The sequence below is a fragment of the Urocitellus parryii genome, chromosome 6 (genome assembly GCF_045843805.1).
Source record: "Urocitellus parryii isolate mUroPar1 chromosome 6, mUroPar1.hap1, whole genome shotgun sequence".
Classification (NCBI taxonomy): domain Eukaryota; kingdom Metazoa; phylum Chordata; class Mammalia; order Rodentia; family Sciuridae; genus Urocitellus; species Urocitellus parryii.
In genome coordinates this window covers 50,774,938-50,847,026 of record NC_135536.1, presented here as the reverse complement: position 1 = coordinate 50,847,026, position 72,089 = coordinate 50,774,938, and the positions used below count along the sequence as shown (strand labels likewise).

The window sequence follows — 72,089 nt, the reverse complement described above, 5'->3', positions numbered from 1 at the left end:
CAGAAAATATACAGAGCCTAGTATTGATCACCAGACAAAAATGATAACAGAAAGAGAAATTTCCTTTGTGGAAAAGATGGTCACCCATCAATCAAAACTCTGACACCCTCTTCCATAGTTTAGAGTAATGCTGGGGCCAACAGACAGATCACTTGCTCTCTGGCAATCTACATTTCATTCAAGTTGGTGTCCAGTTTAAAAAATTACGTGTGGTGATGCACAATTGTAATCCCAGTGACCCAGGAGGCTGAGGCAGGAGAATTGCAAGTTCAAGGCCAGCCTCAGCAACTTAGTGAGGCCCTAAGCAACTTAGCAAGAACCTGTCTCTAAATAAAATATTTTTAAAAAGGGCTGGGGATGTTGCCCAGTGATTGAATGCCCCTGGGTTCAATCCATGGTAACAAAAAAAAAATTTATTTTAAAAAGTTACTTTAATAATAAACAAAATCCAAGAACTGACTTTGTATTTTTTCAATGACTAGAGATAATATAAAGATGTGAAACTATAAAAGCAGCCACTTCTTCAGATGACACAGAGGCAGAACCATGAAGTTTCTATGAGTTTAAAAAATAATATCGTAATCAACAAAAAAGGGTATATACATGATATATGTAAATTCATTATATTAAGTATATAACAAATAACCCCTGAAACTAATATAATTAATATAATATTGTATATATTTTATATGTATAAAATATGCATTAATTTCCTCCCAAAAAATGTTTTATTACAAACATGAGACAAATAAAAGAAAAACTGGCCAGGAAAAAGCTAAGCAGTTAAAAATATTAGTTGAAAACATTAAAGAAAACTATTGTAAATGGATGTTAACAGTGATAAACTTTTTAATATAGCCTACATATTAATAGGAAAAATATTGTCGGGTCCTTATAAAGTCATCTCAATACAAAGGAACATTATGACATTCTGCTGCATGAACTTTGAACAGTTATTGTTCAAAAAGATACTATTAAAAACTAAACTGTTCAATCTGATTATAAACTATTACATGGTACCCAATTAATATGTACTTTTTTAAAGTTTCTGTTTAGTTAAAAACTTTGTTCTTTTTTTTTCCACCCAAGTACTAGAGACTGAACACAAGGACACTCTACCAATGAGCAATATTCACAGTCCTTCTTTTTTTTTTTTTTCCTTTCTTTTTGAGACAGGGTCTCACTAGTTTATTTAGGATCTCACAAATAAAAACTTCATTTCTTAAAACTTTTTGCATCTAGACAGAACAACATGTCTCCTTTTAACCAACGGAATGTAAGCAGAAGTAATATGTCATTTCCTGGACAATGCAGTTAAGTGCCTTTCTCCATTCTCTTCCCCTTCCCCTGTCTTGAGACAGAGAACCACAAAGCAGTTTTCCTTAAGAACAACAGAACAATAAGACGAAGGAATTCAGGGCATTAAATCACTATGTGGTGAAAAGATGCCTGCTGAGAACAATCTTATTGAACTGTCGGAATGAGTAAAAATAAATAAATAAATAAATTGCTATTTTGTTAAGTCATTGAAATTTTCAGGCTTACTTGTTACAGCAATTAGCATTTTTATTAGAGTATTTCTCTTGAAAGGAAGAGAGGGAAGGAAAACCACCATAAGTGAGCCTTATACTATGATTTTAGTGACCCAAAGATAAGACTTCTTTTGTGCCATTTGGGAGACCGACAACGTGTAAGTCAGCTCCCTCTCCCTCACATCTGGCATGTTCTACCATATATACTCATATTAATATGAAGAATTAAGGCAGGAGGATCACATGTTCAAATCCAGCCTTAGTAACTTAGCACGGCCCTAAGAAACTTACTGAGACCTGTCTCAAAATAAAAAAGGGCTGGGAATGTTGCTCAGTTATTAAGCACTACTGGATTCAATCCCCATACCAAAAAAAAAAAAAAAAAGGAAAAGGAAGAATAGGGAAAGGGAGAAGAAGGAGAAGTCTCCTTCTTAGAAGAACATAATTAGGTAGAATGAAAGGGATGCACATAAATTATGATCAAGAGGTCAGATGTGCTAGACTGAACTACTCTTGTAGTATCTTATCATGAGCAGCTAGTAGTACTGTTAATGCTTTCAACATTCTGCCTGGAAATTATTTCCTTGCCCAATAACAGTTTCATTACTTATGCTTTCTTTCATTTTACTTCAGACAATGGTCTTATAAAATGATTGGTTATGAAACAACAGAGTTCACAATTTTTTTCAGCCTCCAGGAAGTTTTCTTGGTGACTATCACCTAGTACTGAATCCAATACCATGTTTTAGGTTTTCCTTTTATCAGCACCCTGCTTGTAGGTACCCACTTATATATTAGTCAGCATTCTCCACATAACAACCAACCACAAAATCTCAGTAGTACACAAAAAATAAACATGGATTTCTCCCTTAGAAATAAGTTCTGGAGGTCAACTGGGGCAGCTCTGATTTAGGCCATACAGATCATGTTGACATCTATTCCATATTTCTCCTTCTGGGGCTCAAATGCTGGGCAGCAGATACTTGGACATGTTGTGTTCATGCAATGATCAAAATCTCCCAAAGGAACATATGGAAACATTGGAGACTTCTTAAGGCCCAAGCTAAAAACTGGTGTACTATGACTTCTGTCTGTATTCTTTTGGTCAAAGCAACTCAGAAGAGCAAGCCCAACATAAGTTATCAAGGAGGAAACATACCCTTTCAGAGAGGTGGAAAAGAAGAAAGAAATGGATATTCACTGAACAATTATCTTTCTTATTCTAATTCACTTTATTGTAGACAAAAGATTATGATTACTACTTGGCACAAGCTGGTTAGTATCAGAACCAAATAAAAATTAAAATTAACTATCAAATATTGATAAAATATGGGAAAGGGAAGGGGAGTAATGTCATTGAAATAAATTTTTATCTCTTCTCAAAAGGAGTAAACAGATGATGTCTAAAGTTATTTAATCAAAGAGCATGGGTAAAATCATATAATTTAAAGTTACCCAAGAACCAAATACTCACATGATTCAAAATGTTTCTGGGGTAGGACTGAAAATAGAAGTAAGGGAAGAGAAAGAGGTGTTTTTCATCAGAAGTACTTTTGTACTATATCTTTTGGTTATCATGTTCTTGTATTACTCTGATTAAGAAAATGAAGTAGTACATGAATAAAATGTTCAACATTACTAATCATCAAAGAAATGCAAATCAAAACCACAAGGAGATATCACCTCACCCCAGTAAGAATAGTTGTTATCAAAAAGACTTAAAATAACAAGTGCTACTTCAATAAAGAAATAGAGATTCTGAAACAAAATCAAGCAAAAATCCTCAAAATGAAGGAATCAATAAACCAAGTAAAAAAAATTCAATGGAAAGCATTGCCAATAGAGTAGACCACATTCAAGCAATAAAGGCAAAATATGTAATCTTGAAAATAAAGTTGACCATGGAAAAAAGATGTTAAGAGACTATGAACAGAACTTCCCATAACCTGAAAAGACCAAATTTAAGATTTATCAGGATAGATGAAGGCTCAGAAAAACAAATCAAAGGAATGCACAATTTTTCAATAAAATAATATCAGAAAATTTCTCAAACCTAAAGAATGAAATGGAAAATCAGATATTGTAGGCTTATAGGACCTCAAATATATAAAATTTCAACAGACCCACACCAAGGCATATTATTATGAAAATGACTAAACACTGAATAAGGATAGAATTTTAAAGGCTTCCAGAGAAAAATGTCAGGTTACATTTAGAGGGAAACCAAATTGGATTTCAGCTGATTTATCAACTCAGACCCTCAAAGCTAGGAGGTCCTGGAACAACATATACCAAGCTCTGAAAGAAAATGGATATCAGTCAAGAATACTAAACCTGACAAAATTAAATTTCAGAATTGATGATGAAATAAAATCCTTCCATGATAAATAAAAGTTAAAATAATTCACAATTAGAAAGCCTGTACAACAAAACATTCTCAATAAAATATTTCATGAAGAAGAAATGAGAAACAAAAGTGAAAGTTTTTTGGTTAATGCTCTCTCTGTGGTACTTGTGGTAAAGATTTTCTCCCATTATGTAGGCTCTCTCTTCATGTTATTTAATAATTAAAATCAGAGCTGAAGTCAATGAAATTGAAACAATTCAAAAATTGACAATACAAAAAGTTGGTTCTTTGAAAAAATAAATAAAATTGATAAACCTCCTGGGCATGCTAATGAAAAGAAAGAAAGAGAAAAATCAAATTACTAAAATGTGTGATGAAAAAGGAAATATCACAATGGATACAACTGAAATAAGAAGATAATTAAAAACTATTTTGAAAATATACTCTAATTAAATAGAAAATCTTAAAGACATTGACAAATTTCTAGAGACATATGAACAGCCCAAACTGAATCAAGAGGATATACATGATTTAAACAGATCAATTTCAAGTAATGAAATAGAAGATGGCACCAAAAGCCTATCAATCAAGAAACACCCAGGACCAGAAAGATCTTCAGCTGAGCTCCACAAGACCTTCAAAGAAGAATTAACAACAATACTCATCAAAGTAGTCCATGAAATGGAAAAGGATAGAACCCTTCCAAGCTCATTCTATGAAGCTAGTATCACCCTGATAACAAAACCAGACTAAGACACATCAAAGAAAGAAAACTTCAGACCAATATCCCTGATGCAAAAATTCTCAATAAAATTTGGGCAAATTGCATACAAAACATAGTAAAATGATAGTGCACCACAAGCAAGTGGGGTTCAACCCAGGGATACAAGGTTGGTTCAACATGGAAATCAACAAGTGTAATTCATCACATCAATAGACTTAAAAACAAGAATCATGATCCCATCATTAAATGCAGGAAAAACATTTGACAAAATTCAGCACCCTTCATGTTTAAAACATTAGAAAAACTAGGAATAGAAGGAACATATCCCAATACTGTAAAAGCTATCTATGCTAAACCCAAGGCCAACATCATTCTAAATGGAGAAAATTGGAAAGCATTCCCTCTAAAAACTGGAACAAGAAAAGGATGCCCTCTTTTCACTTCTATTCAACATCACTCTTGAAACTCTAGCTAGAGCAATTAGACGGGAAAAAGAAATTAAAGGGATACAAATAGGAAAAGAAGAACTCAAATTATCACTATCCTACATTTAGAAGATCCAAATCATTCCACTAGAAAACTTCTAGAACTAATAAATGAATTCATCAAAGTAGTAGGACATAAAATGAAACATGTTCCTATACATCAGTGATTAATCTACTGAAAGAGAATTAGGAAAACTACCCCATTCACAATAGTCTCAAAAAAAAAAATACTTGGGAATCAATTCAACAAAAGAGATAAAAGATCTCTACAATGAAAACTACAGAATACTACAGGAAGAAACTGAAGAAGACCTTAGAAACTGAAAAGATCTCCCATGTTCCTGAATAGGCAGAATGAATATTGTCAAAATGGCCATACTACCAAAAGATTTAATACAGATTTAATACAATTCCTATTTAAATTCCAATGACATCCTTCATAAAACTAGAAAAAAATTATGAAATTCATTTGGAAAAATAAGAGACCCAAAATAGCTAGCAACACCAGGCCTTAAACTATACTCCAGAGCTATGGTTACAAAAATAGCATGGTATTGACACCAAAACAGACATGAAGACCAATGGTAGTGAATAGAAGACACAGAGACAAACCCACACATAAGGGGTCTGTGTTTGGGATTGAGGTCTCTGATAAACTTCATGATTGTGGCATGCTTGGTGGCTAGGAAGTTTCTGTGCAAAGGCACAGAATGCCTGGCTGTTAGGAAGTTTCTGTGCAAAGGCACAGAATACCTGGCTGCTGGGAAACTTCCACGTAAAAGACATGGGATGCCTGGCTGCTGTAGCAATGTTCTTCAGGAGAGTTTCAACCTTGATCTCAGTCACATAACTGGGAATAAAGGAACTTGCTTGCTTGATAACTACAATGTTTCACCAAGCTCCAGAGCTCCTGGATCTGCCTGCCTAACAGTAACTTCAGACAATGGACTTTTTGAGAGCTGCACAAAGCTCTTAACATTACATATTGTAATATAAAATGTAACTGCAGAATAAGCAACCTTACTGATATTCTACACAATAATGTAGTTATGGTACTAATAACCTAATGTAACCTATTGGTATAAATATACATGGCTGCTTGGACAAGGAGCCACTCTGCCACTTTCCTGCCTCTGCACCTTGTTTCTGTGTCTCCCTTTATTATTAATCTTAACACCCACATAAATACAGTTATTGCATACTAGACAAAGACATCAAAAAACATTCATTGGAGAAAAAAATAGGTTCTTCAACAAATGATACTGGGAAAACTGGAAATCCACATGTAACAAAATTAAATTAAGTCCCTATCTCTCACCCTGTGCAAAACTCAACTCAAAGTGGATCAAAGACTTAGACACTAGAGCAGAGACCCTGCACTCAACAGAAGAGAAAAGTAGGCCCAAATCTTCACTATGTTGGCCTAGGATCTAACTTCCTTGAAAAGACTCCTAAAGTGCAAAAAGTAAAATTAAGAATAAATAAATGGGATGGATTCAAACTAAAAAGCTTCTTCTACCACCTAATTTGAAAATAATTTGATTGTTAATCTAGCTTCTTTCTGATACAATTACTCATCTGAGTACTGTTTCATCCTAGAGATTCTGATCTTTTAAGCTTTTATTATCTCCTAGTTCAAAACACTTTTTATTTACTTTTCTTGTACTTTCTTCTTTGACCTGTGAGATATTTATAAGTGTGCCATTTAATTTTGAAGTAGTTGAGATGTGGGGGTGGTGTTCTGTGTCTTAAAGTGATTGATTTCTAATGTAATAAATCATGTAGGAAATACAGTCTGCATGATTTCAAATTTTTTTTTAAAGTAATGGAATGGTTTTTATATTGATTGTATTGGGTACATATATGTCAAAACTGACCAAACTGCATACTTCAAAATAAATAATAACAAGTGCTAGAGGAGATGTGGAGAGAAGAGAACCCATGAACACCATTGTTAGAAATGTAAATCAGTACAGACATGATGAAAAACAGTATGGAAGTTCCTCAAAACATTAAAAATAGAACTACCAAATGATCCATCTATCCTACTCCTAGGCATATATCCAAAGGAAATTGAAATCAGTATTCCAAAGAGACATCTGTACTCTGATATCAACTACAGCACTGTTCACAATAGCCAAAAGGTGGAAATAACCCAAACATCCATCAACTGATGAACAGATAAAGAAACTGTAGTATACATGCACAATGGAATACTATTCCACCATTAAAAAAGAATTAAATTCTATTATTTGTGGAAACATGGATGGAACTGGAGATAATCATGTAGAACAAAATAAGTCAGGAATGGAAAGACAAGTACCACATGATCCTGCTCACATGTGAAATCTAAAAAAGTGGATCTCATAAAAGTTAAGAGCTACCAGAAACTGGAATAGCAGGAGGTGATGGGGAGCTGATCAATAGATACTAAGTATCAATACTAATACTAAGTATCAATAGATACTAAGGAGCAAGAATTTCTGGTTGCTATTGCACAGCATGGTGATTACAGTTAGCAATAATGTACTGTAGATTTCAAAAACTAAAAGCAATGGTTTGAAATGTTTTCACCATACATAAATAATAAATATTTGATGGCATAAGAGGGTTGAACCTGATTTAAACATGATTCCATGTACACATGTACAGAATATTACATGGTATCTCATTAATAAGTACAACTTTTATGTTTCATGTATCTTTAAATGTAAAAAATAAAACAAAATAATGAATTTCTACTAGAAACTTCTTGCTGGATTTCAGAAGTGTAAGAATCTTCCTCTACAAACTGAACACTTAGGGATAAACTCTATAACCTTCAAGTATATTTAAACTTGTTATATTTTGTGCCATGAAAGTATGGTTTCCCCCTTAATAGTCAATTTAAATGAAAAAGTAGTTTTAGGCAACTCTGGATAAAGAGTCACTAAGCCATGGTGTCTATGTACCAGATAGATTTCTGAATGGTTGCTGGACTACATTATATTCCAAAGAAATTTCCTTTCTCTGTGTTAGTCAGTTTTTCATCACTACGACCACAATGTCCAACAAGAATAACTTAGAGGAATAAAAGTACAATTTTGACTCATAGTTTCAAAAGTTCAGTCCATGATGAGCCAACTCAATTGCTCTGGACTCAAAGTGAAGCAGAACATCATGGTAGAAACACACAGCAGAGGAGTACTGCTCCATTCACGGCAATCAGGAAGCAGAGAGAGCCAGGGAAGGGATCACAAGAAAAATGAACACTTCCAGGACATGCCCCCAGTGATTCACCCCTTCCAGCCACATCCCACCTGCTATAATTACTACCCACTTACTCCATCCAAATTAGAGTGGACTGATTAGGTTACAACTCTCATGATCTAATCATTTTACCTCTGACCATCCCTGCATTAACACAGAGCTTTTGAGGAGTACCTCATATCCAAACCCTAACATTCTGCCCCCTTCAAAGGTCATGTTCATCTCACAATAAAAAATGGGTTTAGTTCATCTCCAGGAATTGCCATAATCTTACAAGTTCCAGCATTTCCCCAAAGTACAACTCCAAAGTCTCAACTGAGACTCAAGGCAAACTCTTAGCTGTGAGCCCTACAAAGATCAAAATCAAACTGGGCGTGGTAGTGCATGCTGTAATCTCAGCAGCTTGGGATGCTGAGGCAGGAGGATCTCAAGTTAAAGCCAGCCTCAGCAAAAGTGAAGTGCTAAGCAACTCAGTGAGACTCTGTCTCTAAATAGAGGTGGGTATGTGGCTCAGTGGTTGAGTGCGCTGAGTTCAATCCCCAGTACTAAAAAAAAAAAATTAAAATCAAGTTACATATAGCCATAAACAGAGGTACAGAGTAAACATTCCCATTCCAAAAGGGAGGAATAGTAGAATATAAAGAAGAGATGAAACTAAAATATATCCTAAACCCAGATGGGCAAATATTTTCTATTATTCCACATCCAGTGCATGGGCAGATGTTGATGAAATGCTTTCTCCAAAGGGCTTGGAAAATCCAATTCCTTTGGACTTGCCAGTTTCAGTGATTGCACCCTCTCTCTTAACCTTGGTCTCTCTGAAGCTAGCATACAGTCCATATTATTGGAATCTCTTCATTCAGGGGGGTCTCCATAGCAGTTTCATCTTCCTTCTTATAGCATATGCATCATCCTTTCAGGGACTTACCACAGGGATTGCTACTTTGCCACATTTTGCTTGGCCACCCAGGCTTTCCTTTGAAATCTTAGTGGAAGCCTCCATAACCCCCTAACACTAGCACTTGCATTCATGCACAACCAGAGAGAGCCAAGGTCTGCCACCAGCATGAGCAGTAATCATGCTTCCTACAACCAAGGCTGCAAAAGCTTCTAACTGCTTAGTTTGCTGAGAATACTAAAACAAATCTTTGGAAAAAAACTTCCTAGACACTCCTATGCAAGCAGGATACTCCTATGTTCTATTAAAGTAATTTACACTTCTACACCCTAGAGACTCTAATGGGTATGGTCTTACAAATTCCTGAGATGCTCTCAGGTCATCTTTCCTAGCGCCTCTGTGCAAAGTACTTAGCATCTCTTTAGTGGCTATAATCTCCTTAACTACCACATCATTCTTGACCCCAATTTTACATGGACTTTTCTAGCCAAACTATATGTCTTTTTAATCCTTCAGCTTTGCTTTCTGCTCCAAATTTTCATAGCAAATAGCTAAAAACTGCTAAAAAAAATCCACACTATTGATTAAACACTGATCAGTGCCTCGAAAAGCTTACAGTAAAATAAAAAGGACTCTACAAAAAGTGATAATAAAGGAAATTGAGCAGGAAAGCTGGTCACTTTCCTTATCTCCATTCTTTAGGTGAGATTCAAAACAGAGGATTGTGGTTGTAAAGTAAAAGAATATACTCATAAAACACCTGAAGAACTCCATCTTGAGTTGGCACACAGTCTATCCCACATATTCCCCTTCCTTATACAGTGGTACTCTCCTCTCTTATATACCAGCCTGCCACCACCAAGGAGTGCATGAGTAATAAAATGTCCAAAATCTCCCAATTGTGACCTCCATGTTCTTTCTTTAGGACTGGTAAACAGTATGCTAGGGCATTTGCTGCCCTGGGGCTGAACATACATCACTGCCTGAATGTTGCATTGCCTTGATATTTCCTCCACCAGATTTATTAGGTCCTAGCCTTCAAATTCAGCCCCACACAAAGTCTCAAACATTGGGAAAAGTACACAAGTTCTTTGCCAGAATATAACACAAATAGTCTCTAGGCCAATTCCCAGAAGAATCTTTATTCCCCTCTGAAACCTTATGAGCAGAGTCTTTACTGTCTGCATTCTGGTCTTCTGAGCTCTAACCAGAATCACCCATTAAGCTCTGTCTATAACATTCTATGATTTCTTCAACCTATATGCCCAAATTTTTCCAAACCCCTCCCGCAAACCATTTCCAAAGGCTTCTGAACCACATGGGCAGATTGTCACACCAATAACTCCACTTTGGCTACCAATTTATGTGATGGTCAACTTTTTGTTGCTGTGACCAAAATTACCCTCCTCTTCCAAATAATTTAGAGGAGGAAACGTTTATTTATTTATTTATTTATTTATTTATTTTGTTCACAGTTCAGAGGTTTACTCCATGGTGGGCCAAATCCATTGCTCTGGACCCAAAGAGAGACATAATGGAAGCATGTGGTGGAGGAGTGCTGCTCCATTCATGGAAATCAAGAAGTAGAGAGAATGAGGGGAAGAGGTTGCATAGACGATGAACTCTTCCAGGGCATGAACCCCGTGATCCACCTCCTTCAACCAGGCCCCAACTACCTAAAGTTACCACATAGTTAGTCCATTTGAACTAGGATGAACTAATTAGGTTATAGTTCTCATAATCTAATCATTGTACCTAAGAATATTCCTTCATTAATATAGGAGTTGGGGGAGCACCTCATATCTAAAGCATCTCTCTCTCTCTCTCTCTCTCTTTCTCTCTCTCTCTCTCTCTCTCTCTCTCCCTACCTTCATCCCTCCCTCCCTCCCTCTCTTTTGTTTTTTAGTTGTAGATAGGCACAATATTTCTATTTTATTTATTTATCTTTATGTGGTGCTGAGGATCTAACCCAGGGCCTCACACATGCTAGGTAAGTGCTCTACCACTGAGCTACAACACCCTAATCCATATATCCATCTGTCCAAAGCATTGAACACATTATTCCATCCAACTAAATCTGGTTCTGTTATGCTCATAATAAAGTAAAAGTATAAAGTGGTAATATAGGGATTTTACCTTTTCCCTTAAAGAACTAGGAAATGTAAAAACAGAGTTCACCTTCCCACTGCTGGGGAAGCATCCTCTGGTAAGTCACAATCTTCCACACTCCCTATCATATTACAAACTTGCACAACCAACTGGAGTGTTGGTTTTAGCAAGCTCTGATAACATATAAGCAACCTGTTACATCTAGGCCAAGACAGCCAATGAATGACATGGCCTTTATCTTGCATTCAGCTCACCAATGTAGACCCAGCTTCCCCTGTAAGATGAGCTGCCCAAAATACCTTATTTCTTTCTTTCTGTTTTGTTTAGCTGTCTTTTATTGTCACTACTAGGAACTGAACCCAGAGACTATTTACCACTGTGCTATAACCCCAGCCATATGTGTGTATATATGTGTGTGTGTGTGTGTGTGTATATATATATATATATATATATATATATATATATATATATATATAATTTTAGTTGTAGATGGACACAATGCCTTTATTTTATTTATTTAGTTGGTTTTATGTGGTGCTGAGGATCAAACCCAGTATCTCACATATGCTAGGCAAGCACTCTACCACCGAGCTACAGCCCCAGTCCACCCCAGCCCCTTTTTATTTTGAGATAGGGTCTCACTAAGTTGCCCAGGTTGACCTCGAACTTGCAATCTTCCTCCTCAGCATCCTGAGTTTCTGAGATAATTCCTCATTTATTTTTCCTATAATATGATCCTACAAGGAACCACTCCATTAGATAACAGTGGAGAGAAAAAAAATCAGGTTTCCAAATCTATTCTCCCCTAGGCAAATTTATTGGATACATATTAACAGACAATTGGAAGGGATTCACACCTGCCAACTGCATTCAAAACCTAGGACTTCCTTCAGGAAAAAAAAAAAAAAGAAAGAAACAAACCAAAAAAAAAAAAAACACTTTTTCCAGAAATATTTAAATTTGGGAAATTTTCACATTTACTAGTATCCCTAAGCCCTGGCTAAAATAAAACCTATCACTGGTTATTTTTTCTCTTATAAAATGACAAGTGATTCAGTATAATAAAAGTTATATTTAGCACACAACTAGTTGCCACATTTAAGCAATAACAGGGAGACAGCTATCTATGTAGGATATATTAAATATCCTAATCATCTCATTGGAAAAGCACTAAACTTAGCATGTTTTAAAAGGAGGAATATGATAATATTGAATACTTAATTTGTTTACCAGAAAAAATACATTTAGAAGAGTATGTCTCTATAAAATAATTAATCACATATGTAAAGAAAAAAACAGAACCATTGACTATGAACAGGCAGGCATATCAATTCAGGAGAACAAATATCTACCTTGATGTTTTAGTCATATCCACCATTGGTTGCCTGGGTTTCAAGTCCAAATATGCATGATTGTTGCTATAGTGACAATATGCCACTTTTGGAATCTGGAACTTAGTAGTACTAGGTACTTATGAGCTTCATAAAACCACCAGTACTTCCTCCCACACTCTGAATCATAGCTCAGACTTTAGAACTTCATAAAATGTGTTTTTATGCTGTCCTTTGAATTCAGTTTTGTTACTTTATCAGCATAGAGTATGTATGTGTGTGTATGCATATATGTAGAGAGAGAGTCAAAAGAAATAATCTAACTAGCATGTTAAATATACATACTCACAAAACATTTAATTAGTATTAAAGATGAGTTGATAAGACAAATTTTGTTCATCATTTAGAGTTTTATTACTATAACTGGGCAAGGCCATATCTTAAAAATCCATGTCTTAGTTAATGGTTATTAATAATAATATTCCTATCATTCATCATGTAATAGGAAAACATAAAATTCAAATATACACTAAGAAGCAGAATCTTATTTTAAGGAAGGTTGATATATTTTTGTTTCCTTTATGAATAATTCCTCATAATTAAAGGCTAATTATTAATGATGCCCCAGAAAAAGGCAGCTCATTGCTAGCAAAATGCTAAGGAAAGAAATATCAATCTCAAATCAGAGTACATTTCCAGATGGTCAAAAAGCCAGGAAACCAGAACCCTCATGCATTGTTAGTGGGAATGGAAAATGGTGTAGCCACCTTTGAACAGTTTGGCAATTTCTCATAAAGTTACACATACAACCCCTTTCACTCCTAGTTATCTCAAGAGAAATTAAAATGTATATCCAGGGGCTGGAGACGTGGCTCAGTGTTAGAGCACTTGCCTAGCATTCATGAAGTCTTCAATACCTAGTCTGAAAATAAATAAATAGATAAATAGACAGACAGAAAAATAAATAAAAACTTCAAAGACTTGCACATGAATGTTTCATAGCAACATTACTCTTTAGTGCCTCAAACTAGAAATAATTAAAATAGTCATTAACAAATGAATGAGTAGACCACACACACACACAAAAAAATTCCATGCCATGGAATGCTATTCAGCAACATAAAGGGATGAATTACTGACATATGCTGGTCATGTATGAAACTCAGAAACATTATGCTAAGTGTAAGAAGATGGAAGTGGACACTCTGTGGTGGCCTCTCATAGACCAGACTCTGCTTGCTCACTCACCTTGCTCCGCTTGCTCAGCAAGCATGTCTGACAAATCCCATATGGCTAAAAAGGAGCAATTCAGTAACTCAAAATGGAAAAGATAAATATGAGAAAAATCCTCCACCTTTCAAAGAAATGATTGAACAGGAGAAGCAAGCAGACAAATCATAAAGAGGTATACATGGCCAATATGCACTGTACATTCCAAGCAGTAACTTCTTATTTTACTTTCTTTAGCTGTTTACCTTTGTAAGATGCAAACAGGTTGAATCCAGTTTAAATGACTATGCTACCCCTTTTATGTCAAGAACTATTGGCAACTAATCCTAGCTCTTGCCTCTTCCATCTGCAGGTCCAGCTAGCAGGGAAGAAAAGAACTTGCTAGGTGGGAGGTCGGTGAAATCTAGAGTAGAATCTATGCTAACCCAAGGTGTTCTGCAGACTATAAATGCAGTTTAACAGGACCCATTTTCCTGTCATAACCCACGATTTTACTAAAAATAATAGACAATTGTTTTTTAAAAAAGAAGAAAAAAGAGACCATATATCACATGATTTCATTTATTTTAAATGTCTGAAAAAAGCAAATTTACAGAGACAGAATGTATATTGGTAGTTGCTCGGAGACAGAACAGATTAGCTGCAGATGGCCAAGAGGAATCCTGAGGGATGAAAATGTTCTAAAACTGATTTATGGTGATGATTGCACCACTTGGTAAAATTACTAAAAATCGTCATCAACTTGGATGAATTTCAAATGTAAAATTTATCTCAATTTAATAGTGGGTTTTTGTTAAGAGTCAGAAAACAATAGAGTTGCAAGGATTCACACGCTTGTATAGATGAAGAAAGCAAAGACCAAAGAGGTTATGAACAATTTGTTTTAAGATCTCCTACTTAGATCACAGCAAAACCAAAACAGGAAAAAAAAAAATCAAAATCTAGCCTCACTCTCCTACCCATTGTGTTATATCTACTGAAACCACTCAAGGAATTTTTTAAGACTATAATAATTACACAGAATTGATAGGTGTTATAGAAGCATCAAGATTTGAGAGTCAACAACTATAACTGCTTAAAATCTATAAACCATTAATAAATACATAATATATATATATATATAATATTTTTCAGAAAGAGCTAAGAAAATTCACTTATCATCCTCCAAAGCCATAAAAACTTGCTTTCAAAATGGCTGACAAAAAAAAAGAGACAATTACGCATTTTTTTTTCCGCTTTTCCAAAAGGAGCTAATATTTCAGGGCAAATAAATGATCCTAGTGTATGAAAGAAAGCATCTGCAGAACAAAAATTAATAAATGTAGATGGAATGAAAGAATGCAAAATTATCATTTTATAACCCTTAATAAAAATTATTCAGGCAAGAATTATGAATTGCTATCAAACCCATTCAGTGAATGGTTGATGAGAGAATTGGACATTTGTAGGAAACAAAAATCACACTGCACAGGTTAGTCTTTTTGAAGATGGAAAAAATACCACAGAACTTTACATGGAAGATCAAGCCTAATCCACAAATAGTCATTGTAAAACTATTTGTGATTGTTCAAATAAATGTGATTTCATGTAAAGTACTCAACATCATATAAAGGCTAAAGTCTTTATTAATTTGCCTATTTATAAGAAATACAGGAAATAGAGGTGAAATATGAACACCAAAAGAAAGTAGTCAAGTACAGAAGGTAAGATATTCCATCTCAGGCAATTAGCCTGGTCTTTTTAAAAAATCAGTTTAAAAATAAGTGTGTGTGTGTGGGGGGGCCGCCTGGGGTTGTGGCTCAGTGGCAGAGTGCTTGCCTCAAAGATAAATAAACTTAAAGAAAAAAGATCTCCCAAGAATAAAACAATTTTAAAAAATTGTGGGAATTGTGAACACTAACAATCAAAAGACTAAACCAGCGCATGCATGTAATTCCAGCCAGTCGGGAAGCTGAAGCAGGAAGATCAGGAGGATCGCAAATTCAACACCAGCCTAAGCAATTTAGTGAGTATGCTAAGCAACTCAGTGAGACCCTGTCTCTAAAGAAAATACAAAAATGAGCTGGGAATGTGGTTCAGTGGTTAACTGCTCCTGAGTTCTGAGTTCAATCCCAGGTACCCGCCTCCCCCCAAAAAAACTTTTAATTTTTAGATTAAAAGAGACGATATAGACAACCAAATATAAAGGTGGTCTTTAATTGGATCCTGGTTGGGAGAAAGCAGCTTCAACAGACAATCCGAAAATAACTCCAAATTTGTATAAGGAATATTAGACAATACTGAAATTTTGCCGAGTGTGAGGTTATTTTTTATTATTTTTGAGAGAGAATTTTAATATTTATTCTTTATTTTTCGGCGGACACAACATCTTTGTGTGTATGTGGTGCTGAGGATAGAACCTGGGCCGCTTGAGCCACATCCCCAGCCCACGAGTTTATTCTTTTTATACAGGAATATGTTTCATAGACATACAATGAACTAACTAAAAGATCTAGATGTCTAAAGGTCACTTCAAAATACTTCAAAGAATTAAATTTAAAATCCAAGCCTTAACTTCCTAATTCACTGCTGTTACCACTAAATGCTTGTTAAATATTCATAAAATATAACTACACAGAACTCTTGCACGCAAGAGTTGAGAAGTGACCTACAGGATTCCTTTAAAAAAAGAAAAATAGGCACTGTAAAGAAAACTCTGAGGTAACAACATAATACTGTTGACAACCCAATGAGTCATGAACAGAGAGCTTTGCCCAAAAAGGGCTAAAAACATCTAGCTTTCTTAAGGTACAGAGCAGGAAAATGTAGCTGTTTCAAATCACAGGTAACGCTTGGAGGCGGATGTGGCTCTTCTAATTGAAGAGGCAGCCCCCACCCAGAGCAAACCTCAATTATTACACAAAATCACTTAATCCTTTCTGATTTCACTGCTCCTTTTCAACCAGTCATGTAACTCTCAAATTGTGGTGCGGTTAGGGGACAGTATTTCAAAAACTCTTCTCCTTTGACTGGAGATGTGGTTCAGTTGGTAGAGTGCTTGCCTTCCATGCACAAGGTCCTGGGTTCAATCCCCAGCACCACCAAAGGAAAAAAAAAAGCTCCTCCCCTTAAGGGCTATCATCCCAAATTTTTCAAGGGGGGGGGGGGCGGGCCTTCAAATCTCAGTAGCAGGAACTGGGGCCCTTCCTCAGGCCCTGGAGAACGAACTGGCAATCAGCAGATCCCAGATTCATTTGCCACTTTTTTCTCCCCCTTTAAAACCATAGGGTGGCGCTATCCTCGCTCCTTCCCTACACTGGGGGCGTGGGGAAATCCACCAGTGCAGTCCGAGTGAAGGAGGTCCGCCTGGGGCCTCCTATAGGCTTCGTGGCCGCCGGGCCCCCCAAGGCCCTGCCCCGCCCCCCGCCTCTCCTCTTCGGGCACCTCCTGTGCAGGTTAGCCTGCAAGTCCCCCTGCTTCTCTTCAGCAATGCAATCTCAGAAATTCTTAATATTCTGGCAAGTGGGACCACTGAAAGAGACCCTGAAAGTGGGCACTTTGGCTCAAAAGTCCGCAACGCAGCAAGTAAGAAACGTGCAAAAAGAAGTCTCAAGATCTCTAGCACTCCGCCCAAGTTCTACCGCCTCGGACCAAGAATCTAGTGTCCCGATTTCCAGCGCCCCGCCCCCTCAATGCCCCTGGCTTCCGTGCGTCAGGAGTCACGTGCCGCGTCTCCCTTTCCCTACCGGCAACCCGGCGCATCCTCATTCCGGAAGTCGCGCTCATTCGCACCGGGCTCCTCCCACCACGGGTGACGTCAAACTCAGCTCCTACCACTGCCCAGCCTCCGCCTCCAGGCGCGGGGAGGGCTGTCGTTTCCTTACGGTAAGCCCAGCTACTTCCGGGCCCCTAGACAGTACCAGCGAGGGTTTTGTAGTTACAGATTGGGCAGGCCTTGGACGCGCGTGAGTACAGTTTGAAAGACCTACGACTCGCTATTTGCAGGCCACCTACATAGGGGCCTTTCCCCCTCTCCGCAACTTGTACTCCACTTGGTTCCGCCGAGACCCACGACGGTTCCGCCCCCTTCTTCCTTGTCATTGATGTTGTTGTTCTTGTCAGTGCCGCAGCCCCGACCGCCGGGAGCTCGAACCCGAGCCGGGGCCGCCCGAGTGGCGCGGTGGCGGCGGAGGCGGCAGCGGCTGCGGCTGCAGCAGCTGCGACGGCTACGGGGGCTGCTCCGGGGACTGCGGGGGCGGCCGGGAGCCGACAGCCGGCGGCGGGGCCGGATGGCTCTGTGCGGACAGGCAGCGGGCGCCGCGTCGCTACCTAGCGAGCTGATCGTGCATATCTTCTCCTTCTTGCCCGCGCCGGACCGGCTGCGGGCCTCGGCTTCCTGCTCGCACTGGCGCGAGTGCCTCTTCTACCCGGCTCTGTGGCCTCAGCTCCGCATCTGCCTCCGCGTCTCGCCCGCGGAGCAGCCCCGGCTCGAATTCCTCATGCGCAAGTGCGGCTGGTTCGTGCGAGAGTTGCGCGTTGAGTTCGCCGCGGAGAACTACCTGAGCGGAGGCGGCGGCCCTGGCGACGGAGGTGGCGCGGACTCGGGAACTGGAGGGGAAGAAGTCGAGGGCCTGCAGCTCTCCACCAGTTGGCTGGAAGTGCTGCGCACCTACTTGGAGCTGGTGCTGTGCGTGCTGGTCAGCATCCGGAACAACAGGTAGGTTTCTGGTGGGCCCAGTCCCCGCTCCCGACTGGCGACGGACCCCCTTCCCTTCTCCCCGAAATAGATTCTGTGGGACGCGCCAAGCTCGCTTCAGCCTTGCTTGTTTCAGTGAAGATGTCCGTTCTAACAGGACGATTTTCTTAAGGCAAGAGGGCATAATGGGACACTTTACAGCGATGGACTCAAGTGTTTTTCAGACACCACTCCAGGCACTGTCTCATTCATCCTCTTGGTGGAGGTGGGATGAGGCTGACAGGAGCTATCATTCTTCATTTCATACATGAGAGAGTCAGACTTGGAGGGTAAGGCCTGTGGGAGAAACAAAACATAACCCGGTTTTCAGACACTGAACCTTACCATTGGAAGTATATGATGGTAGGGAAGGAGTAATGGTGCTACTGGTGTTCCATAGTTACAGAGTCCTTCTAAAAGAAGTTTTTAACAGTCATTTTTCTTTTTTTCACCTGGAATTGTTCAAATAGGCTGGACCAGATCCAAAGAGAAGGAGGAATGGAGTGTTCTTTGAAAGTATTGGGGGAGAGGTGATTGTCAGAATTGGAAGTCTACCCCCCTCAGCGCCCTCCACCCCCACCCCCCTCCCGCAGTGCACCTCCAGACTGAACTTGTCCGCAGTGATTCACCTAAGCCTAACACAGTATAGTTTGCGGGTGGGGATGGAGGTGCCATGGCCGGCCCATGTCTACAATGGATAAGCATGAAACTCTTCTGGGTTTGCAACAGGACTTTACTATAATTCTGCTATTTACTCCCCCTGTTCTAACTCAGTATCCTGATGGTAAATTTATTTCTCTTTCACCCTTTCCAAACCCTATTAGTTTGTATTTCCTACGTTTGAATATTTTGATCTTAAACCTCTTTTAAATTGAAAGTTCAAAAGTTCAGGGGAAAAAAGGAGAACCTTACATAGTAATAATGGTTTAGTACTTTCAAATTCATTTCCTATTTGAGCTTCTCACTAACCCTATGAGTCAGGGTTTGATTGTTATCCCGTTTTATAGAAACGAAACTGATGCTTTACAAGGTCAGGTGGTATACACATTGTCATGCAGCATTATTTTTCTACCAAGAATCACATTCTTCCTTTTGCAATAAACACACTGCCAGCATTTGTGCTAAAGACGATTGAGAGCAGGCCTTGGTTAATTGTGAATTTATATAAATATTATAGGTACATAGATATTTCCATAATTCTGTGTCCAGATCAGAAGTCAAGAGATAAGCATTATAACACCAAGTTGTATCTGGAGCATGGCTCTATTATTCCAGTGGCCTGTGTATTTCCACAGCTTTTTACATGAAGACATTCCATTTACTTACTTTGATTTTACCTTGCAAGAGAGTCGGTTAAGTATTATTAGGCTGTTGGTATTGATTAAGTTGGAGATTCTTTCTCAGAGTTGTACGTGTAAGTTAGAGGACCAACTGACCCAGAAGTTGAAAGATTCAAACTCACTGATAAACCAAGATTGGAGTTTAAGTCTGTTCTGAAATCATATAGCCCTTCTGTGCAACCATCCAAAAAAAATGCGTGACTTTGGTCAAAGTAAAAACTAACATTTTACAGTGCCTACTTTCTTTTCAGCATTTTAATAACTGTTTGGACCTATGGATGGATGAATAATATTATGTAGGCAAATAATGGCATATCACATCTTCCCTTTGTTGTTTAATTCTCCTGACCTCTTCCTCACCCCTACTACTATTATTAGCATCCCAATCTACTTGTCTGTAAGGCCACCTATGCTTGCTCTTCTATGTCAGCAGTCACCTCTATACAAATACAGAAGACTATCATCCTGATTTTAAGATTTTTTTGTTGTCTACTATAGGAATGGAGCTACCTACATGTGATGCTGCTTTGTTAGCATATTCATGTATGTGTTTGAAATTAAACTAGTATAATTATATTATTTGTACTAAGGATATTTCAAAGAGTTTTTTATTGCATTTTTATTGCATTTAATTTTACATAATAATGGGATTCATTGTGATGAATGTGATGAATGTCATATTTATAACATGCACATAACAATTTGGTCAAAGAGTTTTTAAAAATAAGTTTATAAATTTAGGTATAAATTATGCCTTTTATGTTTGAAAATGTCTTGTTGCTCTAGTAATACTGGAAGTATTAATCCAGCTATCAAAAATATAGACATAACTGGTTTCCTTTAAGTTTTAACAAATCTGAAAATGTTTTAAATCAAATTATTATTTAGTAAATCTGGGAAAGCCTAATATTTCTTTCTGTAATTATAAACTACAGACATCAGATCAGGTTCAATTAAAGACCTGAAGCATAGTGTATAATAACATTGTTTAGTGGCATTTTGGTTTTCCAAACCATAACATTTAGTAACTATATAAACATTTGATATTTTTCTTTTTAAATTTGTAGTGGTTTTGCTTTATAATTTCTGCAATTCTACAAGTTGGAAAAGGGTATTATACCAGAGCATAAATATTGTGCTTCCAGGCTTTGTGCTAAATTGCTTTATACAGTTCATACAATCCAGACTGTTACTTTGTTTTATTCCAGATAATTTCATGTACTTCAAGAAAAGAACAAAAACTGTAACCTTAAATTGTGGGAAATTTCAAGGGTACTGATCTTCAGCAAGGATAATTGGCATTTTGTTTTGCTCACATTCATTGTCAGAATGATTATGGTTGCCATACTGATATCCTAGGTGTTAGGAACAACAAATGAGGTGTAGAACTGGCTCTTAGAAGGTAAAACAGTCCTTTGTGTTTCATAAATCCCTTCTTTACAAGGGGCTAGGACACCTATCACTTGATATATAAAACAGAAATACAGTAAGGACTCAATCAATTGTATGATAGGTTCAATTGGCTGAATTTCTTTCACAGTTCTCCAAAAAATTGTACCATAAAATAACAAATTCAGAAATATATTTATAGTTTTTAATTTGCTTATCATGTTGAGTATCAACTTGAAATGCTGTATTTTAGACCAATTAAGAAAAATAAGAGTCTGTGATTCATAAGATTTATGTTAATAGACTCACTTGCTGAAAACACATTCTTTCACAGTAGCCACAGGCACATTGTCATTATCTAGTTTATGTTTTTCTGGACTGTATAAAATATTTTACATAAGCCTTTTTTTAATGAAATGCTAAATTAGGGTATTTAAAAGAATGAATATTGTAAACGGCCAGAACAGGTTGATTTCCTGTTAAAATTCTAGATTACATCTCTCGTTACATGTGTGTAAATTGAACATTTCAATTTATGCTTCTATGCCCTCTGTTAGTCAGCTTTCCATTACTACAGCAAATGCCTAAGATAAATCAATTTAAAAAGAGAAATGGTTTATTTTGATTCACAGTTTTGGATGTTTCAGTCCCTGACTGTTGGAACCTGTTGCTTTTGGGCCTTGTAGCAAGGCAGTTGATCATGGTAGGAAGCAACTATAGAGCAAAAAGCCACTCATCTCATGTCTGGGATGTGGAGAAAGAAAGGAAGAAACTAGAGTCCCACAATCCCCTTCAAGGGCATGTGCCCAGGACCTAAAATTTCCCATTAGGCCCAAAGTCTTGAAGTTTCTACCACTTCACAATAGTGCCACAGGTTAAGGACCAAGATTTTAACACATGGACATTTGGAGGACATTTCAGATTCAAACTATAGCACCTTCTTACAGAAAAAAATACTAACAATTCTTTGATTTGTTGTTGTTGTTGTTGTTATCTTATTGATTTGACATACACAGGAAGGAAAAATCTTAGCTTTGTATTATTTCCTCAATATCAGTCTATCAAAACACAGTAACAAGATCTCTTAATAGTACATCTATAAATAAGTTAAAATTTTTGGACATTTCAGATTACTATCTAAGATGTTAGGAAGTACCTTGAAAGTTTGTACAACTGCCTTGTTTTTCTTAAAATATTTTTCCTCATCAGAGATAATAAATTGTATATGGAACAGCGTTTCACTTTTGGGAGCTGACTTTCTTATTATTATTCATTGCCTTAAAAAGCCCATTTACAGATTAAATAAGTTTGTTGGGAATCTTCTTAGTCTACACTGCCCAAGTAGCAGTTAGAGAAGTGAGGTGAGACTATGCAATCCCACAGACTCCTTACCTTAAAACTAACATAGAAGGGTTGGGGTTGTGGCTCCATGGTAGAGTGGTTGCCTAGCACATGTGAGGCACTGGGTTTGATTCTTAGCACCATATATAAATAAATAAATTAAATAAAGGTCCATCAACAACTAAAAATATATTTTTAAAAAACTGATATATTAATATGGTTTCCTAGGGATAACTTCAAGGTCATTAAGAAGAGAGTCTAAAAAAACTAACTTCCTGGAAGGGCTGCTAAGAAAGGGTTTAGAGTTCTCTCTATAGGTACATTCTTTTTTTTTTGTTTCCTTTTCTTTTTTTTTTTTTTTTTTTTTTTGGCATTGCTAGGGATCATACCGAGGGTTTCAGGCACACTAGAAAGTTGTTCTACCACTGAAGTACATCCCCATTCCCATAGGTGCATTCTTCTGATCACTGAGAAATTGATAAAAGGAGGATAAAATGTAAAGGAAAAAAAGAAAAGATTTTTTAAATATCTTTTTTTTTTTCCTGTTAAATGAAGCTATTGAGCAGCTTTTGGGTGAAGTCATTAAACCTTTCCATTTTAATGTAATATTGTCCCTGAGACAGTCTTGGAAGAACTCCCACCAACTTCACCAGTTTATATAGAATCTAAGGTGACAGTTACAGAAAACTTGGGGTTTTTTTCCTGAAATATTGAGAGCCTACTGTGTATCATACAGTTAAGAAAAGCTCCCTGTTCTCACTGAATCTACATCCTAGAGGAGGAAGAGAGAAACAAGTAACTTAATAAAAGGTTATTTCAGAAAATCTGATGATAAAAGAGAACTATGTAATAGTGATTAGATGGCAACAGTAGATAGTGATCTAGGAAAACCTCTTTTGAGAAGGATATTTGAGTTGTAACATGAATGATAAGAGTTGCCCATTGAGAGATCTGAGCAAATTACATTCTTAGCACAAAGATCTTACACCAGACAAATTTTTGACCAGTAGGAGTACTAGGAAAGTCTGACAGGACCATAGCAATGAGTATGAGAACAGTGTCATGATGAGCTTCAGTGTGAAGAAAGGAGGAGGAATGGGGTTATATGACATGTGGAATGAATTTGAAATATATTCTAAGCATAGAAGGCATTTTAAAAAATTTAAGGACAAGAATAACAAATGTAATTTGCATTAAGATCATCACTTTTGTAGCATATAATGAATAGAGCAAGAGAGGAAGCAGGGAGACTAGTTGGAAAGCAATGGCAGTAATGTATATAAGAGATGATAGTAGTTTGGACTAATGTAGAGACAGAGGAGGTGGAAAGAAGTAGATGAATTTGGAATTGTAAAGCCAAGAGGACTTGCTGACTAGATGTAAGAGAAAAAGAAGGAAATATTTTTCATCATTTCTCTTTTTAAGACTCATTCCATTTTTTTCTGGTTCTTGTGGATTTTTTTATTTTTTTTTTGTATAATTAGTTATACATGACAGCAGAATGCATTTTGATTCATTATACACAAATGGAGCACAACTTTTCATTTCTCTGTGCCCAGTGTAGAGTTGCACCATATGTGCAAGACTTGCTCGATTTTCTTGACCTCCTTATTGATAAAATTATGTTTTGATAGTATGTTAAAAAATAATTTTCAATGTTAATTGTATTTAAATATACCTTTCATATGTAACTTTTTGGGATTTGGGGGTGGTGGTGATTCTTATATGGAACTTATAAATTCTGGGAAATAGGTTTAGTTAATGGATCCTAATAAAGCTAATAAGGAATATTATTACAGGCCAGTGACTTATTTCTGGGCTCTGATGTTGCACTATTCAGTATTGTAGCCACTAGCCACATGTAGTTATTTAGATTTTATTAATTAAATAAAATTAAAGATTTGGTTCATCCCACAAACCATATTTCAAGTAACTAGCAAAAGCAAGGCACTAAGCAGCTCAGTGAGGTCCTGTCTCTAAATAAAATACAAAATAGGGCTAGTGGTGTGGCTCAGTGGTTGAGTATCCCTGAGTACAATCCGCACCACCAAAAGGGAAATTTTTTAAAAAAGTGTTATGTCAGTGTGAAAACACTCACATTGAATGTGGGTTAAGAAAAATAGAATTGACCCAAGAGAATTTCATGTAATTATTATTTTTTATTATTTGAGAAATAGAAAAAAAAATATTCATAATCTTGTTTAGCATTGGGAAAGATTTTAATCTATTTATGAGTATCTTTTTTAAAAAAAACAGGTTCATTTGTATTCCTTGTTTCCATAGATAATTAGAATTATCTATATTAAGTCCAGTTTGCATTTTTCCACTATTCTTATTACATCATGGAAATAATTTTGGATTCTCTGGTATGAACAGAAATATACACTGCCATAGGTAAAGTCCCCAATCTTGAACAACAGAAGAAAAACAAAATCTTAATGCTTGAGATCTCAGATGCTTTGTGTCTTAGTTATACTAAACAGTCCAACTGGAATCTGAGGGGAAAATTAAGGATTTTTATCCCTCTGCAATTAAATCTTGAGAAGTATTTCTTGAGTACATGGTTGGTTAATAGTTTTCAAAGAATTTGCCTAAATTGGTTTTTCTGAGACTATTAAAAGTTGTAATGGGGAAATTCTTATGTTATAAAGAAAGCAAACATGTTAGTCACTGTCATCAAAATGCCCAACAAGAACAACTTAGAGAAAGAAAAGTTTCTTTTGGCTCATAGTTTCAAAGGTTAGATCTATGGTTAAATGACTCCATTGCTATGGGCCCAAGATGAGAAGAATATCATGGCAGTAAGGCATGGCAGAAGAGCACTGCAAAGTTAATGGCAACCAGAAAGCAGAGTAAATAGGAGGGGCAACAGGAAAGAAAAATCCTCAAAGGGCAAGCCCCCAGTGACCCACCACCTCTAGCCATGCCCCTGCTGCCTACAGTTACCACCCATTCAGTACATTCATACTAGGTTGGACTAATTAGGTTATAGCTCTCCTAATCATTTTACCTCTGGACCTTCCTGCGATAACTCTTTTAAGTTTTTGGAGGACACCTCATATATAAATCATAACAAAAAATATTTTTTCAGTGGAATTTTAATATACATATTTAAGTTGCATGTTTTTCAGTAACTGTAGTTGAAAAGACAAATACAGGTTAGGTATGGTAATGTAAGCCTTTAGTGCTAGGTATTTGACAGGCTGAGGTGGGAAGATTTCTTGAACCAAGGAGTTCAAGACTAGCCTGGGCAACACAGTGAAAAACCCTCCACCCCCCCAAAAGAATAAAAATTATAGGGTATAAGTAAAGAATTTATAGTTTTCCGGCAAATGTATTGTTTTAGAGAGATTCCTATTGTATAATATAAATGAAAACTGGTCTGCAAGTGACATCGGTGATAAATGAGTTGTAGCTAGATTGACTTTTTAGTTTTTCTCATAAATTAAGGTAAATACACCAAATGCCAGTCCCTATTGTAGGAACTGGAGATACAGCTAATAATCAGAAAGTTCTTTATCATGGAGGTTAGTCTAGTGGGAAAAGATGACAAGTATATAGTATATCAGTTGGTAATATATGCTATGAAGCAAAATAACACAGTGAAAGGAGATGGGAGTGGTAGAGGTAGGAAGAAATGTTTCTGTACAAAAATAAATACATTATGGAAGGTCTTAACTGCTGAAATAGTATTTGAAAAAAAGGGAGGGACCAAGCCGTGTGTCTCTCTGAGAATAGTGATATTAGCCAGGACAAGTAGTAATTGGAGAGACTCTGCAATGGGAGTATTACTGGCATATTTGAGAGACAGCAAAGAAAGCAGTAAGGTATAGAAGAAGTTAGCCTCACAAGGAGAAAGTGAGCCAGGCACAGTAGCAGATACCTGTACTCTGAAGTATTTGGGAAGGTAGGCATGAGGACTGAAAGTTCAAAACTATCCTGGGCAACTTAGCAAGATCCTGTCTCAAAATAAAAAGGTCTGGAAATGTAGCTCAGTGATAGACCATTTACCTCGCATGCAGGGCACTGGGTTGGAGCCCTAGTACCACAATAAAGCAAGAGACCTGAAAAATTATTTGAAAATCTGTAAGCTGCTGTAAGGACTTTGGCTTTTACTTTGAAATGAGGGACCATCAAAGCATTTTGAGCTGAGGAGTAGCATGAACTGATATTTCGAAATAATCATACTGGGTGCTGTGTTGGGAACAGCTTGCAGCTTAAGGGTGGGAGTAATTCAAGCAAGAGATGATAGTGTGGCTTGGACTCAAGTAGGAGCAGCAGAAATGATGAGTAGTATGATTCTGTATTTATTTTTATCTAGAAGTTTTCTGGAACTGGGATCTGAGCACAAATAATTAGATATAATTGTATAAAGTCCTTTAAATTGCTGTTCCCTAAATATCTAAAAATACTTTTCTTTATGGTTATTCTTAATCATTTTTTTTCCTTTTTGTGTTAATCATTTGGATGTCAGTAGACATGTCATTAGGGTTTAGACACAGTTTGTTTTCTGAAAACATTTCTTTTCTTTGGTGTTGAACTTGTTACTACCAAAGGACTTGTACAGCAGTGCCCTGTTTGTATAGGCCTTACATAAATTTGGGTCAGTCTATTGAATTTCCCCAGAAACTTCTTGAGTTTCCTTACTGTGATCACTGGGAATTTTCCTTTACTTCTTTTATCCTCACTCACTTTTCTGCTTACAAAAACTCATTACTCTTTGGCATTTGCCTGAGTCTGCTCCTCATATGAGCTATGGATTCAGGTGATAGGAGTGGGTGGGAAGGAAGAAGCAGGTGATGCTCTGAAGGAGTGTTCTTTCTTCATCTTGTGTCCAAACTACTGTTCTCATCATCTGTAACACAAGCCCCTGTTAAATCTGTTTTTTAACTCAAACCTTCTTCATGTACATTCTTCTACTATATCCCTTATGTATATAAGGAAAGGGTAAGAAATAGGGGACTGAGTTAAGCTACATTTTAACCTGGTTTATTATTCAGATGTTGCTAATAATATGGAAAAAGAATTCCACATTTAAAAACCTTAAAAAGAATTATTTTGGTTGAAGACAAAGAGGAAACATAGCCACCTAAGCCAACTTTGATCTTCAGTAACTTAGCCCCACCTTCTCAAGCCACACATCCTACATACCAAAGTTTTGTTAGAATCTACAGAACCACCGCCAGGGTCACTAGGCTGATAAGGCCCATTTGTATTGCCAGCACTGCAGACATTGTTTGGATGTGTTCTTGACATCCCTTCAAACCCTAAGCTGGCTTTTCTAGTCAAACAGCAGTGTTCAACAATCCTTTATTATTCCTTTATTATTACCTTTATTATTCCTCTTTTATAGATGGTGAAACTGAAGCACAGAATACTTGAGTAAACTTGCCAGGATTACATAATTAGAGAAATGACTACCTGTTTTTCTAATTTACCTTATGAAATTATTGAACACACCAAAACCAGATACATGAATTCCAATTATATCCATCACCCCGAGTAATTTGATTTTGCAACATTTGTTGTCTTTTTTTTTTTGCTAAAATATTTTAAAGCAAATTCGAGATTTCCGTGTCATTTTACCTTGCACACTAAAGTATGAATAGCTCTGAAAATTACTGGCATTTTAATAAATACTACAATGCCATTAATATACTTAATTAACAAAGTTATCAATAATTCCTCCATATCACCTGATTTTTAAAGAAATGGTATTTTTGAAACCCTTATTTCCACTCAAAGAATCTAATAATAAGTTCATGGATGGTTGAAACTTAACTACCATAACTCCTTCACATCATTAGTACACAATACATACTTTAATCATTGAATAAACACGGAGTAAGTGGTCTGTAGGCTGAGTTTTTAAGTTAATATGATTTAGCCCCACATCTGGAACTGATGACTTTTAAAAATATGGTTAAAGAACACAATTAGATTAAAGAAATTCATTCTTTTTGGTGATAATAATGGCTTTTGTGTGCTTTACAAAGAGAGTGAAGCACTGTTCATGATTTTGGGTTGTTTCACAACATATCTTAGGACTGGTGAATAGGTTGTATACTATCCGTGTTACCATAGGAACCAGAACAAATTAGTTTGAAGACTTAAGATGAAAAATATTTCTAACTTAACTATAAAATTTTCCTGGTATATTCTTATTACATGCTTTTTTAATATCTATTTTTTAGTTGTTGGACACAATATGTGTATTTTACTTACTTATTTTTATGTGATACTGAGGATCGAACCCAGGGCCTTGTCATGCTAGGTGAGCATTCTACTGCCGAGCCACAACCCCAGCCCTTGTTACATAGTTTTTGAGCTAGTTGTATGTTACAGATACTCTGCAGGAATGAACACTTTCTTCTACTTGAGTTCCACTTGTTATTCAACAATAATGAATGACTACTCAGGTTTCAGATTTCACTTTTAATTAAAAGGAGTATGTGGCTGGGCATAGTGGGACATGCCTATAATCCCCCTAACTCAGGAGGCTGAGGCAGGAGGATTGTAAGTTTGCTCAAAATGACAAATACAAAGGACTGGGGATGTAGCTCAGGGGCAGAGTGCCACTGCGTTCCATCCCAGGTACCACAAAAAAATAAATAAATAAATAAAAATGAAAGTTGTATGTGGCACAATTAGTCTTGTCTTGTTATGGAAGAGTCTCCTGTCATCAAAATGAGGCATTTATTTATTGCCACAAGTTAAGTGGGTTCTCTTCTGTGTTCTTGTCTAAATACTCTTTTTAGTTCCTTTTCTACTGTCTAAAACAATTACAAGCAATGTGGGTGCAGTTTCTACCACATGGTATATTATCTAATTTCAACATGTTTTATTTGAAAGGTACCCCTGAATTGTCAATAATTTTTGTTTTTCTAACTTTTAAAGTTAATTATTTTATTTTGTATCATTAATACATTTTCATTTTGAATGGAAAAATAAGTACTGAAAAACTTTTTCCACAATTGCCCCTCATATACTATTCTAAGATAAATCACTTATAGTTTTTCCTGTCACTTCCAATAAGACCATTATATTTAAGCACACAGTTTTAAATTCAAATAGCATAAACAAAGTAGATGTCAAAATCAGGGTTCTCTACTTGTTTCTGCCTTAAGTAGTGTTGCAGACTTAGACAAGTCACTTCAATTTCCTCATCTATAAAGAGAGAAGATTGGATTCCACAAATCTTAAAAAGTCTGTGTCATTGTGTCTGTGAAGAAAGTTTGTGCATGTAACAATAACATTAGCATTTTATTGCTGCAGTTAGAATTTTTGTTAAAGTGCCCTGTAGTGTATGTTTTCAACACTGCTAGTACATTTTAAAATATTGAATAGCTAGATCCAAAACTGAAAATCTTCCGAGACTCTTTATATTAACTCACTAAATTTTGCTATGATTCAGTTTCAACTTTTTTCAGTGATTTTAAAGTTAAATTTTTAAAAAGGTGAAAGTTATTTAAAACTACTTTTTTTCATTAATTCTCAAATAATGTTTATAAAAATAGAAAATGTGAAAAATTCAGAAAAAAATAAAGTAAGATTCACTAGAGATAATAATGTAATGCATCTTTCTGAAAAATTACAAGAATACTTTATTATTTTGTACTTTTTAATTAATATTTTGGTATGTGCATATTTTTCTCATAATCAAAAATTCTATCATGAGAGCAAGATGGTGGAATAGGAAGTCCAAGCCTTTGTTTCCCCACTTAAACATTAAGCTAACAATATTCAAGACAAAGATATGTTTTAAGTGCAGAAACCAGTCAAGAAGTTAAAGCACCCCAGACAAATACAAAGCTGAGAAAATTCACACCATTATGAGTAAGAGAAGTAAATTTCACTTTGCTTACATTAGCCCTTTCCCCAAACCAGCTCAGCTTAGGACCAAGAAAATCTCCTGTAACTTCATCTTTGGTGGGGAAAAAAAGAATGTGGAGCTTGCAGCTGGCATCATGTCTTCTAACCTTTTGGTATGTTCCCCAAGGAGCCAATTTCTGATTTGTCTCATACTGAGCACTGAAAGACTCGTAGAACAGAGAACCTTGAGATAACACTTGTTTGTGGAGACTGAGAAAAAGCTAAGAATGGGGGCTTTTCCTCCAGAAAGAGGAAAGAAATGAGGTAAACCTTATACCCAGTCTTTCAGTGTTATCCCCAAGGAGCTGGTTTCCATCTTTCTTCATACCAAGAACTAAAGGACCAGCAGAGCGTAGTCACCTGGAACAGCTAAGAACAAAGGGAAAGGAATTAGCACCTCCTATACCTGATACTATTTTGTGAGATTTGGGTGAAAGTGTAGTTTCTTCAAATGCTGACACCAACACAACCATACAGGAGTCCCTCCTTATTCACAGCTTTACTTTCTAAAGTTTCAGTTCTCCATTCTTAACAACAGTCCAAAAATATTAAATGGAAAATTCCAGAAATAAAAGTTCTAAATTGCATACCATTTTAATAGCCATCTCATTTATCAGAATGATTCAAGGCATCACATTCAGGTAACCATTATTTTACTTAATAATGACCCTAAAGCACAGTGTAGTGATGCTGGCAGTTCAGATAAGCCAAAGGAAAGCCTTGGAAGTGTTTCCTTGAAGTGAAAATGTGAAAGTACTTAAGGAAAGAAAATAATTGTACACTAAGTTTGGTGGAATCTACAAAGAGAACAGATATTCTCTCTGAAATGGTAAAGATGGAAAAATAAATTTGTTTTAGTATTGCTATGACACCTCAAACTGCAAAAATTATGGCCACAGTGTATGATAAAAGCATAATTAAGGTGAAAAGGGCACTAAATTTGTCGTGTAAAACATGAACATAAAACATATTTCAATTAATGGAAACATTTTGCTACAGAAAGCATTAAGTCTATATGAAGACTTCAGCAAGGGATGTCCTAAAACAGGTGACTTCAAGCCATTGATTGCAAATATGATTCAGGAATAGGTTTGGACTAAAAAAATATCAAAATTACTGAACAAACTATGCCTGCCAATGAATAAGCTGTTGCCACATTTCTGGCAGAGTTAAAGGTATTGATTAAGGATAAAGAATGCCATCCAAAGCAACTCTTAAATTGCAATGAAACAAGGCCATTCTGGAACAAGATTGCCAATACAATCTACATTCGTAAAAGTGCAAAAGAGGCACCAGAGCATAAAACATGGAAAGACAGATTAACTCTGGTACTGTGTAATAAGACAAAGGCAGTAGTGTACAGAATGAAGAACCCATGAGCTCACAAAAGCAAAATAAAAATTACACTTTGAAAGAGACCATATTTTATATGTCTCTTGTATTTTATATGTCTCTATATGTTATTATATTTGTTCTATTGGTTGTTAATTTCCTACTGTGCCTAAACTATATAAATATAGGAAAAAATTCGTATATATAGAGTTTAATACTGTTGTCTCAGTCCACCACTGGGGGTGTTGGAACATATTTCCCTGCAGATGAGGTAGACCTCCTAAACAAGGAACATGAGAAATGAAGAAAGCAAGACATAATCAAATATAAATGTATAGTAACCAATCCAAAGGAAATGGAGATTTATGCTGGATATAGTGGCACATGCCTGTAATCCCAGCAACTCAGGAGACTAAGGCCACACATCACAAGTTCAAGGCCAGCACCTTAGTGAGACCTGTTTCAACTTTTTTTTTAAAGGCTAGGGATGTAGATCAGGATGCCCCTGTTTTTCTCCCCCTGTACTGCGAAAAGAGAAGAAAGAAAAGTAAGAGTTGGAGATTTATGATTTAGCTTCAAAGAATTCAAATTAATCATCTTGGAGAAGCTCAGTGAAAGAAAACATTGAAAGACAACTGAAAATTTAAAAATAAATAAATGAACAAATGAGTATTTAAAGAGCAGGAATTAATTTTTTAAAGCAGAAGAAACACCTCAAAAGAAAACAATACAATAAAAGTCAGTGGAACAAAAGAAAAAAAATGAATGAATAAAACTCACGGAAACTATAATAGAAAATAGGACAGACAGCAGAATACATCAGACACTAGAAAGGCAATATGTCAATCAATGGAAGGGTAACTGATGTGATTCAGCAATCTGTATACGGGGTAAAATTGGGAGTTCATAACCCACTTGAACCAAACCGTGTAATATGATGTATTAAGAACTATGTAATATTTTGAAAGACCAATAATAAAAAAATTAAAAATTAAAAAAAAATAGCTTCTTCTCAGCGAAAGAAACAATCAATCAGGTGAAGAGAGAGCCTATATTTTGGGAGCAAATTTTTTCCACACACACATCAGATAGAGCACTAATCTCCAGGATATATAAAGAACTCAAAAAACTTAATACCAGAAAATCAATAAATGGGCTAAGGAGCTGAACAGACACTTCTCAGAAGAAGACATACAATCAATCAACAAATATATGAAAAAATATTCAACATCTCTAGTAATTAGAGAAATGCAAACCAAAACTACTCTAATATTTCATCGTACTCTTGTCACAATGGCAGTTATCAAGAATATAGACAACTATATTAAGAATACAGACAACAATAAGTGTTGATGAGGATTTGGGGGACAAGGCACACTCATACATTGCCTAATGAATTTTATTTCAATTAATACACAAGGATGACTTGTAACTGACTTATTGTGTTCATGTTGATTTTGGTAATGTCCTTGAGAGTATTTGTTCCTTTTGAGCAGTTTACTATTCTTCAATACTTTTCTCTAACAATATTAATAAGTTTATCAAGTTTTTTTTGCACAGAAATGACAAAAGGGGAGTTAAGCCCACAATCTTTAAAATATAAGAATCAATAAGTTTGAGTGATTTTATTAAAATTGTTCATAATGCATCAATTGTATGTTAGACAAAACTTCAGAAATAAGTGACAACAATAAAGAAAAGAACTAGAAAAAAAAGACAATGGTATAAAAATTCTTGTATAGGTTTTGTTTGAAAATTAGTTTTATTGATCAATGCCACAAATTTAAATTTTTGACTACAAGTTAGTTATATATTTAGTTTTTACAAGAATTCCCAAATCATGTTTCAGAGTAGTTTTCTAATATTCCCACTCACAATGCATGATTGATCTACTTCTTTTGTAACATTTTATGATTGGAACTTCTAAAAAGTTTAGCTATTCTATTAGGTGTGATGATGAGTGATATCTCATAATAGCTTTAATTTTTATTTCTCTAGTGGCTAATAATATTGAATGAATTTTGAGGTATGTTCATTCAATTTGAATAATTTTGATCAGGTTGTTTTTTCTTACTGTTGAATTTTGAGAGATATTAGTTGTTGGATATAGAGTTTGTGAGCATTTTTACCAAGTTCATGGCCTTTCTTTTCATTGTCTTGACATGTTCTTCCAAATAACAGATATTTTTAGTTTGATTAGGTCCAAATTATTATTTTTTTCTTATAATGTGGGAATTAGGGTGTGACTTTGGTTTGTATGTATTTGTATCCAGAAAGTTGAGTCTTTCATTATAATAAATGCTTTTTTATGTTAATCATTATAATAAATTTTGATCAAGCTTTAAAACACAGAATTTTTTCATTTACTCCTAGAACTTGATACTTTTACATTTTACCAATAAGTCTGCATGCCATTTCATTTTAATTTTCTATGAGATGGAATGTTTAGGAGGGATTTCCTTCTTTACCTATGGGAGATTAAAATGTTCCCCTCTCTCCATTGAAGTGGTTATATACTTTCATTAAAAAAAAAAAAATGAGCATACCTGGAAATTCAGCTGTATGTTAGAGATACTGATTTCATTTCTACTCAATTTAGTTCTATATTATAGTCACATATAGCTGGACTATATAGTACCACTATTTTTAATTTTAGAAGAACCTTCATAATATTTTGCATAATGTGAAATTTACTTTTCCAACAATATCCTACAAGAGTCCCCTTTTCTCTACACCCTAGCCTACACTTATTATCTTTAGTTTTTGTTTATTTTTCATATTACCCTTTCTTAGCGGAATGGAGTGACATCTCACTGTGGTTTTGATTTGCATTTCCCTGAAAATTAGTGATTTTGAGCCCTTTTTTTCACATAGGTACATGTTTTCACATTTATCTATCTTTGGATAAATGTCAGTTCAGTTCCTAATGCCCATTTTTAAATTGAGTTATTTGGGTTTTTTTTTTCCTTTTTTCCTATTGAATAGAATTCTGTATACACTTTGTGTAATAAACCTTTATTAAATAAAAAAAAAATAAAAAAATAAAACTCACGGAAACTAATAAGACTCCATCAAGTGAACAGATATAAGCAATGAAGTCCCAAAAGGAGACAGAGAGAGAAAGGAGCATAAAGGCTGTTTCAAGATGGCACCAGACACAGTGGTGCACACCTATACTCCCAGCAGTGGGAGGCCAAGACAGGAGGATCACAAATTCAAGGCCAGCCTCAGCAACTTAACGAGACCCTAAGCAACTTAGTGAAAGACCCTGTCTCAACATAAAAAATAAAAAGAGTGGGGATATAGCTCAGTGGTTAAGCACCCTGGGTTTATTCCTAGTACCAAAAAAGAAAAAGAAAAAGAACCACTAAACATTTCCTAAATCTGAGGAGGGAAATGATTCTAGATCATTTCATCCAGATTGATGAAGCTTCCTATTTGGTATTAATAGAAAGAACCCAAAGTGGCATACACCAACAGCATTATGGTCAAATTGTCCAAAGACATAATGTTTTGAAAACAGCAAAAGTGACTTATCACATGTAAAAGAACGTCCATAAGACTCTGAGCAGTTTTCTCAGAAGAAACCTTGCAGACCAAGAAAGTGAAATGATATGCCCACAGTACTTGAGGGGAGGGGGAGAACCTGCCTACCAAGAATAATACTCAGCAGTGCAGAACATCAGAAGTGAAGAAGAGATAAAGACTTTCCCAGATAAACAAAAGCTGAAGGGAAACCCCTTCACCGCTAGACCAACTTTATAAGAAATTTTAAACAGAGTACTTCACATTGAAACAAAAGACACTAAGTAGCAACACAATCCACATGAAAGTATAAAATTCAGTAATAATGGAAAATGTATGGATATAGAATACTATTGTAATGCTTGTGAGTAAATCACTGTTGAAAGAAAAATATCGAGAATAACTGTAGATAGGGGCTGGGGCTGTAATTCAGTGGCAAAGTGCTTGCTTTGCACATGTGAGGTACTGGGTTCGATCCTCAGCATCACATAAAAGTAAACAAAATAAAGGCATGAAGGCATGCTGTCCATACACAACTACCAAAAATATTTAAAAAGAATAACTGTAGATAAAATATTGAATTTACAATGTAAAAATATGTAAATTGGAGCATCAGTAACAGTGTGTGGGGATTGTAGAAGACTTGTACACGAGCAAAGTTATCTAAAAGTGTACTCTTGGAGATAAGAGTGCACTTTTAGATAACTTTATCAAATTAAGATGAATTTTGTAGGCCCCTGATAACATAAAGAAAAAAAGATATAGTAGATACACAAAACATAAAGCATACCATTATAAAAATAAATCAGACAGCAGGAAAAGAATGAAAGAATGACAAAACAGGAAAGAAAATGGCAGTAGGAAGTTTTGCTCTTCAATAATTACATTAAATGCAAATGAATTAATTCCCCCATCAAAATACAAAGTGGGGCTGAATAGATTTTTTAAGATATCCATGTGCTCTCTACTAGAGACATAAGGATACACATAGCCTGAAAGTGAAGGAATGGGAAGAAAAACTATTCCATACAAATGGTAATCAAAAGAGAGAGAGGTGGCTATGCTAATGTCAGACAAAATCAACTTTTAAGTCACAAACTGAAATAAGACACAATGATGGTGTTATAATTTAGATGTAAGGTGTCCCCCAGAAGCTGATATGTGAGACAATGCAAAAAAGAGGTTAAATGATTGTGTTACAAGAGCCTTAACCTACTAATTAATGAATTAATCCACTGGTATGGATTAATTAGGTGGTAACTGTACGATGTGGTGAGGAGGTAGCTCATCAGGGCATGACTTTTGGGTATGTATATTATCTATGGTGAAGCTGGAGGAGGTGAGTTAACAGGATGTGCCTTTGGGTTATGTATTTTGTTCCTGGGGAGGGGAGTCTCTGCTTCCTAGTGCCATGTTCCAAGCTACTTGCCTCCACTATGCACTTCTGTCATGATGTTCTGCCTCATCTCAGGCCCTGAGGAATGGAGCTGGCTGTCTGTGGAATGAGACCTCTGAAACCATGAGCCCCCAAATAAATTTTGCCTCCTTTAAAATTGTTCTTGAAGGGTCTTTGGATCACAGCAGTGAGAAAGCTGATTAAAACAGATTGTTATTTTGGAATGATTTTAAAAGTCAATTCATTAGGAAGATATAACAGTTACATATGCATCCAACATCAGAGCACCTAAATATTAATCAAATATTTACAGAACTAAAGAGAGAGTTACACAGCAATACAATAGTAGTGGGATATTTCAATACCCTACTCTCATCAATGGATAAAATCATCTAGACCAAAAGTCAGTAAAGAAATAATAGAATTTAAACACATTATTCATCAAATGGACCTAAAGATAAACGTGTGTGGGTGTGTGTAGCATTCCATCCAACAGGAGCAAATTCACATACCACATACTTGTCAAATACAACCAGAAAGTTCTCCAGGATAGGTCACATATATAGGCTACAAAGCTAGCAGTAACAAATTCAAGAATATTGAAATCACATCGCATATTTTTTTTCACCACAATGACATGAAACTAGAAATCAGCAATAGGAGAAAAACTGAAAAATTCACAAGTACATAATTCTAAACAAATAGTCAAGTAAATCAAGTCAAATCTTTTCTTTAACAGAAGGAAAAAGATAAGAGCAGAAAAGAAAAGGAAAAAAACTAGAAAACATCACAAGACTGAGTCACTTTTTGAAAAGATAATTCTATAATAAGAAAACTCAAAAATAGATACAAAGGAGGAGACTGATACCACAGAAACACAAGGGATCAGAAGAGGCTACAATGAACATTCATATGCCATCAAACTGGCTAATTTTAATAGGAATAAATTCTTAGAAACATAGAGCCTACCAAATCTGAATCATGAAGAAATAGAAAATATGGATAGATCAACTTGAGTAAAGAGAGTGAATCAGTAATGATTAACTTCCCAACAAAGAAAAACCCTGAACCAACGGACTTCATTACTAAATTCTACCAGATACTTAAAGAACTAATATTGATACTTCTCAGACCCTTCCAAAACAACTGAAGAGGAAGGAGCACTTTCAAATTCATTTTATGAGGCCAGCATTACCCTGATGTCAAAGCCAAAGATACTCACTACAAGAACATTATAGTTCAGTGTCCCTGAGGAACATAGATGTTAAAAATCCTCAACAAAATTATAACAAAACAAATTAAACAGCACATTAAAAGGATCATTCATCATGATCAAGTAGAATTTATTCCTGAGTCTATAAAGATGGTTCATTGTATAAAAATTGGTAAATGTGATACACCACATCAACAGAATGAAAAATAAAAATCATGTACTTATCTCAGTAGATATAGAAGACAGTCAAAAAAATTCAACATCCTTTAGTGATAAAAATGCACAAAAAAATAGATATTGCAGAAATACAAGACCATTAAGAATAGCAGGGTGCAGTAGTGCATACCTGTAATCCCAACCACTTGGGAGAAAGAGCCCAAGTGTTAGACAAGATTAAGCAACATAGACCCTGACTCAAATTTTTAAAAATAATAATAAAAAAAGGAAAAAGAAGGCCTTATATGAGAACTTTGCAGCTAACATTGTGCTCAGTTTTGAAAAACTGGGAGCTCTTCCTTGAAGTTCAGGAATAAGACATGTACGCCCACTCTTACTGTTTCTTAATGTAGTTAGCCCTAGCCAGAATGATTAGGAAAGAAAAGACATTCAAATCCAAAAGGAAGAAATAAAATTGTCTGCAGATGACATGTTGTTATATATAGAAAACTCTCAATACGCTACACCAAAAAAAAAATTGCAAGTTAAGAAATTAAGCAAAGTTGATGAATACAAAATCAACACAAAAATCAGTTGCATTTCTAGACACTAACAATAAGCAATCTGAAAAAAGAAAATAGTCCCATTTGTGATATCAAAAAGAAAGAATAGGAATGACCTTAACCAAAGAGGTGAGAGGTTACTATTGTATACTAATAGAAAGTAAAGCATAAATAAATAAATGGAAAGACATCCCATGTTTATGGCTGGAAGAATTAATATTGTTAAAAGTGTGTATCACCTTAAATGGTCTACAGGTTTATTGCAAATCTCAATGACATTTTTATAATAATAGAAGAGTAATTGCAAAATTCATATGTGAAAGAAAAACAACTGGAGGCATCACACTTCCTGATTTCAAAATATATTACAACAATAAAAGATTAAAACTTGGTACTGGCATAAAGACAAATATAGGCCAATTTAAAAATAAGCAGAGGACATGAATAGACATTCCTTCAAAGGAGCTAGTCAAATGGTCACAGGTATATAAAAGGTGCTTGACATCACACACAGGGAAATGCAGATCAAGACCACAGAAACCCATTACTTTATTCCTGTTAATATGGCTGTTATCAAATAAAGAAATACTAAATATTCATGAGGATATGAAGAAATTAGAGCCCACGTACACTGTTTAAGGGAATGTAGAATGGTGCATTACAATAGCTTCTCAAAAAAATAAAAATAGAACTATCATATTATCCAGCAATCTGACTTCTTACATAAGAACTAGACTTGGGATGGGGTATTGCTCATATATCTAGCAAACACAAGGTTCTGGTTCTGTTCTCAGCACAAAAGAAATTGAAATGAGGATTGCAAATGTGTATCTGCACCCTCAAGTTTATTGCAATGATAGGCAATAGCCAAGATAAGAAGCAACCCAAATATCCATCAAAAGATGAATAAATAGTGTACACATGCAATGAAATATTATTCAGCCTTAAAAAGTGAAGGAAACCCTACCACTTGTGACAACATGGATGAACCTAGAGGAAGTTATGCTAACTAAAATAAAACCAGTCATAGACAAATACTGCATGATTCCACGTACATGAAGTAAACCACACAGGCACAAAAAATAGAATGGTGGTTATCAGCGGCTGGGAGGAGGTGTAATTGGGTTGCTCAATGGGTATAAAGTGGATTATGCATGAAAATGTTCTAGATATCTGCTGTACCATATGGTACCTATCATTAAAAAGATGATATTTTGAACTTTTATTTATGGGGTACATTTGTTTTAACTATTCTTACCACAGAAAACAAAGAACACAGGACGTTTTTAGAGCAAATGTGTATAATTAGTATCGTGATGTGGTGGTATTATAAGTACATGCATTTGTTCAAACTCATTGAGATATATATTTAAGTATGTCCAATATTTTGGGTATTTATATCTCAATAAAGCTTTTTTAAAAGGCAGAGAACTCTTACAAGAAATATTCAAATAGTAAGTGTCTGTCAAAGAACAGGGAGCTGGTGATCCAGCAAGTGAATATAAAACCCAAACTTGTCTGTTCAAAGATATATATATTAATCTATCAGAGACTTATATCATTAAATGTCTAAATCAAGCCAGTGGCTTCTCTCGTACTTTATCCTATGTTGATCATGCAACTTTGAGACAATTTGTCTTGCCTTATACTTTTTTAAAAGGAATGGGCTAATCTGATCATTCAATGCAAATCTTTGTTGCCCAGAATGATTTTTTCCCCCTCATATTAGCCTCCTGTGAGTTAGCAGACTAAGTCTTCATTATTATAAATATTTCTGTGGTGTTTCTAAACATATATTTGCTATAAAACTTAGCAGAAAAGGGGTTGGGGTTGTAGTAGAAGGCTTGCCTAGCATGTGTGAGGCCCTGGGTTCGATCCTCAGCACCACATAAAGTTAAATAAATAAAATAAAGGTATTGTGTTCAGCTACAACTAAAAAATAAATACTAAAAAAAGTTTTTAAAAAAACTTAGAATGAATGCAACTTTTTAATAGATTCATAATTAATTTCCTAAATATCCTCTGGAAGATAATAATAATTTATATACAAGAATGAATATATTTGTCAAGATTTGCAGTTTATATAATAAAGTTTTGACAACTTTTTTTAATATTTATTTTTTAGTTATAGTTGGACACAATACCTTTATTTATTTATTTTTATGTGGTGTTGAGGATCAAACCCAGGCCCTCATATGTGCTAGGCAAACGCTCTACTGCTGAGCCACAACCCCAACCCCAAGTTTTGAAACTTTTTTAAAAAAATTGTATCATGATATATACAGTGAATATACAGTATCTTACCAGAATGTTTTTATGCCCTTATTTTACATTTGCAGTTATATTTTTAAGCCCCCTACAAGCCATCAGATAGTAATTCATTTTTGTAAATATTCTGCCCATCAAGTCCAATACACAGAATTGGCATAAACAATCTTTCAATTTTCCCCCAATTTTAAAACTAATGCATTTACTATTTTGTATGTATGATACAAATAAAACAGAAGATCTCATTGGGAAGCACATGATTGCCCCATGCCAACCCAAAAACCCTGTTCAAAACCACTTATAAAAGAAAAATGTTATAAGAATGGATTTTGCATGTAAATAGTGTAAAGGAAAAATATTTTAAAAGATATGCATGAGTTTAACATGAATGAGTGCTGAATTTTGTCAAAGGCTTTTCTGCATCTATTGATCATATGATTTTTGTACTTAATTCTGTTTTGTGATGAAGTACATTTATTGTGTTATATATATTGAACCAATCTTGCATCCCTGGGATGAATCCAATTTGGTCATGGTGTACAATCTTCTTAATGTATTTTTGAATGCAGTTATTGAAAGATTTTTGCATCTGTTTTCAACAGGGATATTGTTCTCTTTCTTTGATGTGTCTTTATCTGGTTTTGGTATAAAGGTGATACAAGCTTTATAGAATGAGTTTGGGAATATTCTCTCCCTTTCTATTTCATGGAATAATTTAGGGAGAATTGGTATTAGTTCTTTGAGGATCTTATAGAACTCAGCTGAAAAACCATCTGGGCTTTGTGTTTTTTGGAAGGCTTTTTATTACTGCATCAATATATTGGTCTGTTTAGGTTTTCTGTATTCTCTTGGTTCATTTTGGATAGATCATATGTGCCTAGAGATTTGTCAGTATCTTTTAGATTTTATAATTTATTGGAATATAAATTTTCAAAATAGTCTCTAATGATCCTCTGGAATTCAGAAATGTCTGTATTGTATTTCATTCCTAGTTTCATTGATATGGGTCTGCTTTCTTAATTTTTTGGTTGGTTTTACCAAGAGTTTATCAATTTTACTTAAAAAAAAAACAAGTCCTTGTTTTCTTGATGCTTTGTAGTGTTTTTTTTTTTAATTCTCTATTTCATTATTTCAGCTCGATCTTAATTATATCATGTATTCTGATGGGTTTAGAATTAGTTTGTTCCCACTTTTCTAACATTAGATTGTTGATTTGAGATCTTTCTGTTTTGTTCCAAGACTTAGTGGTATATTCCATTGTTGGGAGAACTATTCTGTAGATATCTATTAGGTCAGTTAGATCAGAAATGTTTTTATTGGTTTTATATCTAGATGACTTGTCCTTTGTAAAGAGAAGAATGTTCAAATCACCAAGTATTACTGAATTGGTGTCTTATCTGATACTTAAAATCAAGAGGTATTTGTTATGGGAGGGGAGGGGAGGGGGAATAGTAGAGGATAGGAAAGATAGCAGAATACAACAGTTACTAATATGGCATTATGTAAAAATGTGGATGTGTAACCGATGTGATTCTGCAATCTGTATACGGGGTAAAAATGGGAGTTCATAACCCACTTGAATCTAAAGTATGAAATATGATATGTCAAGAGCTATGTAATGTTTTGAACAACCAATAAAAAAAAATTTTAAAAAAGAGGTATTTGTTGCTGGATGCAGTGGCGCACACCTATAATTCCCGTGGCTCAGGAGGCTAAGGCAGAAGGATTTCGAGTTCAAAGCCAGTCTCAGCAAAAGTGAGGTGCTGAGCAATTCAGTGAGACTCTGCCTCAAAATTAAAAATACAAATTAGGGTTGGGAATGTGGTTCAGTATTCGAGTGCCCCTGGGTTCAATCCCTGGTACCCTCCTCTTTGCCAAAAAAAAAAAAAAAAAGAGAGAGAGAGAGAGGTGTTTGTTTTATTCAATTAGGTGCACTAACATTTGGGTCATAAATATTTACTATTGTTATATCTCCTTGTTGGATTGTTCCCTTCAACAGTATATAGCATTCTTCCTTGTCTTCTCTAGTTAATCTTTGCTTAAAATCTGCTTTGTTAGATATGAGAGTGGCTATTCCTTTTGATTTCCACACACTTTGAATATAGTATCTCTTTCCATCCTTTTACTTTCAATCTGTGGAGATCTTTGCCTACAAGATAGTCTCTTGAAAAAACAATATATGGTTGGGCCTTGTTTTTTAATCCATTCTCTCAGTCTTTGTCTTTTATTTCTGATCTCTACGTAATTAGTCTGTAGGTGATGCTTTCAAGTGAATTTTTATTTGATTTATTGCATCTTATATTTCCAAGAGTTCTGACTGGTTTCTTTTTGGAATCTCTATCTCTTTATTGAAATGGTCATAAGCTTCCTGTAACTTATTTCTTAATTTGTTCCCTAATTTGTTTCTTAGGTCTTCTTTTAGCTCACTAATTATTTTAACATTCTGGGATTTTAAAAAAATTATTGTAGATGGAAAAATATTTATTTATTTTTATGTAGTGTTGCTGGGGATCAAACCCAGAGCTTCACATGTGTTAGGCAAAAGTTCTGCCACTGAGCTACAGCCCAGCCCCGTAATATTCTGTTTTTAAAAGTGTTGTTTTGGTATTTCATCCCCTTCCATGTCCAAGTGTTCCTTTGTTGAGGGATTGAAACTTTTGGGGGAGACTTTCCATCCTTTTACTTTCAGTCTTTTTACTTTCATGTATATATATAGTTGAAGTTGAATAGGATTAGTTTTTGTGTAGAGGAAGGTGTATTGTCACTTTACACAGCTTGGGTGTATCAGCCTGGAGTCTCTGTGAACTCACAGTGTACCAATTGCTTCTTCACCCCTCTCAGAAAAAGGGGAAACAATCAACAGTAACAATAATAGTGATCAGTGTACAGTATTAGAATAAATGTCCCAGAGCCTATTAAATATATATACTATTAATTACTACAGAAAGGAGAATGGCAAGGTCAGCATTTAACAAAAGCAACCACAGTAAACAGCCATAAACTAGACTTAGTATTAAAGTACACAGCATGTGTTGACTATGCCCTCCCAAGTCTAATAACCCCAATAACATAAATGGCAAGAACAGGAAGTATATAAACGAAATTGTTCTAAATATAGTAAAATTATATTTCATTAAGGAAAAAAATGGCGTAGAAAGAAAAAAGAACGTTAAACTGTTCAAAGCAGGAAAGAGGTAGCAAGTGATGGCTATAAAGAAGGAGTGAAAAAAAGGAGTAAAAAATAATTTAAAGAAAATAAGGAGGGCTGGGGATGTGGCTCAAGCGGTAGTGTGCTCGCCTGGCATGCGTGCGGCCCTGGTTCGATCCTTAGCACCACATACAAACAAAGATGTTGTGTCCGCCGAAAACTAAAAAATAAATATTAAAAATTTTTAAAAAAAGAAAATAAGGAGGGCTGGGGATATGGCTCAAGCAGTAGCGCGCTTGCCTGGCATGCGTGCGGCCCAGGTTCGATCCTCAGCACCACATACAATGATGTTATGTCTGCCGAAAACTGAAAAATAAATATTAAAAAATTCTCTCTCTCTCAAAAAAAAAAAAAAAAGAAAAGAAGGAGCAAAAGAACAAGTGAATTTGACTATTGAAAGGAAAGGAGTAATAAGATAAATAAAAGCAAAGCAAGTGATAAAAATTTTTAAAAAGTCAAACTGAAGCAAATAAACAAAACCCCCTGCCCTTCTAAAGTCAAAACAAGGTGAAAAAACACAAGCGAGGAAGTTTTTTAAAAAGGGAAAAATTATAAAAATGAAAAGGAAAAATATTTATTTATGTGAAAAGGAAAAATCTTTATGTGAAAAGGAAAAATATAGATATCCATGACCAACACATACACACATATACACTCATGCATTCACACTTACACTTAACGGGAAAAGGAGAAAAGAAGAAAAAAATTGTAATGAAAAATAAAGGGAAAGAGCTGGGGTTTAGCTCAGTGGTTGAGCGTTTGCCTCGCATGGGTTCAAGCCTCAGCACCACATTAAATAAATAAATAAATAATAAAACAAAGATGTTGTGTCCATCTACAACTAAAAACAATTTTAAAAAATAAAGGGAAAAGGCTGGGGCAGTGGCTCAGTAACAGAGCATTTGCCTCGCACATATAAGGCCCTGGGTTTGATCTTCAGCACCACATAAAAATAAATAAATACAATAAAGATAATGTGTCCATCTACAAAAAAAAATTTTTAATAAAATTTTTAAAAAGGGATTGTGTCCACTGAGGTGGGATAGAAGGAACATAGGCCAACATCATAAAGACTATATAGGATAAACCAAAGCCAACATCATACTTAAAATCAGGAACAAGATACAATGTCCACTCTAACTGTCCTTTTCAATATAATTCTTGAAACTCTAGCAGGCAAGAGAAGGAAATTGAAGGGACCCAGATAGAAAAAGTAGTCAAAATTATCTGTTTGCTGATGGCAAGATTCTGTACCTCAAAGGCTCAGGGGAAAAAAAAAAACGACATTAGAATAAAACACTAAAGAAAAAAATTGAAGAAGACATTAGAAAATCGAAAGTCAGACCATGTTCATGAGTAGGTAGGTTCAATTAACATCTTCAAAATGACCATATTACCAAAAGAAATTTACAGATTCAATGCAATCAAATGGAATGAATCATAAAAGATATCAGGGGAGAGATAAAATCTTAGAAACAAATGAGAATAGAAATAAAACATCAAAATCTTGAGGACAGTACGAAGGCAGTTCTAAGAGGAAAGTTTTTTGTTTTTTTTTTTTTTAAATATTTATTTATTTATTTATTTCTTTTTAGTTCTCGGCGGACACAACATCTTTGTTGGTATGTGGTGCTGAGGATCGAACCCGGGCCGCACGCATGCCAGGCGAGCGCGCTACCACTTGAGCCACATCCCCAGCCCCTAAGAGGAAAGTTTATAGCATTGAAAATATAAAAAAACTATCTAGATCCTAGAATAATTTCAAAATCAGTAGAAAAGAGGAAATAAGATCAGAGCTAAAATTTAAAAATTTGAGAATAAAAAACTATACAAAAGATCATGAAACAAAAGATTCCTTGAAAAGATAAGCAAGATTGAAAAGCTCCTAGCCAAATTAACCAAAAAGATAAGACCCAAACAACAAAATTAGAGATGAAAAAGGAGATTTCAATCCAAACACTTCTGGAATGTAAAGGATCATTAGAAAGTATTTTGAAATTTTACACTAAAAAAAGAAAAATCTAGAAGATACTGATAAATTTCCAAATGCATAAGACATACACAGATTGAACCAAGAGGATATAGACAACTTTAAGAGACTAATACAATTAAAATCTTTCCAAAGAAAAGCCCAGGACCAGATGGATTTTCACTGAGCTCTGCTAGGCCTTTAAAGAAGAACTAATGAAAACCCTCCATAAATTATTTCATGAAATAGAAAAGTAATACTGCCAAATTCATTCTATGAAGCCAGTATTGCCCTGATACCAAAATCAAAGACACATCAAGGAAATAAAACTTTGGACCAATATCACCTGGTGTAAATAGATGTAAAAATCCTTAATAAAATATTGGCAAACTGAATTCCAAGACCCATTATCTAGAAGATAGAACGCCATGATCAAGTGGGATTCATCCCAGGGATGCAAGGTTGGTTCAACATATGCAAATCAATAAATGTAATTCACCACATGCATAGAGTTAAGGACAAGAATCACATGATCAGCTCAATAGAAAAAGCATTCCACAAAATCCTGCTGTAGAAACTAAAGACAGAAGAACTTACCTCAATATTTTGAAGACTACACATGACAAATCCAAGACCAAGATCATACTGAATGGAGAAAAACTGAAATCATTTCCTCTGAAATCAGAACAACACAAGAATGTCCATTCTTACCACCCCTATTCAACATAGTTCTTGAAAGTCTAGCCAGGGTAATCAGGCAAATGAAGGAAATTAAAGAGATAAATAGAAAGTCAAATGATCTCTGTTTGTTGATGACATAATTCTATATTTAGAACACCCTAAGAATTCTATCAGAAGACTCATAGAACTGATAAACAAATTCAGCAAAGTTACAGGATATATGATCAACATACATAAATCATAAATCATAGTCACTTTTCTATACTCCAGTAATCATTCTTCTGAGAACGAAATCAGGAAATCTATCACATTCACAATAGCCTTAAAAACATAAATAAATAAATAATACTTGGGAATAAATCTAATCAAGAAGGCAAAAGATATCTACAATGAAAACCTTAACACTAGAGAAAAAATTTTAGAAAGACCTTAGATAACGGAAAGGCCTCCCATGTTCTTGGATAGACAGAATAAATCTAGACCTATATAATGAAGATAATACATCACTGAAGAAAGAAATTGAAGAAGATTTTAGAAGGTGGAAAGACTTCCCATATTCTTGAATAAGCAGAATTAATAGTCAAAATGGCCATACTACCAAAACTGTTTTACAGATTCAATGTAATCCCTATCAAAATACCAATGAGATTCTTCACAGAATTCAAAAAGAAAAAAAAAAAAGTCCTCAAATGTATATTGAATAAAAGACACAGAATAACAAAAACAACCCTGAGCAGCAAGAGCAAGGCCAGAGGCATCACAATATCCAGTCTCAAATTATACTACACAGCTAGTAACAAAATAGCATGATATTGCCTTGAAAGCAGCATGAAGACCAATGGAGTACACTAGAAGACACTTGAAACAAACTCACATATTATAGTCATCCGATCCTTAACAAAGGTGCCAAAAAGATACTCTGGAGAAATGGTGCTGGGAAAACTGGATATCCATATGTAGAAGAATGAAACTAGGCCGCTACCTCTCACCTTGCATAAAAATCAACTCAAAGTGAATCAGAGTCCTCCAAATTAGACCAGAAACAGTGAAACTGGTAGGAGAAAACATGGGGACAACACTCTCAACACATTGACACAGATAGAGACTTACTTAATAAAACTGCCAAAGCTCAAGAAATAAAACTAACAATCCTTAAGTGGTGTGCCATCAAAATAAAAACCTCTGACAGCAAAGGAAACATTTAAGAACATAAATTGGGTTCCCATACCCTGTATTCACCTTCAGATTCTTTCCAGGCCAGGATCTGAAGCAAGCATTCACCTTACTTTTTCCCATCTTTCAGGGATCACAGTCCCATAATGCTTTCTGTCCAGTATCTGAAAACAATTGTATCTTATGCCTTATGTAATTTGTTAACTTATTTTTATAGTGTGTGGGCAGTTCTTTAATCCTTTATTAAAGAAATAAAAGTCTTTTCATAATGTGTTTTAATATCACAGGACAGTGTTATGGGACATAGGATTGTGGAAATTGGGTTTGAAGGGAGAAAATATTATAGAGATTGTATAACTCTCCTATCTATTTATTATTAGAAATTGAATTCTCCAAAAACAGATATTCATTTTTTAATTTTTCTTTTTAGAAAGGATTATGAGAAAGTAACTTCCTTGTAATTTATGGATGGTGGCAAATTTAAATAAACAGAAGATAAAAGGGGAAATAATTAAAAAGCAAACATAGATATATTATACTGTGTAACCTTTGGAGCATGATATGGTAGCCATTCTATCAAAAGCAGCTTTATATCCTTTTTTAATGGAAAACTAGGTTTTTTACATTTGTTTTACAGCTTTCTTTGAAATTTTTTTAAGAATACAGTTTCTCTAGTCATCACATGGAAAGTGATTTGAGTTACTAAGGTGACTAATTTGAAATTTTTTTAAAGATCAAGAAAAAGATTATTTCCATTAGTAATACTTTTAATGTTTTTTCAACATAGTCTACACTGGCTGTTTTATAACCTTTTCCCATTTACCACTGGATTTTTAAATGTTTTTCTTCTTAATTCCTATGGCATTCTTTTATATATAAAAAATAACTAGCATTTATTACATGTTTTCTCACTATGTTGGGAGAAGTATGTCATTCAATATCAGGTTTTTCATTTTTATATAGTCTAAAATTTCCTTTTTGATTTTTCTCTTATTTCTAAGCTTATAAAGTCTTGACTATTTTAAAGGCATCTCTAGCTCAATGTATACAAAAGAGAACTCATAATCTAGCTACTACACCACATCAACACACAAACACAATTTCCTGATTAATTTTTTATTCATTTCTTGTGGTCTTTGCCCAAATGAAAAGCTCTACCCTCTATATAGTCCCACAACTCGGAAAATTAGTACTCTTTTATCTCCTGTAGTTAATCCAGCACCCTATTCATTTCATCTCTTAAATATAGCTCATGTTGTCTATTCTGTCAGCCTCCACCACCAGAAAAATTCAGGCTACCATTACCTCACATCTCTAATCACTAATATACTTTTTTAAATTAAATTATTTATTCTAATTTGTTATATATGATGGCAGAATGCAATTCGTTTCATATGTACACAAAGTATTTTCACACTATTTGTGTCTTCATTCATGTACTTAGGGTAATGATGTCTAACTCCTTCCACTGTCTTTCCTACCCCCATGCCCTCTCCCTTCTCCTCCCTCACCTTTGCCCTATCTAAAGTTCCTCCATTCCTCCCATGCCCTGCCCCCCCCCCATCGCCATTGAGTCAGCATCCTCATATCAAAGAAAACATTTGGTCTTTGGTTTTTTGGGATTGGCTTACTTAGCATTATATTCTCCAACTCCATCCATTTACCTGCAAATGCCATGATTTTATTCTCTTTTATTGCTGAATAATATTCCATCATGTATACCAAAGGTTCCCTATCCATTCATCTACTGAAGGGTATCTGGGTTGGTTCCACAATTTAGCTATTGTGAATTGTGCTGCTATAAACATTGATGTGGCTGTGTCCCTATGGTATGCTCTTTTTAAGTCCTTTGGGTATAAACTGAGGAGTGGGATAACTGGGTCAAATGGTGGTTCCATACCCAGTTTTCCAAGGAATCTCCATGCTGCTTTCCAGATTGGCTGCACCAATTTGCGGTCCCACAGCAAGGTCTGAGTGTGCCTTTTCCCCCACATCCTTTCCAACACTTTTTGTTCGTGTTCTTGATAGCTGCCATTCTGGCTGGACTGAGATGAAATCTTAGAGTACTTCTGATTTACATTTCTCTAATTGCGTGAGATGTTGAACATTTTTTCATACATTTGTTGATTGATTGTATATCCTGAGAAGTGTCTATTCAGTTCATATACTTGGCTCATTTATTGATTGGGTTATTTGGTTTTTTTGATGTTAAGGTTTTTGAATGCTTTATATATCCTAGGGATCAGTGCTCTATCTAATGTGCTTGTGGTAAAGATTTGCTCTCATTCTGTAGGCTCCGTGTTCACCTCACTGATTGTTTCTTTTGCTGAATCCATCCCATTTATTGATCTTGGTTTTAATTCTTGCACTATAGGAGTCTTATTAAGGAAGTTGGGCCTAATCCCAACATGATGATTAGTGCCTACTTTTTCTTCCATTAGGCCTAAGGTCTCTGGTTTAATTCCTATGTCCTTGATCCACTTTGAGTTTTGTGCATGTTGAGAGAGAGATTTCATTTCACTTTGTTACAGGTGGATTTCCAGTTTTCCCAGCATCATTTGTTGAAGATGCTATCTTTTCTCAAATATATGTTTTTGGCACCTTTGTCTAATATGAGATAACTGTTATTATGTGGCTTTGTCTCTGTGTCCTCTATTCTGTACCATTGGTCTACAGGTCTATTTTGGTGCCAATACCATGCTGTTTTTGTTACTATTGTTCTGTAGTATAGTTTAAGCTCTGGACTAGTAATGCCACCAGCTTCACTCTTCTTGCTAAGGATTGCTTTGGCTATTCTGGGTTTCTTATTTTTCCAGACGAATTTCATGATTGCTTTTTCTCTATGAGGAATGTCATTGGGATTTTGATTGGGATTGCATTGAATCTGTATAGTACTTTTGGTAGTGTGGTCATTTTGACAAATGACCATCTTCTAAGGTCTTCTTTAATTTCTTTCTTTAGCATGCTGTAGCTTTCATTGATTCCCCCCCCCCTTTTTTTTGAGGCTATTCGAAATGGTTTTTTTAGTTTCTCTGAGGATTTGTCACTGATGTACAGAAATGCCTTTGATTTATGGGTGTTGATTTTATATCCTGCTACTTTATTGAATTCATTTATTAGTTCTAGAAGATTTCTGGTGGAATTTTTGGGGCCTTCTAGTATAGAATCATATGATCGGCAAATAGTGATAATTTGAGTAGTTCTTTTCCGTCTGTATCTCTTTAATTTCTTTCATCTGTGTAATTGCTCGGGCTAGAGTTTACTGTGTTAAATAGAAGTGGTGAAAGAAGGCATCCCTGTGAATGCTTTCAACTTTTTTCCATTTAGAATTGATGTTGGTTGGGCTGGGGATGTGGCTCAAGCGGTAGTGTGCTCGCCTGGCATGCGTGCGGCCCGGGTTCGATCCTCAGCACCACATACCAACAAAGATGTTGTGTCCGCCAAGAACTAAAAAATAAATATTAAAAAATTCTCTCTCTCTCTCTCTCTCTCTCTTCTCTCACTCTCTCTTAAAAAAAAAAAAAGAATCAAGACCATCTACATATGTAGTTCAATATAAATTCCACTGTTAACCTGCCAGATTTCAAGAATGCAAGAGAATATAGAATTGATGTTGGCCTGGGGCTTAGCACAGGTAACTTTTACAATGTTGAGGTATGTTCCTGTTATCCCTAGTTTTTCTAGTATTTTGAACATGGGAGGGATACTAACATACTCTCTTAAATAGTCCCTCTACTTTGGCTCTTCCCTTCTTAAGGCTATAATAATATTTTCCAGGCACAAATTTAATTGTTATTCTCTCCTTGAAACCATTTTGGAGCAGCTTATTGTAGTGAAGACAGAAACAATGTTGTTGTTTTTTTCTTTGACTTAGAATCCTATCTGTATCTACAACCTTTTTTCATTTTACTTCTACTCAGTCTTAATATTCATTTTATTTCAGGAGTCCTTCTCTCAGTGAACACAGTGTCAAATATTCTCTTGATGTACAGCAAGAACCCTGTTCTTGTCCTTCACAGCATTGGATCACTATTGTACCCCTAATATATAGCACAGCACCTGGCACTTAGTAGCCCTCAAGGTATATTTGGTTTAATGAGGAAATGAATTAGTAATTATTCCTTGAGCTAAATTTTAGGATCATCAAGCTTTTCAGTGAAATCAATGTTATTAATTTGGGAAAATGAGACATACTATGAAGAAATGGTATTTTATTTATATTTAAATTTTATCACTTTGTGTCTTAAACATTTCTTATTAAAGTTATCTGTATATTTTGTGTTATATATGGGATTTCTAGTTAGTTATGATTGCCATTTAGGAGTTTTTAATATTAATTTATCCTACTTAGAATTTTGCTATCAGAAAAGTAGTCTTATATCTGAAATTATTTAAAGCTAAAATATTTTTTCATAGTTTTTTTTTTTACCTCCATTAATCAAAAGCTATGCATGTGACCATAAGACTGGAGAAGGTTCTCTTTGTATTTAATCAAAGAAAATTTCTGAGTTCTTCAGGGAAGAGCCCTACCCTTGACCATTTAACACGTTGACTAAGTTACCTAGTTTGAGAATTTTTGTTATGATTAGCATTACAGTTGTTCATATATCATTTTGTTGCTCATCCCTACTCTGTAAGGTAGATATAGTTATTACATATTAATTAAAATATTGGGCCAAAGATTGAATGTTTTCTCTTATATATGAAGTTAAAAAGGAAAAGGAAATTTTAAAAAGAGATTTCAGGAAAAAAGGAGGAGAACAGTAGAGTAGAAGAAAGGGGGGATGGGCAGGCAGGGAAGGGAAGAGGGGAAAGCAAGATACTGGGGTATTAAACTGACCAAATTATGTTGTGCATGTATGAATCTATCATAACGAATCCTACATGTATGTATATTATAATGTACTAATTTAAAAACGAAAATGAATAGAAGAGAGAACAGCTGAATAGAGGGAAAGGATCAGGGTAGGAGATGGGAAGAGAAAGGGGAGGTACTGGAGATTGAAATGGAGCACATTATGTGCATGTGTGACTGTCTGTCACATTGAACCCCAATGTTATGTATAATTATAACACACTAATAAAAAATATTTTTAAAAATTGAGCTCCTGAACCAACCTTTATACCCAAGTCTTCATTCAAAGCTTATGCTGCTTTTCCCACATCATGTTGCCTTATGTTTTGAGTATATAGAAAGTATTTAGTTGGATTCAAAGTGAATTATAGGGGCTGGGGTTATGGCTTAGCGGTAGAGCGCTTGCTTCGCACATTCAAGTCCCTGGGTTTGATCCTCAGCACCACATATAAGTAAAATAAAGTTATTGTGTCCAACTACAACTACAAAAAATATTTTTTAAAAAGTGAATTATAGGGTGTAAACTTTTCTAGGATATCCCTTTTGCACATATTTATTTTTAGTATTTATAATTCTATGTGTTAATTACTTAGAAAATCACTTTATATACTTTGTCTTGTAGGAACCTCCAGAAGTTTAGTCTTTTTGGAGACATAAGTGTTCTGCAACAGCAAGGAAGTTTGTCAAATACATACCTCAGCAAGGCAGACCCTGATGGCAAAAAAATTAAACAGTAAGTTACATATTGGACAGGGGTCTATACTAATACATTACTTTTATTCTAGTTTTTACTATAAAATTATAAAAAAATAATCAGAAAAGTAATGACTTTTTGTCTTCTGCAAAAACACAAATATCTTAATGAAATACAGTGATCATATATGTGTCATTCTATGCCATAAATCTTTAAGATATCAAATAGCTTGCTGGATAATTATTGTGATTTAAAACTGTTTATTCTCTGCTTGTCTTATTGTATATCTACCATTCTGATGTGCAATGCTGTTTTCCTTAGATGAGGAACATAGGTTTACATGTTTAATACATTTGTATGTTTGATATAGTTTACTCATTAGATGTTAATGTGAATTTTAGTGGTATTTATTGTGAGTTGAGTAGACATTAACTGATGAGGGAAAATATACTTCAACATTGCATGACATTTATTGCCTATTTTTAAATATCATTATTAAAAGATTGTAGTTAGATCATTTTGGCATGTGTTTTCCTTATAGAATTCAGCAGCTGTTTGAAGAAATACTGAGTAATAGTAGGCAACTGAAATGGCTGTCCTGCGGGTTTATGCTGGAAATAGTAACTCCATCATCACTGTCATCTCTCTCTAACTCTATTGCTAACACCATGGAGCACCTGAGTTTACTGGACAACAATATTCCTGGTAACAGCACTCTTATCACTGCAGTTGAACTAGAACGATTTGTGAATCTGCGCTCACTTGCTCTGGATTTCTGTGACTTTACAGCTGAGATGGCAAGAGTCTTAACTGATAGCAACCATGTGCCTTTGCAGCGACTATCTCTCCTGGTCCACAATGTTTCTGTGATGCACAAGTCTCTAGACAACATGCCGAATGATGACCATTGGAAAGCCCTGTCACGAAAGAGCACCAGTCTTCGGGTTTATATAATGGCTTTTGATATCAAAAGTGAAGATATGTTAAAGATTCTGAAACCCAGTATACCACTAGAGAGGATTCATTTTGACAGCTATATCACTTGTGTTTCAGGGGCCATTGTTGATCTTATATCCAGGCAGTATGACAAGTTCCTCACTCATTTTATATTGATGAATGATGTAATAGACACGTCTGGTTTTCCAGATCTTAGTGACAACCGAAATGAAGATCCATTGGTTTTATTAGCATGGAGGTGTACAAAGCTCTCTCTCCTGGCCATTCATGGTATGTGATTTTTTTCCCTATTAGTTTGATATTGGCATTACACTTAAAATGGTTTTTTACACTTAAAATATTTATGCCAGTAAAAAGGTGGCAGTGGCCTTTAAAATGTCAGGAAATCTTGCAACAAATTGATATGCAGTTTTTTAAATATATTTTTATTTGTAGATGGACACAATATCTTTATTTATTTTTATGTGGTGCTGAGGATTGAACCCATTGTTTCATGAGTGCAAGGCAAGTGTTCTACCACTGAGCCACAATCCCAGTACCTGATATGCAGTCTTTATAAAGCTTTTTAAAGTTCATAAACTCTATCACTTACAAACTGAAAGACATACCTCTATCCCAAACATTCTGCTTCAGCTTCCATGTTAATTTTTTCTTCTACCACATAGTATTTCACATGACATCTGAAATTAAATTTAGCTAAGAAAACATACACATTCCCCTGCAATAGATATATTTCCTCTAATCACAAGATGCCTTAAAAGCATAATACACAGTATGATTTCTTTTATGTTCACTGCCTCATCTCTTAGATTCTAGGTATCAGTGTACTAGTTTGTATGATGTTTTTTCAAATGATGATCCTATTGGTTAGTTACATTTTTATTTCTTAGTGGGGCCATTCATCTAAATGTGAACTATTCTCAAATTGCTGTTCTAACAATAAAAGAAAATTTTTACTTTCTTTTTTGATATAATACAATTGCAAAATAATCTATAAGAATGTTTTTTAAATTTTTTATTAGCTCTGTTTCATTAGTTTTTTTTTTTAAGAGAGAGAGGGGGAGAGAGAGAGAGAGAGAGAGAGAATTTTAATATTTTATTTTTTAGTTATCGGCGGACACAACATCTTTGTTTGTACGTGGTGCTGAGGATCTAACCCCGGCCACACGCATGCCAGGCGAGCGCGCTACCGCTTGAGCCACATCCCCAGCCCCATTAGTTTGTTTTTTGGGTTGTTTTGTTTTGTTTTGTTTGTGGTGCTGGATATTGAACCCAGGGCCTTCCTTGTGCATGCAAAGCAAGCATTCTACCAACTGAGCTATATCCCCAGCCTCTGTTTCATAGTTTTTAAACTGTTTTTAACCTATACTTAATATGTGGGAATGGTTATATCTTGTTTTTCAAGTTTTGTTTTATTATTTGGCCAGTTATTAGAGGTAGCAAGAATAAATCAGTATTGAAAGTGGAAGGTAAAATGGAAATACAGAATGTGGAATTATTTAAAAATTAATTTAAGGCAATCTTTTTAACACTTGTTAAGATATAAGATATTAGAGGAAAAACTCTCTATACCACCCATTCTCTTCTCTTCAGAGAAGCCATTATTCTGAAGTTGATATGTATCGTACCATGACTGTTTTATGCTTTTCATATTTGCTACTGATGATTAACAGTTTATCTTCAAACTTGAAAGTGTCACTTCATTTCTTTGGATTGTGAAGTACCACACAAGATGATTTTTCACAAATTAAAAATACTAGTTTGTATGTATTGTTAATGGATACACGTATATGAAATAAAATTTTGTACTTGTGATATATCACTATCCAAACCTCCAAAATTTATTTATATTTACTTTAAACTTTAAACATCATCTCTTTTACAGAAAGAAATGTCAGAATAGGATTACATTACATAACAGTTCATCGTACACAATAGTGTTCCTGAAGACAGTATCAAAATTCTGACCCCTTTCCTCCAGTCCCCTTTTTCAGTTTCAGTATATTTTTAATGGAAAAAGACCAATTTGGGGAGATACAAATTTGAAGCTTCTCACGAAGCATCAAATGAGAAAAAGACTAACATCAAAAAAATTAAATAAAATGCAAGAAAATGACAGACTTGTCTTTTGCTTATTTTTAAGGTTACACAGTGTGGGCACACAACCTCATTGCCATTGCTCGTCTTCGTGGCTCTGATCTAAAAGTACTTGAAGTCACTGAAGAAAGCATTGATTTCGACCAAGGTGAACTAGCCGACCAGGATGTGGATCCAGTGCATAACCTTATCGAGCAGGTATCCCTGGGCCTGGGTCAACCTTGGCATGCCGTCATGGACATTGAATCACTCAGCGTCTTCACTGAACCAAATCGCCATTTTTACAGAGAGATGCAACGCTTCAGTGAAGACATTTAGCTTTTTTTAAATGTACAATTCCTGTGGTTACATATGCAAGTAGGGTCCTATTATGTTTTTTTTTCAGTAGTGTGAATTAATCCTCCCTTTGTGCTGTGTTTAATCAGTATTAGCTTTATAGAATTATATATGTATATTCTACTTCTTGATCAAAGAACGTAGTCGGGTATTGGTTTAGAAGTTCAAAGTGACAATGTATAGGGCTTTCACGGTTAATGGAATTGTTACCAAACCTTAAGGACATACAATCGAAGATTGTCTGAGGTTGCTGGCTAACTTTGTTTTTCACTGAGTTACTCTGCCTTTTGGACATTTTTATTCTTTGTGTGTCAGAGTTCAGAACTCAGGAGCCAAAATATTTTTATACTATATATATATATATATCCATAGCCTGATGGATTTGTATGCAATGCACTGCATCTAGGTATTCCAATAGCATTTCATTAATTCTGATTTGAAATGGAATAAGGGAAGATAATATAATCCCAAATGAGTTATCTTTAACAGAAAGCCAAGAGTTTAACTTCCATTACCTACATTAGAGTTGATAACACCAATTACCATTCTGAATTTCATATAGTACTAGGTTAGAACATTGCTTAATCCTTTTTTTAAAAATGCATTTACATAAACATGAATACTTAAATGGTCAGATTTTTTCAGACTGTATCTGATATAATTTTACTCAACAATTACATTATACATTCAAGTTAGCTTTTTAGCCCAGATTTCAAATAGTAGAGGAAGAAAGAAACTATTCCAGTGTAAAACCTCCTAAAGAAGATCAAAATAGAATTATAAACAAACATGTTTGCAAACAGACATTAGTCGTGAAATCCCTAGCAACAAGTCACTGGATTTTTCTCTGTCAGCACGCGTGTCAGCTGCCAAAGAATAGACTTAAATGAAGAAGTGCCCACATGCTGGCAGGGGCCGGCCCACTGTGGTCAGCCAGATACTGCTAGATTGTAATATTTAAGGTCGAATTTCGACCTGTGGTACACAGCTGTGCTGTGGCTCAGTCAGCAACCTCAGAACTCTGAAAAAAAAACAAAACAAAAAAAAACGAAAAAAAAAAAAAAAACCATGCACCTGTTTCACTGTGAATAGTGAATGTAAAGAAAAGAAAGGAAAAACTGAAAGCTTGTTCTATCACAGGTATGAGCTGCTATGATACATGAAGAACATTCCATGAAGTATGTTTTAAAACCTTGTTATATCTGAGAGGCTTTAAAAGCCAATTTAACTGTTCAGGGCAACCGCGGTACAGACGTGGTCTCTGTGAGACTTCCACCTGACCCCAGTTTTAAGTGGTACGAATGTTGTGCATTTAATGTTAAAGGACAGTCTGCAATAATAAAGTAAGTAGCCAACGTGGGTGCCCAGCAGTGCTGAGACCTGGCTGCTCTATTGTAAGCTTTGGAAACACAATTTATGCAACAGATGTCCAGATATGATTCTATTTATGGAAAAAGTTTATATGTTTTACAAATGGTTTTACCATCTTATATTAAATGACCTTTTGACAGGTGTGCACTGTTTTGTCTCCAGTGAGCACATACCATGCGGATTTTATATGTACATCAGTAGTGTGAATCCACTGGCACAGTATGTGTAAATGCCAGATGTGGTGAGATTTTATCTTGTATATGTGATCAGATAAAATAACTCCTGACAGAAACTGTAAGGAAACCAGCTGAATGTTTGACCTGATGACTGATGTTGTATGGTTTATGTTAAATGTATATTCTTTTAATCAATGAATAAAGCATTAAAAAGTGATCATTGTAATATATTTTATTGTATATAAAGCATGAAAACTTTCAGTGTTAAATAATCTGCATTAATCCTTATAGTGTATATAATCATGTTAGCTGCTTTTGTATTCTGGTGCAAAAAAAAAAAAGCTTAAATTTGAGAATGTCATAAAAAGTCATAATCTGGAAATATAGCATATAAAGTCTTAGTCTGAGTAGAGGATTTTAATTTTTAAAGAAATTTACTTTGACCAAAAAAAAAGCAAAAAAACTAGACTGGTTAGCACAGTCATAATGAATTATGTACTCACATTATTGATATGGTAAAACTTAATTTATAGACTATAGGAGCTTATTTTTTAAAATTCTTACACTATATGCAAAAATACTTAGAATTGCCAGCATTAAATATTTCATAAACCCCTTTATTGGTTTAATGTTGTGATCTCTATTCTTGAGAAAAACAGCTCTCATTCATAGGGGAAAAAATGACTTATTTTCCTTCTTCTTCCATCTTTCCTTCTTTAATCATTCCAGACTTTGACTCTTTTAGGAACTGCCTCATCTCTGAATAATCTGTTATTTAAAAAGAATTGTTCTGAAGAGGCTAGGAAACAAGGAAGCTGCATTCCAGGTATGCCTCCAAGGGTAGTTTGGCAATTTGCTCATGGTCCTCACATAAACCATGTTAAACATACTAGCTGGAATTCTCAAACTAACCATAGACACCTATCTAACCCCAATCTGAGAACTTCCAGCACCTCTACCAAAAGCAGCCTCTCCTTGTGACACACAAACACTGGAGACCACACACAATGCCAGGCACACACCTACATGCCTTTGCAAGGGCTACCTCCTTAAGCAACTGTTTCTGACCTTCCCTGGTCCCTTCCTGCATTTTCACAGCACTTCATTTCTAACTGTCCCTCCATGGACAGAACTTTCAAATGACAAGTGGTTGGTACATTTCACTGTCAATGTCTGATGTATAATGAAAGGGGAAAAAAGGAATTATCCTTAGACCTATCAAAGCTTTATTACTTAGACACACCCCTAACTCGAAATGTGCCCAAGATATTCATAAAAAGAAAGTCTTATTAATAATATGAATATCAATCAAGTGAAAGTTGATGCGGTAAAGCTCTAATTGGAAGGCTCAGTACCTTTTTCTGATCCGAGCTCTGGCTCTAAAGCTGCTTGACCTCAGACTCCTCTTTGAGCTTAAGTTTTCTCAACTTAGAAATAAAGATTGGACTTGATTATCTAAAACCAATTCTTGGGGGGCTGGGGATATAGCTCAATTGGTAGAGTGCTTGCCTCTCATGCACGAGGCCCTGGGTTTAATCCCTAGCACCACACAAAAAATAAATAAATAAAACCAATTCTTCACTGAAATTCTCAACTCTTGTAAGTCTGATAGCTCACAGACATACAAACGTACTGAAGAGTTTCAACATAGTTTACTAAACTATATGAAACACATGTATCTAAAACTACTGTCCTATTTTCCCACCCCACTGGGGATAAAGAAGCTGGGATGAGACTTAGGAAGAACAGTGTGCTTTCAGTTGAACACAAGAATGCAGAAACTAGCCTCCTGGGGCTTATAACATGAATCCAAATGGATCTTTTTGAAGCCAATACCATAATGCAGTGCTTGTAGAGTAACACAAGCTGGTGTGAATAATGCACAAGCACCACACCACATTGCCTAAATCAGTGCTTCCCAACCATTTCCATGTCCTGGCATAAGAGAATTTTCTATTGGTGCATTATCATTATACATAATAGTGAGATTCATTATGCCATATTTGTACATGCACATAACAGTTTGATCAATCCCATTCCCAGGTACCTTCCCTTTCCCTCGCCTCCTTCCCAATCCACTTGCTCTTTCCTACTGATCTCCCTTCTATCATTATTTTGATTAGTGCATTATAATTATGTGTATGTGTTCGTGATTGTAGAATATTGAAACATGGACACAGCATATTCCCCAGTACTGCCCCTTGCCCTCCCCTCTTCCCTTTCCATCTCCCTCCTTTACTCTATTTGTCTCCTTCTATATTCTTGAGATTCCCGTTCCAAAATGTATAACAGCTGAATTTAAGACATTTTTATTGGTGCATTTTGATTACACATAATAGCAAGATTCATTATGCCACATGTGAATTTAAGAAATTTAGCAGTCATTCTTTCTTTGGTAGGATAACATTCAGATTTCTTGCAAATTAGTTTCAAATTTAAGTGGATTTTTTCATTACAAGTATTTCAAAACAATAATGAAGCTGTAATTTGTGATTTCCAAACATAGCCCTACTATTACTAGAGACACCACTGAGAGCACACCTTAGTTATCATTACACAAGTATCTGATATGAATGCTGCTTAGCTCCCAACAAACCCAAACCAGCTGCACCTGGGGAATATTACATACTCAGGCTTCCTGCATGACCTTTGGACACCTGATTCATATACTCCCAGCTTCCTAGACCCTTGTCCACAAAGCACAGTGCAACACTCTTATCTGGTTCAAAGAGTCATGAGTGTCTGAGTTTGCTCTACCCAAGGCACAGACCTTTCCTCTTGATTCTCAACAGACTGAAAGTATCAGCAGGCTCTCAGCCACCCCAGGACTCATTAGGTAGCTGTGAGGGCCATCACTTTGGTATTTGGTACAGTCTACTAATTAGGGTTGTTGGCTGTGGGATGAAAATGGAAGATGTATCAAGAATAAGTTTTTAAGACAAAGTTAAATCATTCTTTCTGAAAGATTTTTTAAAACAGGGCAAGGACACCATATATTGGCAAGGAAAAGGAAAACATTTGGAACCTGAATTGGAATACCCATCTATTAAAAAGCAATTAGCTCTTGATCACTTGGAAATTTTACATCATTCATTTTATTCCTTGACCTCATATAATGTCGGTTAACAGTTTATTGCCTTTTAGCCCTGAATGCATCCTTCAGTAAATGCTAGTATCAGAATTCTTTTTAGTGTTCTAAAGTGAGCACAAAGTTAATTTCTCAGTAAGGACACTCAGGGAACATAGCCGAAGGAAGAGGCTCTCTGTTGGCTCTAGAGCAGGTCAGGGTAGGTGTGGGCTTGAAGACATCTAGTGAGAATTGCCCCAAACAGGGTTCAGATGAAGTTCTTCTATGAAACTTGCAGCTTGACTTTCCTTCAGCCTTTCCACCCAGAAACAAGAGACACTTCATGTGCCACAGTTTTAAAGGTGTCCCCCATCAGTCCCTGGTGCTCCCAGTGCAGGTCCCTACCACTTTTTGCTGTTAGTGCACTTCCCCATCTGCGCTCTGGACCTTGCCTGTTGCATACAAAGCAATTCCAGACCATCTCAGGCCTTGCAGAACTATTCCTGGGCTTGAACCCTGGAGTTTGTCTTTCTTTGGGTACCCTTCCTCATCCCTAGGGTGTCAAATTAGTGACCTTATAATTTACAACATAGTTAAGAATTCTTTATATTAAATTTCCATTTAAAATGTGTGGTTTCTCATTCAAGCAGGACTGCTACATGTATCCTTTCCAACTATCCCACAGCATTTTATCCTACTATTAGTTTTGGGCATGGTGGAACAACACCTGTAATCCCAGCTACTCTGGAGGATGAGGCAAGAGGGTCACAAATTCATGGCTAGCCTGGGCAACTCAGTAAGACCCATCTTAAAAAAAAAAAGTAATATACTTTTGTTAGAGAGTTTTTTCATTGATTATATGTTTTCTACAAATTTTGCATATAAATTGAAAATATTTATGTCAGCTTTTCATCACTGTGACCCCAAAACTGACAAACAACCTACCAGAGAAAAAGTTTATATGGGACTCACAGTTTCAGAAGTTCAGTCCATGGTCCACTGACTCCATCACTCTGGCCTAGAGGTGAGGCAAAGCATCAGGGCGAAAAGGCTTGGTAGAGGAAAGCTGCTTCATTCACGGAGGCCGGGAAGCAGAGAGAGAGCAGGAGGAACCAGGGATAATAAATATAATCCCCAAGGTATGCCCCCCACAGTGACCCACTTTATCAAACCATTAGTCCATCAAATGGGTTAATCCATTTGTTGAAGCTCAAAATGGCTTCCTTGCCAAGGCTTCCAACAGGCTATTTTACTTTATAACCAAGGCCATGAATCAGCTGTATGGACAGTGTGTTGTCAGGTCAGAAACACTCTGATTCAGCATATGTATTAAAGGTCATAAACACCTGCTTGTGAGCATATGCCCACTTATGTAACCTGTTGGCAGTGTGCCTTCTTTGGCCTGCATATAAAAAGGACCTATGAAAATGGCTCATGGGGGGCGGGGGGCAAAATGGAACTGGCTAGACGCTAAACCTGAAGCTGGAGGCTGGAGGCTGTTGCCACCTTTGAATAAAGCATGTCTACTGTTCCTGTGTCTTGCATCTTCTACGTGCTGAGCTCCAACCTTGCTTCCTGGGTCTGAGCCCCAGCACCACACAACTGATTAGATCAAGGCTTTCCTAATCTAATCATTTCACCTCCTGCACTAACACAGGAGCTTGTGGAAGGACACCTCATATCCAAACTATAACAACATGTAATTTTAAAATTTACATCCATAAAACTGTTCAATTTTGTCCTATAGTTTTTACATATATTAAACATATAATTTATCAAAAATATAAATTTAGGTTGGCTATCAAATTGTTAGAGCCAATTTTTTTTTTCAGTACTGAGGATTGAACCCAGGGGTCCTTTGCCACTCTGCTACTCTCAGACCTTTTTATTTATTTATTTATTCATTCATTCATTCATTTATTGCAGATGGACACAATACCTTCACTTTATCTTTACGTGGGTGGTGCTGAGGATCAAACCCAGTGCCTTCCACATGCAAGGCAAGCACTCTACCACTGATCCACAACCCCAGCCCCCTTTTCATTTTTGAAATAGTATCACTAAGTTGCCCAGGCTGGCCTTGAACTTGCTATCCTTCTTCCTCAGCCTCCCAAGTAGCTGGAATTATAGGTGTTAGAACTAAATTTAAGTGTAATTTTTTTTTCACATAAACAAGTAAATAAAAAAAAATTTTGTGATAGCAATGGCACTCCTTTGAACTTCTGACCATATGACAGGGGGAAAGGTAAAACTCATCTACCATTAAAATTATTTTAAATAAGCCAACTGGTTAAAAGAAATCAGAGAATCAATTATTCACTTTTTGACCACTGACCCCAATAATTTTAAATTATCTCTTTGGGACTCCAGAAATTTATACACCTTAGTATTATGCACTGCAGTTAATCTGGAACTGGGTGAGAGGTAGAGTTCCTTTTGAAACGTGGGGATTGGGTGATTAGGAAAGATATCTACACCTTCTTCAAAAATTTATCCCTAGGCAGAACAACTATGGAAAGAATATGGGAGGTGAAATTAAAGTCTCTGCTCTGATGGAATACTCCCCAGTTTGAAAACTATAGCTCTATAGAACTATTGCCCATATGACAAAGAACTAGCATGCTTATTTCTGCATTGTTTGTAATGAAAAACCCACAGCAACCTCAGTGTCCATAAATAACAGCATATTAATATGTGAAATACTATGTAGTAGTCAAAATGAACTATTTACTAACATGAATGAAGCTCAAAGTGTTAAAAACCATCTTTTAAAAAGACCTATTCAATGATATTACTTATGCATATTTTTTAAAGGCAGGAACAATAAACATACAGATTGTATATGAACACATTTAACTGAAAAATAACAAATATTCACATCCTCTTCACAACAGTGCTCTCAACTATGGAACTTAAGGGCAAAGATTGGTATGAGGGTTTATTTAACTTTTTTATGAAATATGGCAAAATGTTAAATTTTGCTTTGAGTAAAGCTAAAAGGATACTCATTACATTATTTGTTCTTTTCTACATTTTTAAAATAATTTGTAATTTAAAATGCCAATACAATCCAAGTTATCAATAAATGCATGTTTGTGGATTGACTTGGTTCATAATCCTGGCTGAGTCTAAACAGTGACTGTCTTAGTCCGTTTTGTGCTGCTATAATACAATACTTGAGACTGAGTAATTTATAAAGAACAGAAATTGATTCCTCAGTTAGTGCTGGTACATTTAGTGTCTAGTGAGAGCCCAGCCTTCAATTCCAGATGGCTCCTTAAATGTTGCACCCTTCAGAGAAGAGCAACAGAAGAAACAGAAAAGTGAAAGAGTGAGCCCACTCCCATAAGGCCTTTTTAATTAATCTATTCTTTATTTTTGAGGAGCTGGGGATCAAATCCAGCACCTCACACATGCTAGGCAAATACTCTGCCAGTACCCCCAGGGCATTCTTATAAAGCCATTAACTCCTTCCTGAAGACTGGGCCCCCAAGACCTAAACACTTACTTTTGAAGCCCCACCTACCAACACCATTGTATTAGAGTTTAAGTTTTTAACCTGTGAATTTTGGAGAAGACACAAACATTCAAAATATAAAAGTGACCAGAGAAAAAGGATAGAACACTGAATCCTGGCTGAATATAAATGTGACCAAGGCAAAGAACCATTGCCTCCAACCCACACATGGATGCGATTGTCACAGTAACCCAAGGTGCTCAAACACTACTCAGATTTTTTTTAATGTCATTCTGATAATTAAAAAGTGAGAAACTGGGCTGGGGATGTGGCTCAAGCGGTAGCGCGCTCGCCTGGCATGAGTGCGGCCCGGGTTCGATCCTCAGCACCACATACCAACAAAGATGTTGTGTCCGCCGAGAACTAGAAAATAAATATTAAAAATTCTCTCTCTCTCTCTCTCTCTCTCTCTCTCTCTCTCTCTCTCTCTCTCTCTCTCTCTCTCTCCTCTCTCACTCTCAAAAAAAAAGTGAGAAACTGATCAAAGGTACAAACTTGCAGTTAAGTTCTGGGTTTAATATACAATATGGTGATTACAGTGATAATAATGTATAACTGAAATCTGCTGAGGGTAGATCTCAAGTTCTCACCACAGACAAAATATGGTAACTATGGGTAGTGACATATATATCAATTTGATTACTGTATTCACTGCACAATGAATTCATGTATAAAAATATTTTGCACTTAAATATATACAATTTTTATCAATCACACCTCAATAAAGCTGAAAATATCACTGACATTGACTCCATCATATTTTAAAGCACTATTGTTGTTAGTCATATTTAATATGGACACTGTATAAAATGACCATAGCTATCTGAAGTATAGCCAAGGATCCAGAAATAAGTATAAGATTTATGAAACTGGATTAGTCCTTGCACTAATGCTTCCAGGTAATTCACTCAGGAGAGCCATTCCCACTTTCTTTTAGATCACTTTGTCTTTTCAGCATAATTCTAACAAGCCTGTACATCTGGTTACTTGGTCTACTGTACATCAGAAGGACAGAGAAGGGGTAACTGAAAGACACAGAAGCATACACAACTGAAAGGCAGAATATAACATCTTAGACCACTGCCAAAGAGCTTTAAAACAGACTTCAACACCCCTACACCAAGCTTGAAATACAAAACCTATCTTTGATGTGGTGTTTTGTTTTGCTTTTTGTTTTTGTGGTACTGGGGATTGAACCCAGGAGCACTCTACCTCTCGGCTATATCCCCAGCCCTTTTTCTTTTTTTTTACTCTGAGACAGAATCTCACTAAGCTACTGAGCCTGGCCTCAAATTCGAGATCCTTCTGCCTCAGCCTCTCTCTCTAGTAGCTGCAATTTACAAGCATGTACCACCATGCCCAGCATGAAACACCCTGAAGCTATAATGGAAATATATTATGTACACAATATGTGTAACAAGATGGCATTTAATATATTTTAGAAAAACGTCTACCTAAATGGAAAATAAAAAGTCATATTTAAAAGAATAGGCTTTAGAGCTTACTCTTTTCTGTCTGTGGCCACTGCCAAGAAAGAATCATTAAAGTCTCTCTTCCTGCTGCTTTCATGTCTAAACAAGGCCCCTAAAGAGCCCAAAGAGCTGCAGAAGCTATTCTTCAGAGAGCTGAGCTTTGAAATAACTGATGAGAGTCTGAGAGGCATTTTGAGCAATGGGGAACACTCAAGACTGTGTGGTAATGAAAGACCCAAACACAAAGCGCTCCAGGGGCTTTGGGTTTGTCACTTATGCCACTCTGGAAGAAGTAGATGCAGCCACGAATGTAAGACCACACAAGGTGGATGAAAGAGTTGTGGAACCAAAGAGAACTGTCTCAAGAGAAGATTCTCAAAGACCAAGGGCCCACTTAATTGTGAAAAAGATCTCTATTGATGACATTAAAGAAGACACTGAAGATTATTTTGAATTGTACGAGAAAACTGAAGTTTTTGAAATCGAGACTGACCAAGGCAGTGAAAAGAAAAGGGGCTTTGCTCTTGTGACTTTTGATGACCATGACTCTGTAGATAAGATTGTCATCCAGAAACACCATACTGTAAATGGTCACAACTGTGAAGTGAGTAAAGTCTTGTAAAGCAAGAGATGGCTAGTGCTTCATCCAGCCAAAGAGGTCAAAGTAGTTCTGGAAACTTTGGAGGTAGTTGTGGAGGTGGTTTTGGTGAAAATGACAATTTTGGTCTTGGAGGGAACTTCAATGGTCATGGTGGCTTTAGAGACAGCTGTAGTAGTGATGGATATGGTGGCAGCTGGGATAGCTACAATGGATTTGGTAATGATGGAAGCAATTTTGGAAATGGGGAAAACTACGGTGATTTTGGCAATTACAACAATCAGTGATCAAATTTTGGACCCATGAAGGGTGGAAACTTTGGAGGCAGAATCTTTGGACCTTAAAGTAGTGGACGCTAATACTTCACCAAACCACAAAACCAAGATGGCTATGGTGGTTCTAGCAGCAGCAGTGGCTATGGCAGTGGCAGAAGGTTCTAATACTGTCAGGAAACCAAGCTTAGCAGGAGAGGAGAGCCAGAGATGTGACAGGGAAGCAACAGGTTACAAGATTTGTGAACTCAGCCAAGCACAGTGGTGGCAGGGCTTAGCTGCCACAAAGAAGACATGGTTTAGAAAATACTCATGTATGGGCAAAAAAACCTGAGGACTGTACCTGTGACTAATTGTATAACAGGTTATTTTAGTTTCCATTTTTGTGGAAAAAGTAAAGCATTCCAACAAGAGGTTTTGATGTAGACTTTTTTTCTTTTTTTTTTTTGCACCCATGCTGTTGGACTGCTAAATATAATAGTCTGATCACAACATTAAATAAATGTGTCTTTAAAAAAAAAACAAAACAGGCTTTAATCAAGAAATATTCTCTTCAGTGAATTCTTTAAGAAAACACTGGAAAAATTAGTTAAGAAATAACATAACTGACATGTACTAAATATTTACTGTGTGTTAAACATGACTTTAAGCACTTCACAAGCATTTTCACATGTGATTCTCACAGCAGCCCTAGAATAAATATCATCCTCATTTCATACATGAGGAAGCTGAGGCACAAGGAAGTTAAAAATCTTGTCTAGTCATGAAGCTAGTAACTGAGCAGAATTTAAACCCAGAAGGCAACACTCCTACATAATACCATCTTTGTGCTGCTACTCTAACACTACAACTATACAGTGCTATTTGGCAGATAATAATGTTCTTCCACTTAGTTATAAATGCAGAGTATTAAAACTTTATCACATATACCAGGATTCTTGCTGTATTTCTTGAAGTGCATTAATTGCTCATGGTGTATTTGTGCACGTGTATCACTAATTCTATTGAATCCCAAAGCAACAGAATGATCATGTTGGTACATGAATTTATGTCTAAAACATACATAATATGTATATGTGAAAACATGTTGGAAATAGAAATATATTACATCTAATTTTATTTTATCCTAGTTTTAATAAAAAAAAACACATACTTGGTATGTGGCTAGCCTACCCACTGTTGGACAAGATAACTATAAAATTAGAATATGTACTACCTTATAGTTGTATTATTACTAGAAACTAAGAACTCTACTTACCTGAGGTAATATATTGTTGGAGATTTTCAAGTACTTAGGATATAAATAAGTTTTGTCCTTTATAAATATTGTCTTAGCTACATCTGTGCATCCAACAAATGGAGGACATTTTTCAAAGGCTAGTTGATAAAAATCAGTTTTATAATATAACACATTAGCTAACTGATTTCCTCTAAATTAATAAAATCAATAGACCATTTTGGCATCTCTTCTGCAAAACAAGGAAATTAAATTCTCTTTTTACATAACAGATTCCTTGAAAATATACCAATAAATATAATTTTATTGAAATACCAACTAGGTGAGACCTTAAGATTTCTTTGCCCAGATTTAAGTACTAAATAAAACAAACACCCTAAGGATAAACTATTTCAAAATGCAAGGAAGTATAAATATTTAGCAATTTGAAAAACAATGAAAAAAAAATGAACATAAGTTTAATTCAACTGACTACTAATTTGCCCTTCTTAGAAACAAGGCTAAGCATGCTTAAGTTTTCCACAGGCCAAGCTATTAAGGAATTCAAAAGTGTTATTAAAGATTCAAAAGGCATAATTAATCAGGTCCCAGAGAAAGTTTTTCTAAAATGAAATAATAAATAAAACTTTAGATTTAATAATCAAATGAAGATTTAAGCAAAATACAAAATAAGGTTTCTAGAGCTAATAACTAATTTACAACCAAACAAGGGCAGAGGAAATGTTAAATGATGCCATGAAGCTGTAGCCATAGAAGCACTGTGAGAAACCACAGCACACATGACCTGGTTTCTTCATTAAGAAATGGAAGAGAAAGCTGGGACTGGAACCAAGTGACACAGCGCTTGCCTTGCACATCCCTGGGTTCGATCCTCAGCACCACATAAAAATAAATAAATAAAATAAATTATTGTCCATCTGCTATATATATATATTGCAAAAAAAGAAGAAATGAAGAGGAAAACCTATACTATATATTATACTACACCATGCTGGCTGTCTTTCTTCTCCTCAAGGTGAAAGTTTACTCCTTTTCATTCAGAGCTGTACTTGCACTGGTCTCCTTTTTGTGAACAAAATAAAACCTTTTTAGAACAATTGAGAAAATGTGAATGGATATTTGATGATATTAAACAACTGAATGTTACATAATATTTGACGATGGGATTTTAAAAGGTGAACACTGGTATTGTAATTATATTGGCAGCTTATTTAAGGGTATCTATCTTTTTGAAATGCAGACCAGGTTCCAACCCAGGTATATTACCAATTCTGTCTGTAGCAGAGAAATATTAATGGCTGTTCTACCTAATCACCAAGTTGTTTTGAAGACAATACATAGGTGTGAAAAGTTAATGCATTATGTATTGTACAAATTAAATGTGATTAAATACCAAATTATCTATCAGAATACAGGATATTAAAAGTCAGAATTAAAAGGGTCTGTAAAAAAAAGAAAGTCAAAATTAACTTTAGGGGGAAAAAAATAGCTTTGAAAATATCTGTGGGAGTAGATGATGAAATTACCTAAGGAGTGAACACAGAGAAACTGTAAAAACTTCCCAGTAAGAGATCATCTTAATGTAATACTGCTAAGTTCTGCTGCACCTGAATATTTTCTAACATATAAGTCACATTTAGCATTATAGGAGAAATATTAATATCATCATTATAAGTGTTCTGATTTATTGGAGCATTCCACACAGAATTTTTAAATACTTAAAGGTTTATTTTCAAGTACTGAAATACTTTAAAATCCTCTCAAATGCCATTTAAAATGGTTTGTGCTACTCAAAGTGATCTAGGAGTGATCTCCTAGCACAAGAAAAATCCCATTCCTGGTATATTATCACATTTGAGACAATAAATGCCATTCCATGTAAGGTTTCCTAAGTCACATTCTTTCAAGGGAACCAGAGAGAGGGTCTAACTTTGTATGTAGCCAAATTATGCTGCCTATTTGTAATATGTATCTATAGTACAACCTACTAAGAAACAGATGAATTCAAAGTTCTCCTAAAATTAGGTGGCAATACAACAGTCAATAAACAACCATGGTGGGCAACAGTGAGAGCAAAACATGGTCTGAGACAAGATCATTCCCTTTGATAAGATCTCCTTTACTGGAATAATGGCAAAAGATTAATAAAATCTAAGCAGAAAAGTTTTCACTCACTCTGAGCTTAATCTCCTTAATTAAAAGGGATTAAAATAAAATGGCCTGACCCATAGAGGAGGAAACCATGCCAGAGGATATTCAGCTCAGAAAAAGCATTGTGAGGATCAACTTAGAAAGGAAGGGCATAGTTTTCAGTCATTTCATGAAGGCATTCTTTTTTTATTCCCTACATGTATCCCAAAGTTTTCTAAATTAAAATTTTAAGTGATTTCTATATTTAGTTGATATAAGCTGTGCAAATTTTCAAAGCTTCTCTATGTTCACTCCTTAGGTAATTGCATCATCCACGCTCATAGATACCTTTATGCTGATGACCCAGATTTATTTCCCTAACCCTAATGTGCCCCCTCCAAAAGTTCCAGATGCAAACAAACTTTCTTGGCATCTCCATTTGGGTGACTAAATAGGCATCTCCAACTCAACATGACAAACAGAATTCTTGATTTTCATTATCTGAAATGTATTAGTTTCTCCCATTTTCATAAATGGTATTATTCCCCCAAATGTTCAAATCAAAACTTGAATCATCCTTGATCCATGTTCCTCTCACCTTCTACATTCACTCCATCAGGAAGTCCAACAAATACATCCCAAAGCCACCCACTCTCTCTCTCTTTCCCATCTCTTCTGGCCACCATTATATGAGTTAAACTATGTCTTAGTCTCTTTTTTTTTTTTTTTTTGCTTTCATTCTTTTCATTCTTTTCTCTCCCTTCAGTTCATTCTCCATAAACAAATGGTTTTCAGATTATATATCGTCAGGTCATGTAAAAATTTTCCACTGGCTACCCGTTTACTTAGAATGAAATGCTGACTCTCTGACATGGCCTTTTCATGGCCTCACACATCTCTCTACCTAAAATCAATCAATCAATCAATCAATCAATCAATCTCTCACACACACATATGCTCATTATACTACACCATGCTGTCTGTCTTTCTTCTCCTCAAGGTAAAAGTCTACTCCTTTTCATCTAGAGCTATACTTGCACCGGTCTCCTTTTTGTGAATGTTCTCTTCCATATTCATATTTTTTTTTCATTTTTAACAAATCAGTTCAAAATTCAACTTCTAAAAGTGGCTTTTCTTGACTATCCACTATTATGACCCATTTAAATTTTCTTTTACATTTTCTTTGTTAAAGTCTGTTTGCCCATTATTAATGGAAGGTAAGCTCCCACGGGAGCAAAACTTGTCTGTTTGGTTCACAATTATTG

The 72,089-nt window shown here is 35.5% G+C and overlaps 1 protein-coding gene, 1 non-coding gene and 1 pseudogene across 2 annotated transcripts; all 3 read left to right on the top strand.

Moving 5' to 3' along the window:
* The first annotated feature begins 16,915 nt into the window (after window positions 1–16,915).
* Window positions 16,916–16,988, top strand: Trnag-ucc (transfer RNA glycine (anticodon UCC)). The gene has a single exon. It is a non-coding gene; the product is annotated as a tRNA-Gly (tRNA).
* A 91-nt stretch (window positions 16,989–17,079) lies between these two features.
* Window positions 17,080–59,068, top strand: Fbxo33 (F-box protein 33). Its single transcript, XM_026411331.2, has 4 exons — window positions 17,080–18,601; window positions 53,523–53,633; window positions 54,136–54,821; window positions 56,695–59,068. Exons 1-4 carry the CDS (start codon window positions 17,988–17,990, stop codon window positions 56,964–56,966), a joined length of 1,683 nt encoding a protein of 560 aa, XP_026267116.1. The 5' UTR covers window positions 17,080–17,987; the 3' UTR covers window positions 56,967–59,068.
* Window positions 59,069–66,004: 6,936 nt separating this feature from the next.
* LOC113198558 (heterogeneous nuclear ribonucleoprotein A1-like) lies at window positions 66,005–67,625 on the top strand (annotated as a pseudogene).
* The last annotated feature ends 4,464 nt before the right edge of the window (window positions 67,626–72,089 follow it).

Bases quoted from the DNA above. Each gene is read 5' to 3' on its own strand.
- Fbxo33 (XM_026411331.2), top strand. From the start codon at position 17,988: ATGTTGTTGTTCTTGTCAGTGCCGCAGCCCCGACCGCCGGGAGCTCGA. The intron at 18,602-53,522 runs GTAGGTTTCTGG...TTTGTCTTGTAG, and splicing joins GTCAGCATCCGGAACAACAG to GAACCTCCAGAAGTTTAGTC. The intron at 53,634-54,135 runs GTAAGTTACATA...TTTTCCTTATAG, and splicing joins GATGGCAAAAAAATTAAACA to AATTCAGCAGCTGTTTGAAG.